The sequence below is a fragment of the Cervus canadensis genome, chromosome 17, assembly GCF_019320065.1.
Source record: "Cervus canadensis isolate Bull #8, Minnesota chromosome 17, ASM1932006v1, whole genome shotgun sequence".
Classification (NCBI taxonomy): Eukaryota; Metazoa; Chordata; class Mammalia; order Artiodactyla; family Cervidae; genus Cervus; species Cervus canadensis.
Genome location: NC_057402.1, coordinates 7,039,051 through 7,106,004, shown reverse-complemented (window position 1 = coordinate 7,106,004; position 66,954 = coordinate 7,039,051). Strand labels below are relative to the sequence as shown.

Genomic DNA, 66,954 nt, shown 5'->3' with positions numbered 1-66,954 from the left:
GGAAACCAGACAGTACAGCAGTACCTGATGACCCCCAAACTTCAAGCAAATGGTACCCCAACGTGGCCAGTGTGGTGTGGAAACCCGGGGTGGACGCCTTTGAAGCTGAAGCTGGGGCATGGCGGGGGGCAGCTGGCCAGGGAGAGGGGCTCAAGCTGCTCCTTCCCATGGGACCCCCTTGGGAGACGGGGTGGTGGCTTCAGGGACATTTCTTGGCCTGGGACAGGCTTCAAGGTCATGGGCACAGACACAAGAGCAACCTTACTCTGTGTCCTGTCCAGGTGGGTTGGGCCAAGAGGGGATGAACCAAGGGCGAAGACCCCAGAACATCCGGACCTTCCAGGAGGCGGGGCTGTGGAGGCACCTCCCCAGCAGAGTGGTGGGGTGCGGGGAGTCAGGCACCTCGGGGAGAAATTCCACAGGGCCATCCTGTCCTGGCTGGTAAGGCCACAGTAGACCTGGAGGGGCCTGGTGAATCGTGGCCCCGGAGCAGTGAAGCCCAGCAGGGCACCCTGGCCTGCACGGGAGGCTGTAACACCCGCCCATGTCCCACCCTGTCCTTCACCAGGCCAGCCCCCCAAGGGACAGGGAGACGGGAACAAAAGCGCCTTTAGCATCTGGGGTGCCCACGGGTCAGGCCAGCTCCCAGCTCCCAGCGAGGGGCCGGCCAGGCTGGGGTGTCGGAATGGCACAGGGTCGGGGCCTTCCCTGAAGGAGATGCCAGCCCAGGAATGTCTGCTCAAAGATGGCTCATCGTTCAACAGAGACTTACCCAGCCCTTCCCTCTGACTTTGCCTCTCTCTACTTGAAGTGGGTTTCTTGTCGACAAGGGGGCTGGCTGCTCTCGCTGTCTGAGGGTCTTCACGCCCCGGGGTTGCCTGGCCCAGCTCCAGCAGCGGGTCAAGTCGTGGCTGAGCCTTAACACCATCGTACGGCTCTCTGTACGCCTCGCTGCTGCTTTACGCCTTCTTTCCTCTCGCTCTGCCTCATTTTGGATTAATGACTGTTCTTTAACATCCCATTTTCTGTCTTTTATGGCTTATTTCATCAGCTTTCCCACTGCTGTCTCTTTTCAGTTCCAGGACCCAGGATCCCATAAGGAATTCAGAACAAGTGCTCTCTGCAGGGAGGACGTAGCTATGGCCTGGCTGCGCTTGGACCTCGGTCTGTAACTGACTCACCAGCCTGGCTTTGAGACCCAGCGATCCACAGTCCTCATGAGATCGCACACCTGCACGTCCCGGCTCCCTGCTGTGCTCACAGCTTGTTGCCATCACGTTCAAAACCCCCAACATACATTATTTTTGCTTTTAACAACTGTTTTTTTAACATTTTTAAATATCCTTAATCGGTAAAACACACGTCACGTTTACTGCTTCAGCCAGGCCGGTGGCATTCGGTGTGTTCACGTGGTCATACCACCGCCACCACCATCTCCAGAAACGTTCACCTTCACAGACCAAACCTATTCCCCTTCACTCACTGCCCACCTCCGCCCCGCCCCCGGCCCCTGCCCATCTCCGAGTGGACTGGCAGGACCGTCCTGTTGCGGCTGGCCTACTTCCCTCGGCTCGACATTCTCTGGGTCCGTCTGTGCTGTAGTCTGTCAGGCTTTCCTTCCTTTTTAAGGCCAGACCCTATTCCACTGTAGGGATGGGCCGTGTTGGCTTAGCCCTTGCCCCCAGATGGACGCGTGTTCCTCTGTCCTCTTGTGAACGGCATTGCTGTGAACACGGGTGCACAGGCTTGCTTCCCTGCAGGGTGTTTGCCATAGGTGGGAGTGCTGGGTCACTGCGGCGCTGTCCCGACGCCGCCCCGCCTGCTGTCCACGGTCGCGCACGGGGCTATGTCCCCACGGGCGCCCTGATGGGGGCGAGGCCGCTCCTCCCGACGGTGACCTGTGTCCCCAACGATGAGCCATGCCAAGCCTCTCTTCCCCTGCTCGCCGGGGTCACGGTCTGTGGGTGGACGCGGGGACGGAGGTGACCCCCGAGGAAGACGGCCGACCGCCGACCAGGGCCTTGTGCTGTGCTCCCGGGGCTGAGCCAGGCGGCCCCTGAGTGTTCTCAGCTCAGAAGACCCGGGACTCACTTGTGACCCCCTTTCTTAGACCTAAGGCCTCCTCGAAGCCCTCCGCCTCCCTGCTGCCGGGGTCCCAGGCTCCGCCCATGGGGGCAAACCGTGCCCTGGCCCAGCCCCCTAAGGATCGGGGTCACTTGACCCTCCAGCTGGCCAGCGGCCCGGCTGCCTGCCCCAGCGCACCTCCCGGCTCCGCCAGGTCCTCCGGGGAGCCAGGCTGACCGCCCATGGGCTCCTCTTGGCCCGCAGCGCTGCGGGGGTCTGTGTGTGGGAACCGGCCCGCCTGTCTGCTGCCTCCCTCAGGCCCCACCCCTGGCCAGAACCCACCCTCCTGGGCAGGGGCGGGCGGGTCCCCCGGGCCCAGGCCCGGAGACGGCAGTGTGTCCGGCGGCCTTTCAGGGACAGTCTGTGACCTGGCCCACCCGAGCGGAGCTCTGCCGTGTGGAGCCGGCGGGTCACAGGCCCCAGGAGCCGGCAAGTGAGTCCTCTCGTCCAAATATAAAGCATTTATTGTCTTCGGTCGTCAGGAGCACAAAATACAAAAGAGAAAAGGCACCCACCCCCGGGTCCTCAGTCGAGGCGGCTGGGCGGTCCCGGCGGGCTCAGGCCTCAAACACGGCGCACCCGGAGCACAGCACTCTCTCGTGAAGGTCGCCCCCGCAGCTGATGAGACCGGGCAGCGGAGGAGCTGCGTTAGGGCAGTCACGAGGCGGGGGCCCCTCGCCCGCACTCACTTCCCCGGGGAGGCCCCGCCCCCACGCCCGCACTCACTCCACGTGGGCGCACAGAGCGCAGGCCACGGCTCCGCAGCTGCAGCAGGTGCGCACGCAGCGCGCACACAGGGCCCGCTCGCACTGGCCGCACGCCGCCTTTCCGTCCACGGCCCGCACGCACGAAGAGCAGGCTCCCGATGCCGCCCCAGCCGGGTCTGTGCGGAAGAAACACCGGTCAGCCCAATGGTGACCGGGAGCCCTGGGACCGGGGGCTTCCCCTCGCCCCCCGGAGGACAGCAGGCCACCCTCCTCCAGCGCCTTACCCACCACTAGTCACCCTGTGCGGAAGCACAGAGCTTGGACCGGTTCACCAGGGGGAGATCCCAGCTGGCTTCCCTGAGGCCCACCTGCAACTCTCAGCACCCAGAGGTCGGGAGCCTGGGCCAGCTCTTCCCCTGACCACCTGCAGCAGAACTCGCCAGGCCTTCAACCCCTGGCGCGTCTCACAGCTGGGTTTCAAAGTGTGGTCCCCGTGTCCTGGCTTAACACAGGGGCTCCTGGGCCCTGGGGGGTGGGAGTTTTTAGCCAGTGATGCACGTGACAGTCTGAGGCTACAGCACACTGCAGAGGGATTTGGATGAGAGCTACAGGTGGAAAGCAGGCGGGACACCCACGGGGGTCACCCAGAGGGGTGTCTGCTCCTTTCGATCCAACGGTTAGAGCTGTTCACAGCTCCCACACCTCAGAGGTGGCAGAGCCTCCTGCAGTGGCAGCCTCCGGGCATTTGCCCCGCTCTTGGCATCAGACTCCAGCCCAGGAGGAAGAGCCCCCGCCCCATCCTGTCTGCAGCAGAGACCTGGGAAGCGCCTGCCGTAGGCCTTACTCACCAGCCTCGGAGGCCTGCGCGCGACTCCGGGTCAGCCGGCCGTCGGGCCCAATCAGCATCTGCCCGCGCGCGGCCCGAGGGGCTTCTGTGGGGCCGGGCCTCGGGGACTCCGGCGTGTGGACGATGGCGCAGCCTTCCTCCCACGCAGGGTCCATGCAGGCCTGGGCCCCACGGAAGAGGAGCTGCGTGGTCTTCTCTGGGGAGGACAAGCATTGCCCGCTTACCCCCTGTGGTGTGGAAGCCCCTGCGGGGCTGCCTGTCCCCGGAACCGTGTGTGCCGAGCCCTCCTCTGAGCAGTCTTCCAGCCACCCGGGACCAAGCTGCTCCTGGCGAGGCTGCCCTCCTGCCCGGGCTCAGTGGGCACCTCCTCCAGCCAGGTTCTGCACCCTGCAACCCCATCTGGGCTCCCCCGTCCGGTCACTCTGCTCATTTTTCATAACGTGTGGCCTCACCTCCTCCCCAGAACCCACAGGCAGGCCTCCTTCGACAGGGGAAGCTCTGCGCTGTGGATCACCAACTAAAGCACAGCAAGAGACTCAGAGCTGAGCCTGCAACCTTTCGGCTGCTGCAGAGCTCCTGGCAAGGTACCCCAGAACTTTCCAGACCTCTGTGGGGCCCGGACATCTCCCTACCCCTGAGCAGCAGCTTTCCATCAGGGTACTACGGGCTTTCACAAGGTCAAATGCTAGGCGCCAGCCCCAGGAATGCTCTGTGGTTGTCTGCCCTGTCCCAACAGAGCCAGGGTGGAGAGCTTAGGAGCTGCTGGCGCTGGGTGATATCGACAGAAACACATGGCTGATAACTCAACCGGAGTGATGATAGCCTGCCACACGCAGCTCCTCCTCCTCTAGTCTCCCCATTCATAACAGGGTGGGACTGGGGTGGGGCGGGAGGGCAGGTCATGCGGTGAGGCTAACACTTGTCTTCAAGGGCCTGTGGCCAGTTCAACATAAAGAGGCCAAAGGTAGAGACTTGGAAACATTACACATTAGTTCACACGGGCCTCACGATGTCCTGCCTGTCTCAGAGAATGTCCAGAGAGCCCAGCACTCCCTCCCCAACAGGCTCTGAATGGGACAAGCTCTGCAAGTGCTCCAGGACATCGTGGTCAAGAGCTAGATTGACTTGTGTGTGTGTGTTAGTTGCTCAGTCGTGTCTGACTCTTTGCGACCCCATGGACTGTAGCCCGCCAGGCTCCTCTGTTTATGGGATTCTCCAGGCAAGAATACTGGAGTGTGTTGCCATGCCCTCCTCCTGGGGATCTTCCCAACCCAGGGATGGAACCCAGGTCTCCCTCATTGCAGGAGGATTCTTTACTGTCTGAGCCACCAGGGAACCCCTTTCTTCTTTCTGTTTGCAGTGTTTCCGTTTTTGGAATGTCCTGAGAGAGGAACAATTGCAGTTTGGCCCAAGTACCCTAGGCTTCACTCATTTACATCACCTGCTAACCCCTCCAAAGTGATGATCAGTATTATCAATGCACTCAAAAATGTGCATGAGGAAGCCAGAAGGGAAGGCTTAGGTCAGGGCCCTCACATCTCTCCAACCGGACAGTCCAGCCGCGCTGAGCCGGACAGCACACTCCAGCTGCCCGGTTTTTGCACAGGCTGTTCCCTCTGCCACGAACTTCCTTCCTTTCCCTCTCTGCCTGCCTAACCCCGCAGGAGCTGGCTTTGACTCTGTTCCTCCAGGAGACCTGAGAGCCTGCTGGGGTCTTTCGGTGACCCGTGCCTGCCCCTCAGGAGAGTCTTCCTTCGACTGGCCCCCCAGCAAACCGGGAGGCAGGGTCTCCCGCAGAGGCACCGCCTGGCAAGGAGGGCGCGCTCCACACAAGCCTCTCGGGTTATAAGGGGTGCCTCTGCCGGCTTTCCCACCGGGACGAGTCCCGCGAGGCGGGACCCGGAGGCCTCTCGCTGGGCTGGTCAGATCAGAGCGGGCTCCTGTGAGTCCAGTATTGCCGCAGGACCGAGCCCCGACTCGGCCCCACGCAGAAGCCGTCCGTTTCGGGAGGTGGGGAAGGGGCAGGTCATGGACGCGGGAGCATTCACGCCGTCCTACTCGCCGCTCCTAAGACCGGTCAGGCGGCGGGCAACACGGGCCCCGGCTCAAGGGGGCGCGGTCGGCGGGGACCCCCCGCCCAGCCCCGCTTCGCCGCACTCACCGAAAATCTCTCGCGTGAGGCGCTCGGCGCACACGCCGCGACTCAGTTCTCTCTGGCCGACACGCACTTTGAGCTGCAGCGGGGCCGCATCCGCGAAGGGGCAGCCCCGCTTGGGCATGGCCGCGGCCCAGAGCGGCTCCGCTCGGCCGCCGCGCCTCTCTTGCCCGTGACGTCACAGCCGCGCGCCAACCCGGCGCGGAGCGGGGGCGGGACTAGCACGCGGCGCGACGCGGGATAGGCCCAGGGCGAGGGCGGGGGCGGGTCTCTTGCTCTGGGAGGTGGGACTCAGAGGCGCGGGAAAGTCCGGGGAGAGGTCAAGGGTCAGAGCGGGCGCGCCACGGGCAGGGATACGGGACGGCAGTTTGGTGCGAAAGCGCCGCGGGATAGGCTGGGGACGACGTGGGGGCGGGACTCGTGAGACACGCGGCCCGTGATAGGCCGGAGGCGACATGGGGGAGGGACTCGTCTGAGGGGGCGAGGACTCATATGAGGCGGCGCGAGAAAGGCGAGCGTATTGGCTGTTTCTTTGGTCCGTAAACAACTCTTTTCTTTTTTTTTTTTAATTTATTCATATTTTTAATGGAAGAATAATTGCTCTACAGAATTTTGTTGTTTTCTGTCAAACATCAACATGAATCAGCCATAGGTATAACTCTGGAAACTCATTATATTTCTTCCTTTATATCACCAATGGTCTGAGGAGGATTCACTTTTTCGTATTTCTTTATTTTTAACACCAGAAACATTTTGTATCGGGGTATAGCTGATTAACAATGTTGTGGTAGTTTCAGGTGAACAGCAAAGGGACTCAGCCATACATAGACATGTGTCCCTTCTCCCCCAATGCCCCCTCCCGTCCAGGCTGGTACAGTGTTGAGCAGAGTTCCATGTGCTAACTTTTCTTTATTTCTTAATTTGGAGGAACGTCTCGCCTACACAAGTGGAAAGTGCCTTACACTGGGCCATTCTGGGCCCTGCTACGTCATTTGGAGCAGGTCTGAGGTAATGTTGGGCTCTGACCGAGCAGTGAGACTCCGGCCCCACCCAGGCTTCTTCCCGCTGCCTGCCTGCCTGACCCTTGTCCTGCCAGCTGGCCCAGGGGCCATCCAGCATGTTCCTCTGTAGCCTGGATTTCTGGTGACAAAGCCGAGGGCCTCAGGCTTACAGGACACGCCCCACATGAGGCACGTCACAGCCCTGGACACTGACCCCTTCTAGAACGAATAGGGGCGAGGCCAGCCTGTGGTCCAGGTGCCCCTTCCCGCCTGGCCTGGTGGGTCTGGAAGACCAGGTCCGGAGGGGGCTTTGGCAGCGTTTTCCCTGTCGTGTGGCTGTCGTGTGGTACTATTCCTGTTAGCCATCTGCAGTAACTGTGACTGAAGGGACGCTTGATTGGTTTTATCCTAGAAATAGACGAAATTCCCAGGAATATTGTTTTTAATCTTACAGATCTTGGGAATTTTAAAAAGTTTCTTTGGGTTCAGATTTGAAACTGCCTTAGACTCTTTTCAGTCACAGTAAATATTCAATAGATGCAAAACATTGTGATTAAAAGAATCTTGACAGCTCTTCTATTTCAACTTAATTTTAAGAAATATTTGTTGAGGGCCTGGTCAGTGTTGGATTCCTTTTCTAGAGGTGCTAGTAACAAAACTCTCAGACTGGGGGTGTAGACAATACACATTTCTTCTCTTTAGTTCTGGGAGTTGGAAGTCCCAGATTGAGGAGGGCAGAGCTGACTTCTCCTGAGGCCTCTTCCTCATCTCCTTCTCTAACAAGGACATCAGTCAGACTGGATTAAGACGAAGCCATGAGACCTCTTGGAAACTTAATTACATCCTGGTTTCTCAAAAAGTTGAAAATAGGACTACCATGTGATCCAGCAATACCACTTTGGTGTATACAGAGGAATTGAAACCAGTATCGAAGTGCTGTGCCCCCATGTTCACTGCAGCATTTTTGCAATAGCCAAGACATGGAGACAACCTAAGTGTTCTTCTATGGATGAGTGAGTAAAGAAATGAGTGATATTTGGAATTACATGTAATGAGATATTATTCAGCCATAAAAAAGGCCATCCTGCCAATTACAACAACATGAATGAACCTGGAGGATGTTTTGCTAATTAAGTCAGAGAAAGACAAATATAGTAGTGTATAATTGCACTTACATGTGGAATTCAAAATCATCAGAGAAGCAGAGTATAATGGTGGTTGCTGGGCGCTGGCATTGGGGGAAATGGGGAGCTGATGGTCTGATGGTACAGACTTCTGGTTATAAGATGAAGTTCCATGGTTCTAATAATGTACAGCACAGTGACTAGAGTTAACAAGTATTATGTACTTGAAAGTTGCTAAAAGTAGATGCTAAATGTACTCACCATAACAAAAACAGCGAAATGGTAATTACATGACGTGAAGGATGTATTATCTCACCTTATCATGGTTTGCAATATGTATGTGTATGAAATCATGACATTGTACACCTTAATGTTATAAAAATTAAGAAACAGAAACCTCGTTTAAAATGGAGTCAGAGGGACTTGCCTAGTGGTCCAGTGGTTAAGATTCCAGGCTCTCAAAATAGGGGGCCTGGGTTTGATCCCTGGTTGGGGAACTAGATCCCACATGCAACCAGGAGTTCAAGCATGCTGCAACTAAGATCTCGTGTACTGCAACTAAGGCCCGGCACAGCCAGACAGATAAATCGATATTTAAATAAAATACAATGGAGTCAGAGAGAATTCCCTGGCGGTCCAGGGGTCAGGGCTCTGCATTTTCACTGCTGAGGGTTGAGGGTTCAATCCCTAGTCAGGGAACTAAGATTCCACAAGCGGCACGGTCAAAGATTTAAAAAATAAATTGGAGTCAGGAGGCCAGAAGAGGGAGCAAGCACACCCTGTGTGTGTGCTGTGTGCTCAGTCACTTCAGCCGTGTCCGACTCTTTTCTATGGACTGTAGCCCGTCAGGCTCCTCTGTCCATAGGATTCTCCAGGCAAGAATACTGGAGTGGGTTGCCATGCCCCCCTCCAGGGGATCTTCCCGACCCAGGAATTAAACCCTATCTCTGGTGTCTCCTGCATTGCAGGCAGGTTCTTTACCTACTGAGCCACCTGGGAAGCCAAGCACACCCTGCCACACCACATTAACTGCAGACCCAATAGGAAGAGAGCACCTTGCCTTACTTCACTAATAGGAGGAGGAAGGAAGAACTCCACTCCTGGCAACAAGCCAGCCAGTAAATGACCGCTTACATGCCAAAGTCTCAGTTTCCACCAATGGACTCTTTGCTTAGACGGGCCCCTCCTAATTATCCCTTCTCCTCTATTAAAGAAGTGCCTCTTCTTTGTTCTCCAGACTTGCCTGTGGTTTGCCATAGATTGCATGTTCCAAATTGCAACTCTTGGCTGTTTCCGAATAATTCCATTTTGCTGGTCTCTTTTATTGTTGTAGGTCAACAGTGTATAATTAAGGTGTGCATTATATGTGCCAATTACTTGTTCTGTGTCAATTATATCTTGATATATGTTGGATCATAGGAAAAGCAAGAGAATTCCAGAAAAAAATCTATTTCTGCTTCACTGACTACACTAAAGCCTTTGACTCTGTGGATCACAACAAACTGGAAAATTCTTAAAGAGATGGGAATACCAGACCATCTTACCTGCCTCCTGAGAAACCTGTATGCAGGTCAAGAAGCAACAGTTAGAACTGGACACGGAACGACAGACTGCTTCCAAATAGGAAAAGGAGTACGTCAAGGCTGTATATTGTCACCCTGCTTATTTAACTTATATACAGAGTTCAGTTCAGTCGCTCAGTCATGTCCAACTCTTTGCGACCCCATGGACTGCAGCACACCAGGCCTCCCTGTCCATCACCAACTCCTGGAGTTTCCTCAAACTCCTGTCCATTGAGTCACTGACGCCATCCAACCATCTCATCCTCTGCTGTCCCCTTCTCTTCCCTCAATCTTTCCCAGCATCAGGGTCTTTTCAAATGAGTCAGTTCTCGCATCAGGTGGCCAAAGTACTGGAGTTTCAGCTTCAGCACCAATCCTTTCAATGAATATTCAGGTCTGATTTCCTTTAGGATGGACTGGTTGGATCTCCTTGCCGTCCAAGGGACTCTCAAGAGTCTTCTCCAACACCACAGTTCAAAAGCATCAATTCTTCAGCACTCAGCTTTCTTTATGGTCCAACTCTCACATCTATACATGACTACTGGAAAAACCATAGCTTTGACTAGACAGACCTTTGTTGGCAAAGTAATGTCTTTGCTTTTTTTTTTCTTTGCTTTTTAAGATGCTGTCTAGGTTGGTCATAACTTTTCTTCCAAGGAGCAGGTGCCTTTTAATTTCATGGCTGCAGTCACAATCTGCAGTGATTTTGGAGCCCAAAAAAATAGCCTCTCACTGTTTCCACTCCCCATCTATTTGCCACGAAGTGATGGGACCAGATGCCATGATCTTAGTTTTCTGAATATTGAGTTTTAAGCCAATTTTTTCACTCTCCTGTTTCACTGTCATCAAGAGGCTCTTTAGTAGAGTACATTATGTACTCTATGCAGAGTACATCATGTGAAATGCTGGGCTGGATGAATCACAAGCTGGAATTAAGATTGCCAGGAGAAATATCAACAACCTCAGATATGCAGATGACACCATCCTTATGGCAGAGATTGAAGAGGAACTAAAGAGCCTCTTGATGAAGGTTGAAGAGAAGAGTGAAAAAGGTGGCTTACCACTCAGCATTCAAAAAACTAAGATCATGGCATCTGGTTCCATCACTTCATGGCAAACAGATGGGAAAAAATGGAAACAATAGTAGATTTTATTTACTTGGGCTCCAAAATCACAGCGGACGGTGACTGCAGCCATGAAATTAAAAGATGCTTGCTCCTTGGAAGAAAAGTTACGACCAACCTAGACAGTGTATTAAAAAGCAGAGACATCACTTTGCCGACAAAGTTCCATATAGTTAAAGCTATGGTTTTTCCAGTAGTCATGTATGGATGTGAGATTTGGACCATAAAGAGGCTGAGCACGAAAGAAGTGATGCCTTTCAACTTTGATGCTGGAGAAGACTCTTGAGAGTCCCTTGGAGATCAAATCAGTCAATCCTAAAGGAAATCAACCCTGAAAATTCATTGAAAGGACTGATGCTAAAGCTGAAGCTCCAATAGTTTGGCCGCCTGATGTGAAGAGCTGACTCATTGGAAAAGACCCTGATGCTGGGAAGATTGAGAGGAAGAGAAGGGGATGACAAAAGATGAGATGGTTGGATGGCATCACTGACTCAATAGACATGAGTTTGCTTAAAGCCCAGGAGATGGTGAAGGACAGGGAAGCCTGGTGTGCTGAAGTTCATGGGGTTGCAAAGAGTCAGACACAACTTAGCGACTGAACAAGAATAGCAATCACATGATTGATAATTCTTTTTAAGTCCTTACCTCCAAATACAGTCACAGTCTGAGGTGCTAGGAGTTGAGGTGTCCACATGTGAATTCCAGGAGGACACAAGCTAGCCCATAAGTGGCGCCACGCTCTGTGCTAGGCTCTCGGGGGTGGTGTTGGGCAGAGCCAACTGGGTCCCTGCCCTCTGGTGGGACAACTGTTACCAAAGGGGAAGTACAAGGGGCTATGGAAGCAGAGTAAGGAGACCTACCTTGCCCAGAAAACTGGCTGGCCAGAAGCCAAACACAGGCAAGGCACCTGTGGAATGGCACAACTTGATCTTAGAAAGTCGGACTTTCTGGAATTGAATACGCGTCAGATGAGGAAGGGACATGCGTTGTGTTTCCCCAGAAGTGCAGCAAAGCTCCCCTCCGACAAATGCAGAGGGGCAGGACTGGCCGGAAATGTTTTCGCTAAAATGTATTAATCACAGTTTCCCCGGGGTCCTAAAATTTTGAGTTACTTATCATCTCAGTTGTGTACCATGGTTGCATTACTTTGAGTGACTGTTAGATTGGGAAATAGTTTACTGATAGTACAGCTGTGTGTACGAACGTCCACTGGAGTGCCCGGATGGTCCGTGCGTCCACATCCACCCGTTCCCATGGTGACCCGGCACCCCGCCCCGCCCCCGCAGGAGTGCTCGGTGCTCGGTGCTCGGCATTCCACCCCGCAGGGCGGGCTCGCTCTGCGCACAGCCCTTCGTGTCTGACTTCACCCTCAGCTGGCTGACTCCAAGACCGTCCAGGGTCCCACACCCCTCCGTGGTCTCCTCCTGCTGTTGCTGAGTCTTCCGTGTGTAGATGGACCACAGTTTTTGTTGACCTGTGGACAGGCACCTGGGCCGTGACGGGTTTCGGCTCTGATGAAGGCAGCTGCTCTGAACATCCCCTTCTAAGGCTTTTTCTGGACATTCATGGGTGAGTCTCTAAGAGCGGAATGGCTCAGTGGTAGGGTAATGAACATTAACCTTCTGAACAAAACGACAGCTTTCCAAAGGACTTCAAAAACACATTTTATCGAGCAACATCCTCAAATCACTTGTCTTTTCCCCACATATTCAGTTGAGACCAGTGTAAGCTCCTCTATCCTGGGGGTCTGCTGTTGGCGCCAAGGAGAGAGGGCACCAGGTTATAATTGCTCAGACCCTCACAGCACCTGATACTGAGAGAAGGCGGCTAACCTCACCCCCCACCCTCCCATCTCTGGACCACACAAGGGCGAGGATGCCGGTGCCAGGCGAGAATGACGTCCCCTCTAGTTTGGTGTCTTTTCTGTAAAACTTCTGCAGGTGCTCAGACATACTGCCTGGGGCTGCCTCCCCAAGATGTGGTCCAGAGCTGGAAGGAAAAAAACAACTTGTATTGGAGTGAAGGATTTAGCGGCAGCTTTCTAATCTAAGTTGCAGGCTGACCTTGCCGAGTCAGGAGTGTAGCTTTTTACACAGAACAAAGTGATTTCTCTTTCTTCTGAAAAATGCCTGCTCTGGTTGATTGCCCAGAGTGTGCACCCCGTTGTAGCAGGACGGGATGAGAAGGTCATCTGGTCAGGAGAAGCACAGTCCTCGGGGGGCAGGGAGGAGAGCTGGGGCCCACTTCCTCCTTCCCTAAGAGCTCACCCTGCCTCGGGGCTCTCTCCTTTCCTCCCCCTTGCTCTGTCATGAAGGGAAATAATTCTCGGGAAACGCCAAGGTCAGTTTCTTCTGGTGTTTCTCACTTCTAGCCCTGCTGCCCGAGGAAGCTGGTCCACACATGTGCTCCTGCATTCTTTCAAATCAACCAAAAGCCATTCTCGGCTGCTTGGAAAAGCTCGCTAGTGTGTGTGAAGCCATACTCTCGGTATGTGGCCTGTTCACCTAATACCCTGTCACAAGAGTCCGGGACTCCAGGGTGTGAGCCGGTGACACCGGGCCCTGCAGAACTTCCTGGGGCTGGCGGGGTCCATGGGAAGCAAGCCGGGTTGGCACCTGCCCAATGTCAGTGAACCCAGATGGCATCCTCAGCTCTAGAAAAGGAGGATTTAGGCCTGGTGGACTCTGAGTCTCTCCAGATGTATAAACCCTTCCCTCTCTGAAATGATACCAAAAGGCCAATTACTTTTCTAAACTGACCACACACTCTGAAGCATTGTTGAATGAGCCGAGCACGGCTTCCAGTTGAGCACAGACCACAGCAGGGTCTCTGCAGGTTCTGCCAGCTGAGAAGGGTTTTCTTCTCCCAGGGGACACAGGGTGGGGGCAGAGGGCATCCCACTGAAGGCAGGGGCTGCCGTGTGGGGAAGGGCTCTGGGGCCTAGAGTCTGCGGAGACGTTCAGTTTTGGAAAACATGCTTCATGCCCGTGGTCTTCCTTCCCTGGGCTGCTCCCAATCTGTTGCCTGAGCAAACAAATGGCTTGGCTTCCTGACACTGAAAATGTGAGTCACCCAGGCCGCTGATGCTGGCGAGCGGTGCCTTTCAGCAGTTAGAAGTCGAAGCAACAATGACGAAGTCAGAAAAAAACCTGCACTGATCACTGCTGTTCAGAGGCTGTGGGATTTGTTTATTGCTCAGAGGCTCCAACTGCATAGACAACCACGTGACAGTTCATGAGTCAGAAAAGGGCTCTGGTTTGAGCTGATGTGAAATAGCAGGATTTAAAAAAATGTACACAACACTGGCTTTCAGATGTTTCAAGTTGTAGAAATCAGTGGGTTGGGCTGAAGGCTTAAAGAGAAATACAAAAGTACAGAAAATAGCTTTCAAATCTCTTTGTTTACGGCGTTGGTTCTGCCAGCCGAGGAAACGACACGACGTGGCCATGCGGCATGGCCCGCTGGGGTCAGCTCCGGCTTTGTCTAAAACAGCTGGATCATCGAATCTCTGGACTTGCCAACACCAACCCATTTCACTGAAAGGGGAAGGGGAGGTTTAGCCTGGGGTGAGGCGGGTGGAGGGGGTGGCCGGACGCAGGGCACCCACCTGCCACTCCAACGTGGTTCTCCACGAACCGGATGTAGCTCTGGGCCTGCGGGGGGAGGTCCTCCCACTTCCGGGCGCCCGTGGTGTCCGCCTTCCACCCCGGCAGCGTCTCATACTCCACCTCCACCTTCTGCAGGATCTCCTGGTTGGCTGTGGACACAGGCCGGGTGAGCCGCGTGCCGCCAATGTCCACGTGGAGACGGGCCTGGGACCCCCAGCCTGGGGTCTGCTTGCCCCAGGGTTCGGGGGCAGAGAAGGCAAGTGGCCCTGCCTGATCTTCTCAGGGCTGGGGGCTGGTTCTGGGACACTGCCTATTCCTCTTCCAGCCCAGGGGACACGGCACCCTGGCCCCAGATTCCAGGGGACACCTCAGCTGAGGAGTTCTGAGGTCCCCGCTTCCAAGGGGATTTGAGGTCCTGCAGTGTTAGGGTTCCTGAAGAATCTTATGTTCCCCTCCCCAGGACAAGGATCACACTTGGTCTGGACTCCCAGCCTCACAGCAGACGCCAACCACCCCTGTGGTCTGAAATTGCTGGAAGGAGCTGTCCACTGCAAGTACACGCCCTGAGTCTCAGTGCTCCCCTGTTGTGTCCTCTCGGAGCTCAGAGTCAGTCGGTCTTGGGGACGCTGGCCGAGAGGACGCACGGGGCTCCCACAGCCAGGAGGCTGCACACACATGCTGGGGGTCAGCGGGGGCAGGGGTGGGGTCATCCATGACCCCAGGCCAGACGCACAGGTAACTGTGAAGCCAGGAAAGCATCCCTGCCTTTATGCTTTTTAGAAGAAGGGACACTCGCTTGGTGACAGAAACTTCAGGGAGGCCTTAGAAAGTCCAACCAGACACATGTGTTTCTTAGGTCAACATCATCTTCCTGTTGGTCCAGCACTTGGAGCGTCCGGAGCCCATGTCTGCTATTTCAGCTGAGTCCCCAGCTCCCGGAGGCGAGCCTTGACCCTGGGGGTTCCCCAGGGTCTTGGGGTCAGGCTGGCCCCTGAGTCCCTCTGAGCCCTCCCCAGAGCGCGGACGCACAGGCCTCCGGTCGGGGTGACAGCCTGCTGCAGACAGAAGTGGGAAGAGTCTCCGACCGGGGCTCCCCCGCGTGACCGACACGCACACGCCGTCCCTTCCGCCCAAGACCGGCGGCCAAGGGCAGGAGGGCGGCGGCGCCCGCACCTGGGAAGTAGGGGATCCGCTTCCCGCCGAGCTTGTACGCCACGCCGACCTTGATCTCGTCCAGGGTGTCCAGGATGTCCAGCTTTGTCAAGGCCAGCCTGCCCAGAGCACAGAGAAGCCGAGGGGCGGTCAGCCACCAACGCTGCTCCCGCCCAGCCCCACCCCTCGCTCCTCCTCTGTTCGCGGGACTAGGACGCAGGATGGCCGAGCCCACGACAGTTAGGTCCGGAGCCCAGCACTGCCCCGTCCCCACGGCCCAGCAGAACAGGGGTCTGGATGGCAGGCTGGGCCCGGCTCAGCGGAGGGTCTGTCAGCATGGACTTGCTCCCTGGCTCCAGGAGAGCTGTCTGCACCGCTTCTGGGAGTGGGACGCCCTCTGGCCTCATGATGTCTCGTTCCCTGTCTGTGCTCAGGAGCCGGTGCAGGGCCGGCCCCAAGGTGCCCTGGACAGCCCTCCCCATCCCCCCCCAGAGGCCTCACTGTGTGGAGGGGTCTCCCCGGGGCGAGGTCGTCCTGTGTGGGGAGGACCGTGGCCCTGAGCTGCAAAGCCCGGCTGCCCTGCTCCTGCGGCGTCTGGGGAGTTGGGGCTGGGTCCCCGGGGGACAGGTGCCCGGGGCGGGCTGGTGGGGGGGGGCGCCTCATCACCACCCACGCGGTGAATCCGTTGACCATGTGGGCATATCTCAGGATCATCAGGTCCAGCCAGCCGCAGCGCCGCTTCCTGCCCGTGGTCACGCCCCACTCATGGCCGCGGCTCTGCAGCAGGTCCCCGATCTCCTGCGGGGCGACAGAGAGGGCCCAAGGGCTGCGGGGATGGAGCCTGAGCCGGCTGCCTGCCCCGCCCTCCCACGGCCCCTGAGGACCACCCCTCTTCACGCCCGCTCACCCGCCCCGGGCATGCCTGCCCCAGCTGAGCCTCATGACCGCAGGCCCCGTCCTAGCCCCGTGGGCAGGTGAGGGTGGATCCGCCAGACCCCGCAGCTGCCCTCGAGCAGGCTGTGTGCTTATTTTGTGCTTCTTTCTCCGGGGTTCACAACCCTGCCCAGCACGTCCCCTTCCTGCTCTGGCCCCCACACGCCTGCTCAGGACAGCAGCCTCATGTCCCTCCAGCCTCGCGGGCGCAAGGCTGGGGAGAGGAAGGTGGGGGCCGTCCTGAGCGCCCAGAGACACCCACGGCTGCAGGGCAGTTTGCTGGGTGAGGTGGGGGCGCTGCTCCTGCCCTGCTCTTGCCCGGCTGAGACCAAACCCAGGCTCGCTCGGCCCCAGGAGGAAGGCAGCCTGGGCGCCCAGGCCGGGCCAGAGAGAAGGCTCTCAGGGTCCTTCGTGAGCCAGGGGCTCGGCGGGACAGTCACGTGCTGGGGGGGTGGCCGGGGCTGCGGCCTCGGCATCTTCTCTGCGGCCTCCCCCGCCCCTCCACCAGCTGCCCGCGCGCGTCCCTCGGGGCTGGGGACTCACGTTGATCTGCTCGGTGGGGAAGGCGCCAATGCCCACGCGCGTGGTGTAGGCCTTGACCACGCCGTAGACCTCGCCTATGTTCTGGGGCGGGATGCCCAGGCCGGTGCACACGCCGCCCACCGTGCAGTTGGAGGACGTCACAAAGGGGTAGGTCCCTGCGAGACAGTCAGTCGGGCTGCCACCCCGCAGGAAGCCTGGTGCAGGGTCGCCCCAGTGTCCCAGGGGCCATCCAGGGGGCGTGGCCGACGCAGGGTGCTGTGTGTGTGAGCTGGGGGGGGGAGGGTCCGACTTGGATGGTGGGTGCTTTGCCTGCGCCAGGCAGCCTCGGGGCTGGTGTGTCCCTGGGCCTGGGACGGCGAGGACAGAGGCCCAGGTGGGGCAGTCAGAGCTTCCGGACCCAGCCAGTCTCTTCCTCATCCCCATCTCTCATCCCCCTCCCTCATCCCTGTCATCCCCCTCATCCCCATCCCTCATCCCCACGCATCTCCATGCTTCATCCCCATCCCTCATCCCCTCATCCCCCTCCCTCATCCCCTCATCCCCCTCCCTCATCCCCCCTCATCTCCATTCCTCATCCCCCATCCCCATCCCTCATCCCCCTCTGTCATCCCCTCATCCCCCTCCCTCATCCCCCCTCATCTCCATTCCTCATCCCCCATCTCATCCTCATCCCTCATCCCCTCCCATCTCCATCCCTCATCCCCCATCTCCATCCCTCATCCCCCTCATCCCCTCCCATCTCCATCCCTCATCCCCCATCTCCATCCCTCATCCCCCTCATCCCCATCCCTCATCCCCCATCTCCCTCTCATCCCCCTCAACCCCCTCTCATCCTCCACACCCTCTCTCATCCCCCTCCCCCTCCCTCATCCCCCATCCCCATCCCTCATCCCCCCTGATCGCCCTCATCTCCATCCCTCATCCCCCTCCCTCATCCCCCCGATCCCCCTCCCTCATCCCCCCTCATCCCCCCTCATCTCCATCCCTCATCCCCCCATCCCCATCCCTCATCCCCCATGCCCCCTGATCGCCCTCATCTCCATCCCTCATCCCCCTCATCCCCTCCCTCATCCCCCGATCCCCCTCCCTCATCCCCCCAATCCCCCTCCCTCACCCCCCTCATCCCCATCCCTCATCCCCAACCTAGCCTCTCTTCTCCCCTCCTGGCTGAAGTTACGGGCAGAGGGCAGTATGACTGTTTCCAGAGCACAGAGGGCCGCTTGGGTGGAAGGCGAGCCCACCACAGCTGTCTCCTCGGCAGACAGAAAAGGCAGGGCTCATGGGGCTCTGGATGGGGACGTACCGAAGTCAATGTCAAGGAGGGCTGCGTTGGCGCCCTCCACAAGGATCTTCTTGGGGGGGCCGTGGAGCGCCTCGTACATGAAATAAACGCCGTCTCGGACCATGGGGCGGATCCGCTCGGCGAAGCCCTGGGAGAAGGGGCCAGGATGCAAGAAGGGGGTCCACCCAGCTCTGGCCTCCTCCCCACAGCCTCTGTCTTCCAGCAAACTCCTGCCCAGCGAGGATGTCTGCACACATCCCTGTGGGTCCATCCCGTCTACATCTAGAGCCCCAGACGAGGCTGGAGGAGCTGGGGTCCGGCCCTGGAGGTTTCCAGAAGGGTTCCGTGTGGACGTCCTCCTGTCTCCCGCCCGCTCCATCCCTCTAGCAGTGAGCTGGGACGCCGGGTGCTCAGCTCTACCTTGAGCCTTTTGAGTTGACCTTCCACGTCAATTTCCAAACTGGGGAACATGGACTGGTGCTGCTGCGCCAGGTTCTTGAACCTGCGGAAGCGACAGTGATGGCCACCCCGCCTCCCCGGAGCCCCGTGCCTGCCTCCCTGGCCCGGCCTCCCCCAGCCCAGGGCCGGGAACGGGTCAGATACCGGGTGGAGAACTCGTCGAAGTCGGACAGGAGGTCGCAGATGCGGAGGCCGGTGCGGGCAGCCTTGGACGAGTAGGCTGGCCCGATCCCCTTCCGGGTGGTGCCAATGCTGGAAGACAGGCCAAGGGCCATGAGCCAGGGGGGCCCAGGCGGGCCTGCCGGAACTGGGGGAGGAGCCTGGGAACCTGGGGCCCCCCGGCCAGCCCTCAGCGTCCACCCCCATAAACCAAGATCGAGCCGGGTGATGCCCGAGGGCCCTTCCCAGCCACAGCCCTGGGGGCTGGGTGGCCGTGGGAACCCCTGGATGCCTCTGACAGCCAGCTCCCGAGACCAGGAGCTGCGGGGGCAGCACTGGGCCCCCTGAGGCCCAGTGACCGGCGGTGCCCTTCCTGGCTCGGCTGCCTTCTGCCTGGCACTGAGGCTGCTGCCCTGGGCACCTGCCATCTCCTCAGAACTGCACCCTAGCAGGGCCACGCTGTGCCCACTGCCCACCACAGCCCAGCCCAGGCCAGCGAGCGGGGATGCCCAGTGTCGCCCCCTGTGTGTGGCCGAGCCCTGTGTGTGCGTGCATGCTTGTGAGTGCCTGTTCACATGTGAGCATGTGTGCACTTGCATGTGAGCGCGTGCTGTGGGCGCATGTGTGTCCCTCTGTATGAGTGTGCACGGCAGTGGTGTAATCTGTGCACATGCGCGCACTGGTGTGTGTGTGTGTGCACACATGTGTGAGAAGCAGGATTCTGGTCTGCGTCACTCCCGTCCCGGCTCTGACACTGTCCCTGGCCCACTGCAGTGAACGTCTCTGGAGAACCAGTGATGGGCCATCGCGGGCAGGCTTTGGCGCCCGGTGGAGCTGCGGTCAAGGCTGGCCTGGGACTCCAGCAGGGGCAGGGGGGCGCGGCAGGTGACGGACTGCACGGGCGCTCCCGGGGGTGACCCCGGGGAGGACCGCACGGCCCCGGGGAGAGGTGGCTTGCCTGGGCTTCAGGGCTGGGGAGGCGTAGGGTGAACTGACGGATGCTGTCCTCGGGGCTCCTGGTGGACGCACGGCACCCCCCACCCGACATGCTCCCAGCTCTCTGGCTGCGGACTCGAGGCCCGGGGGCAGCACAGACGCCACTCACTTCTTGCCCTCCTGGGCCTGCCGCTGCACCTCCTGGAGCCCATCCACTGCCTGGTGAAAGTCGAACACTGCCAGGCGGGCAGGCGGGAGAGACAGATGGTTACGGGGCTTCTGGGGACACCACGGGCCCCTCCCCCGGGCCTCAGTTTCCCCATCTCCCTGTGCTGGCAGTCATCCGGACCCGGCACCCCCAGGAGCCGTCAGAGAAGGCCTGGGGGGGGGCGCCCGGGGTCACTTGTTCACAGGCGGGCGGGGAAGCCCTGGGACTCACCGAGGTGGGCCCGGTCAGAGATGACGAGCCTCTTCTCCCAGTCCTTCAGGCCTGTGGACACAGCACGCGGTCGGCGATGGGCCTGCCCCTGGGGACCTGGGGACATCCACCCGCGTCCCCACGGGCGGCTGTCTCTCACGGGCTCCGTCCCGGCGCCTCCCCAAGCCCACGTTCCAGGGCCAGGGCCCGCTGGCTCCTCTCGTGCCTGTGCTGAGCCTGGGACCCGAGGCGGAGGCTCTGCTTCCTCCAGGGCACCTCAGGGCTGTGTGTCGCCCACCTGCCTCTCGACAACCACCGGGGGCCCACCTGCCGCATGCCTGGCCGGCGGCCTTGGTCACTGCCTGCCCGCCTCCTGCCCCTGACCAGCCCCCAGGGACCACCCATTCCCTGCAGGGATGTCGGCCCAACCGCCCCCAGTCTCGGGACATCAGGGTCAAAGTCCTGGAGAGCCTGAGTCTGCAACTCCTGGTGTCACCGGTCCCCGGTGTCATGAAAGCTCGCCTGTGACATCGAGGCTGTGGCCTGAAGCCAAGTTCTGGGGCCCCTGGACTGCCTGCTTGCCCTCAGGCTTCCGGTGTGAGCAGGGCCAGCAGGCCCAGGTGGGGCGGCTCTGCCGGGACACGGACCTACCTTTCTTCTCGTTCTTCTCTGCTTCTTCAAACAAGCCCGGCAAGTGGACAACCACTCCATTGCCTGCGACACAAGGACATGAGATTGAGCTGGGTCACAGACAGAGGGACTTTACACTTAAAACTCTGTGAAATTCACGCCCTCATGCTGACAGCTGCATCGTTCATGATGGCTAAGACGGGGAAACAATCCGGCAGTCTGTCAGTGGACATCAATGATGGATAAAGAAAATGTGGCCCAACCGCATGGCGGGATTATTATACAGCCATGAAAAGGAAGGGAATGCTGCCCCAGGCCGCCACACGGAAGAACTTCAAATACACTACATCAAGTGTGGAAGTGTTCATTGCTCAGTCGTGTCTGACTCTTTGTGACCCCATGGACTACAGCCCGCCAGGCTCCTCTGTCTATGGAATTCTCCAGGCAAGAATACTGGAGTGGGTAACTAGTCCCTTCTCCAGGGGATCTTCCCCACCCAGGGATTGAACCTGGGTCTCCTGCCTGGCAGGGCGGATGCTTTACCGTCTGAGCCACCAGGGAAGCCCCCCTGTGAAATAAATAATAAATAAATGAAGTGAAGTAAGGCAGACACTAAAGGACATTCTTGTGCGACCCCGTTGTACGAGGTTCCTGCAGGAGTCAGACCCGCAAGGACAGAAGGCAGGGCGCTGGCGCCCAGGGGCGAGGGGAGGGAAGGGGAGTGAGAGTTCAGGGCAGACAGAGTTTCTGTTTAGGGAGAAGACAGAGCTCTGCAGACGGACACGGTGATGCTGCCTGACAACACGGATGTACTCGAGGCTACTGAACTGGACGGTTAAAAATGGTTAAGATGGAAACATTTTTTTTGCCATGAGAAGGAGCTTAATAATCCTCATTAAGATGCTAAATTCCCAGGATGCAATTCGGAAGAAATAGGTGGTTAAATTGCACGCTGGGCCAACGTTCCCTGATCGTCACATAGCTCGCTGTCAGCTGTGTGGTGGGTCCGGGTCAGCTCAGATGTGGTCAACTCAGACGTGCCTGTCCCCTCTCCAGACTCAGCTGTCAGGCGACCGCTGAGCTGCCCAGGGCTTCTGAGAAGACTCCACATTTCAAAAAAAAATCAGTGCACCGATCTGGGGTTGCCAACTGTTTTGCCATGAAAGGGCATTTACAAAAAAGCTGTGTGGCCACTGTTTCATAAAATAGAGGGAATCTGAATACGCAGAGAGGAAGTATGGCATAAAATTTAGAAGGAAATACGTGGATTTACATAAAATTTTGTTTTATGAAAGATGGAACGTTTATATTATGTGTACTCTATCACAATAAAAAATGACCCAAACAAAAGCCTTCATTTACAGAGACAGCAGATGGGCGGCTGCTGGGGGAGGCCTTCAGGAGGGCGAGGTATTCCAGAACTGAGCCGGACGGATGCACCCTCCTGCCCTCGCGGGGCGCATTTCATGGTACGTAAGTTACACCTCAATGGAGCCGTCGTGCTTGATTTACACGGCACAGAAACGGGAAAGCAGGCAGCGTGGAGAAACAGCCTCCAGCTGTTTGGTCTCGGGAGCCAGGCCTCCCCATCCCCGTAAAACTAAAGGGGGGTCTGCAGAGGGCGGGTGCCAAGCCCAGGCAAGGAGGCGGCTCGCCACGGCCACGAGCTCAGCAGGGGCCCAGGCTGAAGCCAAGGCTGCCCCTTCCTCTGAGACCAAAGCCCGCCGGGTGGGGCCCCCACAGCCTTCCCGGAGGGCACGTCCCCTGGGTGCCGGGATTGGCGGAGGGAGACGGGACATAGGTCCAGACAGGAGTTGCTCAGAGGCAGCCGGTCACATCGAGCACGAAAGGTCATCTAAATGCCACGAGACCCGAGATGGCCAGGGGTCAGGGCCTGGTGGGGGCCGCGTGAGCGCCCACACCTCCCACCCTTGCCAAGGGGCTCCCATCAGTAGCTGGCCGGGCTGACCCTGCTCATGCTCCCGGCTCCTGGGACACCAGGCAGACCCCCTCTCCCCTCCTCACAGCGAGTGGTGCCTCCTTGGCCAGGTTCCCACCCAGTGGTGCCCAGCAGCCTCCTGGGGCAGAGACTTGGCCCCTGGGTGCGGGGTCCCAGGTGCGCTGGGGTCCTCACCCTCCACCGGGGCCCAGTCCACACCCACGGAGAAGACCATGGGTCACCGCCCCTTCCTGCTCAGCCTGACCGCCCACCGCCTGGCAGGCCCACTGCCGCTGTAGCGTCCCTGGGCTCACACCCAGGGCTGGACCCGCGCCACCAGCGGGCACACGCTCGCGGTGCCAGCCCTGCTTCCTGGGGGGGCGGGGCAGTGAGCCACGTGTGTGGCCCTGCTCAGCCGTGGAAAGAGCCGGAAGGGAAGGTCCCCGAAGTTCCCGGAGGGTTGGGCAGGAGAGGGTGACGGGAAGGGGTGGGGGAGAGGGGCTGCCCAGGGGCTGGAGGAGGGCAGGGGACAGCTGCCCACAGAGAGCCCCACGCAGACCCACAGGGAGCCAGGCCCACACCGTTCACACACTCACCCACGGTCATCACACGCGCACACACTCTCACAGGCATGCACACACGCACACAGACTCACACACGTGACACCCACACTTGCATACACACGCATGCACACGCACACGCTCACTCACACACATGCCTACAGGCTTGCACACACACACACACCTGGGGAGTCTGAGCACTCTGGGGAGCCTCCTGCACCCTCCATCCATCCCTCCGTCCCAGGCATGGGGAGAAGGGGGTCCTGGGCTCCAACCCGGGCGCTGAGGCGGGGCCCCCAGATCAGAGGCCTCTGCGAGGGTCCCCGTGGGGCTGGAACCTTGACCCTCCGGGCCCAGCCCCGCGCCCCGCTGTGTCCAGTCTGCGTGTGGACCCCCGGGCTCGATGACGTCCAGGCCTGTCCTGCTCACACCCAAGGGCTCGCAGGGCCGCGGCGGGGGTGGACACTCACCGATGAAGGACACAGCCTTGGTGTTGATGATGCCGCTGGGCAGCAGGTGGAAGTCGTACTCCTTGCCGTCCACCACCACGGTGTGGCCAGCATTGTTGCCCCCCTGGGGACAGAAACCAGATCAGCATCCACCCCGGGAGGCCTGCCCGGCACCTGGCTTGCTGGGGTAGCTCAAAGGCAGGCGCTCAGGAGCCCCGCCCCAGCCCCAGGCTGCCCGGGTGGCAGGAGTGTGAGACGCCATCCCTGCTGGGACGTGGGGAGCCTGGCCCCGTGGCTGCCTCCGATGCATGTCTGGGGTTCCAGGGCCTGGCCAGGGCACTGGGTCCAAGAGGCAGGCTGGCCCCCACACCCAGGACCGCCTTGGGCTGACGCTCCGGGGAGGCCCGCTCAGTGCAGCCCCTGAAGCCTCCACGGGCTCAGAGCCCTGCCTGCCCGTGCACGACTCCCTCTGGGGTTCCTCCTCTGACGCAGGGATGATGTGGGGAGCACAGATTCAGGCCCCGCTGCCCCACAGCCTGAACTCCGGGGGCCAGACGGCGGGCAGGAGGCACAGCCTCTCCGGGACCAGGAGCCAGAGTGCAACAGCAGGTCCTCCCGTGGGCCTGCGCCTCCCGTCTGGGAAGAGGGAAAAGCCATCCTGAGGCCCACTGGGGTGGGAGGGGGAGCCAGGAGGAGGCCCCACTCAGGAGGGAAGCCAGCCTCCAGCCCCAGGTCTGCGCACTAGAGGCCAGTGCAGGCCCCAACGTGGGGCCCTGGAGTCAGTGAGCAGGGCCCGGGGAGGGGACGGGCCCCTGGCTGCTGCCCAGGTCAGGGGGCCTTGGAGCCCCGCCAGCCCCACCTCCTGCAAAGGCACGCGCGTATCTGTGGGGCCCCTCCATGGCTGGGCCGCTGCCCCCCACGCCCCGCTGTCCTCCTGGCTGGCAGAGGAGGCGATGGCCACTGGCTGTGAGGGTTTCAGCACCCATGCCCCTCAGGACCCAGCAGAGAGACGGGTCCCGCATGCACGTGGTCGCTCCCTGCCTGGCCAGGCCTGGCCGAACGAGGGCCGTGTCCTCCCCCAGGGGCACCTACACCTCCCATCTCCCCCACGGAAATGGCCCAGGTGGGGGTCAGGGGGAGACCCGGCCCTGGACCTCACTTCACACTCGGGCAAGTTTAAGGAGAGCGGACGGAGCCCGACCTCCCCTCAACGCCCCTTTCCCAGCCTCCGTCCCAGCTGCCCCCGACGGCCCTGCAGATACCGAGTGTTCCGTGTGTCACACGCATATGTGGAGGCCTGTCTGGAATGACCCCGGGGTTGGAGGGCGGGGGCAGGTTTGCCTCTCACTGACCCCTGGGGTCACTGGGGTCCTGGTGTGTGTCCTAGGGCCCCTCCTGCACGACTGGGCCCTGTCCCACAGCCCACTCACCCTGGAGGCCGGCCTGCCGCCCCCGGGTGCCTGAGCCCGGTGCTCCCTGTGGGAACCGACCACAGGCTCCGAGCCGCCGACGGCGGGCAGGGGGCGCGGGGCATGCTGGGGGGTGCTGGGGACCAAGGAGGGGCCCACAAGCAGAGGCGGCACAGAGCCGGGCCGCAGGGCCTCAGGATGGAGCCAGCTGGCAGTGAAGCGGGTGGGTGGGCCACCAAGTAAGGGACCCCAGGGGGGCTGCTGGAGCGGAGGGCGCAATGCTGACCAGATGCGGCAGGGGAGAGGGGTGCGGGGGGAGAGGCGGTGGGCTCAGCCTTGAACATCTGAGGCACTGTGACTGAGGGCCTGGGTTTTGAGGTCACGGGGCCCCCCCAGAGGCCCCATCCTTACTCTGCCCTTGCCTCGGGACACGTGCAGTGCCTCCCCGCACACGAGGTTCTCTGTGCAGTTCATGCCCACCGTCCCCTTGGCCACTGTAGGTGGGGCAGCCTGGCGGAGGGGTGGGGGGACCCGAGGTCCCAGGAAAGGAGCTTGGAGCGAGACCGGGCGGCGGGCCGACGGCCTCCCCGCAGACACTCTCCCTGTGAGCCAGAACCGCCCCCAGCTGCGTCCTGCCTGTGGTGGCGGGGGCCCAGACACCCCGCTCCCCTCCCCTGTTCTCAAGTGCCCAGCGCCAGCGTCAGCTGGGCCGAGCGCACCCTACCTTTGTTTGGGGTAAACACCAGTGCCTAGGAACAGGCGCAGGCCGCCGTGGGTCCGTGGGCAGCAAAGGAACCCCGCCGGCTACAGGGCCCAGGCGTCAGGCCACGGTCCACTCCCAGGGGTGTGAGCCAGCCCTGGACGTTGAGCCTGGGACCCACTGACCTGAGGGCGCCCCTCCCGGCAGCTCTGCAGAGGTCCAGGCAACCGTCCCAGAGACCCCCGTCTGCCCTCTCCCGGGGTGCGTGTGAGGTTAGGGCAGGGATATACCACCCCCGACTCTTAACGCCCCAGCCCTGCTGTGGTCTGCAGTCCACAGGCCGGGAGAGCTGCGGGGCATGGCTGGGAAAAGCCACCTAGAGGGACAGCTGGTTCAGAGTCCCAGCTCCAGCCTGGCGGCCCCCTCAGGGCCTTCACCCCCGGGCTGCGCTGTCTGCCTGTCCCCCCAGGTGGACAGGCTCTGGAGGATCCGGAGTGACTGGGAGCCGGCCTCACTCCTTTCATGTTGGGGGCTCCCTCGGGACTCTGCCCCCCTCCAGGCTCTCCCCTCCGTGATGGGGCCTTGGGGCAGGCACAGCCAGCTCAGAGTCCCCAGGGACGCTGACGCCGCCCCCACAGCCTGGCCGGGCACTCAAAGTCCCCAGTGGATGCCACCAGGTGCCGCCCGGGCAGGAGGAATCTAAGCAAGTGGGGCTTTCTCGCTCACGGACACAGGAACGGGACCAAGGCCAAGGACGGCCCACTCCGAGATCTGACCAGCCTCTGTCTCTGCAGGCGTCCTGCCAGCCCACCCTCTTTGGAGCCAGCGCAGAGTGGACGAAGAAGGCACAGCGAGTGGGTGCGGGGCGGCAGGTCTCCGAGGCTGTGACTCTGCTCCCGGCCCTGGGCGTGGCCGCGGGCGGAGCCTCTGGGCGTGGCCGCGGGCGGAGGTGGAGCCTCTGGGCGGCCACGGAGAAGTGGGTTTTCTCAGGATCGTGCCCAGCAGGCAGCAGCCAGGGGTCTGCCCTTGGGGTGGAGAGCCTTATGAACTGCCCCCACCCCCACCGTGGCCTGGGTGAAAGCGTGGAGGTCGCGCGCCCAGGCAGTCCTCGCGCGCCTCTTTCTGGGTGTCTGCTCTGCGGGACCCTACCATTGGTTCACCCCAAACAACTGCTCTGCATGTGAGGCACCGGAGTGAGGCCTAGAAGGAGGAGGGCAGGGCCCCCAGGTGGGTGCACAGGTCTTCCCTGCCCAGGGCCACGACTGCCCAGGTGACCCTGTGGAGACTGTCCCCCTGGAGCCTCTGGTGGGGGACAGGTGTCATCAGAGGGTGCACACCCGCAGGCACCACCGGTGGTCTCCCCCACAGCCCCCGACCCGGGAGGCTCCTGGACCGGCCTGGGGTTCCAGGCGGGGGGCATTCCCGGTCTCTCTCCCAGGGAGAGAGATCCCAGAGCACCAACAAGCCACAGGATATGGCCACTTACCCCGCATGAGTGAGACCACCATGCCCTTGGTCACAGCTCCCGGGAGCTGAGGGCGCCCACCCGGGCATCCTGCCCTGGACTCCTGCACCGAGCCGCCTCCCTGCCCTTGGAGGGGAGAATTGTATATAAATCCTGCCCGGGGCGCCCTGAGGCCTCAGGGCCGTGGGTGGGCCCAAAGCCTGCTGAAGGTAACTCTGGAAACGAAGGGACAGGGCGTGACCGGGGCCCTGACAGGCAGGCCAGGCGCGTGGGCTCTCGGGCTCCCATCTGGGCGGCGGGAGCGGGGACGTCAAACAGCAGGAAGGATGCCCGCGGGCACCGCAAGAGAAAGCCCGGCGCAGGGGCGGGGTCTTCCAGGGAGTGGGCGGAGCTCGCGGCCCGAGGCCGAGGCCGGCAAAGGGCGGAGGGAGCCCGAGGCGTCTCTTGGGGTCGCGTAGCTGCAGAGGGACCTGCGCCAGGAAGAGGGAAGGGGCGTTGGGCGGGGGGTGAGGGGAGAAGGGAGCCCGGGGGCCGCGGGCCCGGAGCAGCCCCCGGACCTGCGCCCAGGCTGCAGGGGGCCTCCCGACGCTGGGGGAAGGTCGGGCGCCACGCACACGGGGAGGGGGAGGCAAACAGAACAGCAGGGGTCTAAGGCCCAGTCTCTGGACCCTAAGGAAGGTCTTTGGGGTCTTGGGGTGCATGCTGACCACGGGCTCCAAACCACTGAGATGGGGTGAATTGAGGGTGACCACTGGGGGCGCCTCTGGGTAGGTGGAAAGTGAGTTCCCATAAACCAGGCAGCCAAAGGGGCGGAGGGCTTCCCAGGTGGAACGAAGCCGAGAGGGAAGACCGGACTGCGGACGGCGGGCGGGGTGGGGGGGCAGCAGCAGGACCGGAGTCGGGGCCCTGGGCGGCCACCGGGGTCGTGGCTGCCGCTCGGGATGACCCCAGGCCCAGGTGACAGGCCAGGCGACCCTTCTGGTCACTGGGGCTGGCTGGCTTCAGCCCTTCTAGACAGCCACCCAGTCAGGGCTGGACCCCAGCCCACCCTGCCCCCTACACGTGACTCTGCGGCCAGCTGCCCACTGCCCTGGCCCCTCGCTCTGAGCTGGACCCAGATCTGGGGCCAAGTGCTGTGTGAAGGCCAAGATGCTGGGCTCCAGGCAAAAGTAGTCCTCCCGGGGTGCGGGCTGGACCCTCCCCGCTCCAGCCGGAGCCCAGCACTGGTGCCAGGCAGGTGTGGCACGCGGGAGGACCCATATGTGCCGCTTATTCCGAGGGCTCAGCGGCTCTGGTCCCGTTTCCCCGCCTCACCAGTTTGTTCAGAGGGTGGAGGGGAGAAGTCACGGTGGGCTCCCAGGGCAGCTGGAGGACTGGATCTCAGGGAGAAGCTGGGTCAGGGAGAGGATGCCTGGTGGGCGCCTGCTTGGGTGGGGGGCTCCAGGCGGCTCTGCCCTTGCTTGGTCCCGTCACGGCTCTCACAAGCGTCGGGTGAGGGCAGGGCCCGGCCTGCCCACCCAGGTGGCAGGGCAGGGAAGGCCTCCCTCCAGAACCGCGTCAACAGCGGGGAGCCTGGTGGTTCCAAGGCGAGGGCCCTCATGGACACCTGCCAAGTCCCGAGGTCACTTCGAGGAGGGCGGGTGAGGCTGGCCAGAGTGGGCAGGTCACACAGAGGGCCCTGAGCATCACGGCTGGAGCAGGCAGGCCCCTCAAGGGGATGTGCAGCAGACGAACCCTGCGACCAGCCCAGGGGCCAGGGGAGGGGGTGTGGACTTGCTCACTGTGGCTGAGGGGCTGACTGTGGGAGGCTCCCGCCATCCCAGGAGGCACCTTCCAGGAGCCCACAGTCAGCCTGTGAGCAGCGTCTGCCCCCGCGGGCGTGCTGGCCCCCCTGGCGGCGCTGAGTGCTGGGCCTCGCCTGGCGGGAGCTCAGGCATGAGGTGCCCAGAGGGCGTCCCTTCCTCACTTCTGGCAGCTTCTCCGCACGGGGCTGTGAGCCTCAGCAGCAGTGCACCCCTCCAGGCCGACCCTTCTGCACCCCGAGCTGTAAGTCAGCCCACAGCAGCCAGCGCAGCACAGCCCGAGGGGTGCAGGAGACGACAGATGGGTGCAGAGAGCAGTCCGCAGTGGGCACAGGCCCTGCCCGGGGCCCTCGGGGGACAGAGCTTGTGTCTGGCGTCCTGGGTGGCACCACCAGCCTCGGGGTCACCCTGGCCAGAAGACCCAGGCTCCTCCCTCTTCTCCTTCGGGTCCCGGCCCGCAGTCCTGCCCGGGTCTCTGCCCCGGCTTGACTGACCCTCCTCCGTTCAGAGAGGCCATGCCGGCTCCCACTCTGGGTTCCGGCGGCAGCCTCCTCCCGCACACTGACCCCTTGTGGTCAGCCAGCTTCTGTCCCAGCCCCAGACAGAAGGAGGAAGCGCGGAGTCTGGGTGGCCTCCAAGCCACTGGGGACCTGGGGTCCCCGCCTCGCCCCCCACACTGCCCGCCCCGGTGTCACACCCATGGCACACCCCACCCCCTGAGGATCGGGTGTCCCCAACTCAGCGACTTGTATTTATAGCTCTGCCCCTGGCCCACGGCCCTGGGGGTGGGGCCGGCGAGGAAGGCGGGGTCCCTGGGGGAGGGTGGGGGAGGGAAGACGGTCTGCCCCGAGTGGGTGGGGGTGACGACTGGGGAGGGTGTCCCGGGAGGGAAGGCGTCCAAGGGGCGTGTTGGGGAGGGCAGGAGGGCAGGGAGGGCAGGGTCCGTCTGGATCGGGGTGGGGGGGCCTCCCTGGGCGGGTGGGGGAGGGGCCCGGCGCCCGGCCCGCACCTGGCAGCGGCTGATGATGTCGGCGTCCGTGGCCAGCAGGTCCACCACCTTGCCTTTGCCCTCGTCCCCCCACTGCGCGCCCAGCACCACGGTCACCCGGGAGCCGGTGGTCGCCGCCTCGTGCTGCAGCCGCCCCCGCTTGACGCCGCCCGCGCTGGGGGGCCGATCGTTAGAGGCTCGGGTCCCGGACATGCTGGCTCGGCTCGTCCTCTGCGCTGGGCCGCGCGAGAGCCCGCCGCACCCGCGCGCCGCGCCATTAAAAGGAGCCGGCCCGGGGCGGGGGGCGGGGCCGGGGCGGGCTCTCGGGCGCCGTGACGCACCGCCTAGACCTCGGGGCCGCCGGTCCCGCCCCCGCCGCCACCGGGGGCCCGCTGGGGCCGCGCGCCCGGCCGCGGGGCTCGCGGGCCGGAGGCGCGCTCCGGGGTCCCTCCCGCGCTGCCAAGCTGGAGCGACCCAGGCATGCTCCTGGGGGCGATCGCACTCGTCCTCCCCGTGGCGGGGCCTGGGCCCGGCGAACCCACATTCGGGGGTCCAGAAACCGCGGGGGTCCCCTCCAGGGCAGGAGTGCAATTGGCCCAAAGGGAGCTGCGTCTCTGCGTTCCACGCGGGGCGCTCTGGGCGCGCACCTGCCCCACCGTGAACCCGGGACCCCGTCCTGGCGCGGGCGCCCTCTGGTGGCCACAGAGAGGACAGCCCGTCCCCTCGTCCACCTGCTCAGGCGGGGACCCCCATTGCCTGTCACAGCAGACGGGCTCCATCCATCCAGGAGTGCGGCTGCCCTCCAGCTGCCCTCGGTTCTCAGGGCTCTGAGTCCAGGGAGAATCAACGGTGTTCTCAGGTCACCTGGCCGGCACAGCAGAGGGCGGCCACAGTGCTCACTGGCCACAGTGGGTCTCTTGGAGACCCCACCCCAAAACTTCCTTCCTGCTCCGCCTGTGCTGAGACTGGGGGCCCAGAGACGGTGCACGTGGTCTGCTGGGCTCCCGTGTTCCCGGCTGAGTGCACGGCCTGCCCAACCCTGCAGCCCGCACACCCTAGGTGGACTTGGGCTTGGACATGACTGGCCCTATAAGTCATAGAAATGCCCGGGTAGGCCCCTGGGGGTAGGGGTGGTCTATGAGGCCCGTGCCTCGGAGCTGGGAGCCATTACCTCTAGTTCCTTTCCTGGGGGACTCTTGTTACGGAGGAGCCCGGAGTCTGCCCGCTGGCCTCTGCCCAGTGCTCAGAGAGCCTCTGAGCTCCCTGGGCTCCCAGGCCCGAGGCAGGGGGAGACCAGACACTCCCTGCCTGGTCCTGTCACAGCCTCGTGGGGGGTCAGGGATTCTAGCGGGGGGGGGGGCAGTGGGCTGCGCCGCACCCCATCCTCCCCCTCTCTCCTCCCTCCCCAGCCTCATCCCCTGGGCTCCTGGGCAGAGCCAGGCTCCGACCCTGGGCAGGTCGCTTGGCCGCTGTGTCTGAGTCCGTTTTGTCTCACACGGGGACACCACGGGTTACAAGTCGGGTGCCAGGCCTCCCTCGGGGACAGTGACAGGACGGGCAGTGCTCCTCCCCCCCCCCCAGCCCCCGGGCACCGGCTCTGGGATCTGCCGGAGCAGCGGCAGGCGGGCTGCGTGCAGAGCTGCGGAAGCTGAGGGTGGGCGAGCCGCGGGGTGTGGCCGGGGGCGCGGCTGGGGGCGCAGGGTTTCGGGGAGTCAGGGAGTAGAGGAGGGCTGTGTCCCTGCTGAGGAGGCGGGACTGGGGCAGGCAGGACTGAGGGTGGGCGGGGCGGGAGGGGTGGGGGTCTCCTCTTTGTCTCCGGATATGTGGGTGGAGCCTCAGGATGCCCACCCCGAGTCTGGAGAGGGCTCTGCTGACGTCACCTCTAGCGGGGAAGCGGTGGGGTGCTTCCCTGTCTGTCGCGGGTGCTGAAGGGCCTGCGGGGGCTGCCGCCCAGAGCCCTGACCAGGGGAGACCCGGGGCTCCGGGCCAGCAGGTGTGAGATGGAGGCCTGGGGGGGGCCAGGGGAATGCCATGGGGGTTCAGACAGGCTCCAGAGCCAGGTGCTGGCTGAGGCACCCGCTCCCCCAGGCCCCGGTCTATAAATAGCCAGCATGCCTGGGGGAGGGCGGGGGGAGTTGGGCTTTTCTATAAACAGCCCTGTCCAGGCCCGGCAGCTGGGGCCGGGCCAGTCACACGGCCCAGCCGGAATTAGAACGTTCCCCAGCAGAAGCCCTGCAGGCAGCGGGCCTGTCCCCAAAGCAGGGGCAGCACAGGGCTCGGGGCTTGGGGGGCTCCCTGTGTGACCTCACTGCACACCGCACACGGTGTCCCAGGACGCAGACCTCTGAACCTGAAACAGGACAGGAATGAAGGCTGGTGCAGACGCTTTGGAACACAGTTTGGCAGTTTCTTAAAAAGTTGAATATAAAACTTGGCATATGACCCAGCCATTCTTGTCCTAGGAATCCACCCCAGAGCAATGAAGACGGACTTGCAGAACACAGACACTCTCAGCGGCGTGGCTCAGAGCCCTGCGCGGCCGCCCGAGTGTCCACGGACAGGAGGATGGACGGACAGAATGTGGTCTGTCCACAGAACGGACAGACGGAATGAGGTCTGTGTAGACCAGACGTCACTCAGCCACATGAAGGAATGGGGTCCTGACGCACTGTGCAGCTGAGTCTCCAGGTCACGCTAGGTGAAGCCAGCCCATCGTAGAAAGCCACGTACTGTCTGATTCCACTCAAGTGAAATGTCGACGGAAGGTCAACCCATAGCAACAGAAGGCAGTGCAGTGGCTGCCGGGGCCGTGGGGAGGGAGAATGCGGGAGCTTCAGGGGGAGGACGGAAATATTCCAAAAGTAGATCGTGACAACTGCAGAACCTTGTGAATCTGCTGACAGGGCAGCTGCATCACACACACTCACAGTGGGCAACGTCTACACGTATACGTTATGGCCCCACGGGGCCATGCTCGTCTCACCACGGTGCTGGCGTCTGCTTGCCGTCTGCCCTGCCCCTCTCCCAGGTGCTCTGTGGGGGCAAGGAGGGCCCCTCGGGCCAACCCCACCCCCCTCCATCCGCCTATCCACGCAGCCATCTTCCTGCTAATGCAGCCACCCACCCATCCATCCACCTGTCTCTCACTCTTTCCACCTGTCTATTCCTCTCTTCCTCTACCCACCTGTCCACCCATCCACCCATCTGTCCATCCACCCACCCATCTGTCCATCATCCATTCACCCACCCGTCTGTCATCCATCCACCCACCCATCTGTCCATCATCCATCCACCCACCCATCTGTCCATCATCCATCCACCCACCCATCTGTCCATCATCCATCCACCCACTCATCTGTCCATCCACTCACCCATCTGTCCATCCACCCACCCATCTGTCCATCATCCATCCACCCACCCATCTGTCCATCGTCCATCCACCCACCCATCTGTCCATCCACCCACCTCCATCATCCATCCACCCACCCATTTGTCCATTGTCCATCCACCTACCCATCTGTCCATCGTCCATCCATCCTCTGATCTGTCCATCGTCCATCCCCTCACTCATCTGTCCACCATCCATCCACCCACCCATCTGTCCATCATCCATCCACCCACCCATCTGTCCATCGTCCATCCATCCTCCGATCTGTCCATCGTCCATCCATCCACCCATCTGTCCATCATCCATCCACCTACCCATCTGTCCATCATCCATCCACCCACCCATCTGTCCATCATCAGTCCATCCATTCACCCACACCGCCATTGTGATCACACCACATTCACCCATGAGCTGTAAATACACCATAGTCCTTGCTGGGCTAGCCTTGTTCTTTATTGGCCAAAGCTTCTCCAGTCTCGGTAGTACACACAGGGGCTGGGGGCAGTGCAAGGGGCCCACGGGGTCAGTGAGGAGAGGCGGCAGCCCCTCTGGCCCCTTGGCCTGGATCCTGGCCTCCCCCCGGCCCAATGGGGCCTGGAGGAGGGGGCAGCAGTTGCAGGCCAGCTGTCTGCTGATGAGGGGACCCAAGGGCAGGCCCCTCCCCACCTCAGGGCTGGAGGTGTGGGGATGGGTGCCAACTCCACGGGGATCCCCCTCTCCTGAATAGAGGGACCCTGGGCCTCCCATGCATGGCCGGATGGCCTGCCTCTACCCGAAGGCCCGGGTTCTCTCACCCACCTACCTGTCCCCAACTCGGCCACACAAAACGGTAGAAACCCACAAATCATCCTATTTCAGTTAAAAACGAGTGCTTCAGCCCAACTGAGTTAGTTGGGGGCAGATCTGTGGAGCAGGGTCTCCAGTCCTCCCCAGCTCCGTCGCTTCGGGGGGAGGTCTGTCAGGGCCTGTCCCCAGGGGAATCTGGGAGCCAGTTCACAAGCTTGGGGTGTCCCGGACACAGCCACTTGACCCGCCCCCCCAGGCGGCCGGATGGGGGCCGTGGTGCATGCCGTGTGCGGTCAGGGTTGGGCGACGGCGTTTAGAAAGCAGAGGGCAGGGGTGTGCAGGCAGGCCAGGGGGGCGCCAGGGGGGCCGGGCCCCAGTGCCCGTGGGGGTCCTGGCCTCAGCAGTCCGAGGCTCCGAGAGGCCGTGGCGCGGGCCGGGTAAGGCACGGAGTTTGGGTTTCCCAGGGGCTGGCCCCAGCCTGGCCCGGGGGGCCCCCGCCCAGCAGCTCGTCCGGCAGCCCTGCTGTGGGTCCTCTCACTTGGCTCTGGACCTGGGCCTGAGGCCTGTGGGGAGAGGAGAGGACGTGGTCAGAGCGGCCTGGCACGGTGCCTGCCTCAGTCCCCAGGCTCCCGCCGTCCGCTCGTCAGCCTTGCCCAGTGGGCAGCACCGTGCGTCCTGAGGTCCACTCTGACCACGGGCCCTTTCTCTGGAGCAGCGAGGCTGCCCCAGGCGGCAGGTGCCAGCTGACCCCCAGCAGGCTGGCCCCCATCCGCCCGTCCGGCCCGGTGTCGCCAGGCACGCTTCTTGCCTCTGAGATGGGCAGGTGGGGTCCCCGCGGTGTCCTGTCCGAGTCCCACCCCGTCCACACTCTCCAGCCCCACTGTTGCCGGCTCTCCCTGGGGCTCCCTCGGTCACTTCCCCACCAGCCCCTTGGTGGGGGCCTCCTGCGGTCTTTCTGCTCCATCCTCAGGGCACCAGCACCACCCCTCGCCCCCAATTCCAGCTCCTGCCCGCTGCAGGGCCTCTTGCCTGGCTGTTCCCCCCAAAGGCCCTGCCCTTCTGGCCACCACGGAGCCAGGCAGCATGGGGCGTGGGCACCGGTGCTCGGAAGAGACAGACGATGAAGACAACCGGGGCAGAAGCAGACGGTCCGTCACTCCCACCCCATGAGGAACCGGCAGGCAGGGCCTGGCCGGCGGGGGTGGGCAGATGGAGGGAGTGGGGTTGTGCTTAAGAAAGGGCCCCGAGGAGGCGGCCTGATGCCACTCGTCCCAAGGGCACGGGAGCACTGCAGCGTGGGCACAGACCACCCGCTCCCGACACTGCCCAGCAGGGAAGACTGTGGGAGGAAGGATGGAACAGAAACCCGAGTGCAGACTGAGAGCTGTCCCCGGGCCTCACCCACGGGCCGCCCACTCATCCCAGAGTGAAAGCCCCGCTCAGGCAGCAGAGGGTCCGCCGAAACCACCAGCTGACCTCTCCACAGGTATCCGTGCCGCTGAGCACGGGGCAGACGGGCCCGCGAGCCCCTCCTGTAGTGCTCTGGGGAGGACTCCTGTCACTGGGTGTGGGTCCTGCCCCCAACACAATCTGGACCTGGTGGGGGACGAACAGGATGCCCCCAAAGTGACTTGTGTCTTCAGCGTCACACAAGACAGGGGGCTGGGTGAGCGGTCTTGGCAAGACCTCGGTCCAGAAAAGCAAAGTAATGGCCCCAGTGGGCAGACGGAGACGCGGGGCCGCCCTGAGGCTGCATCAGAGGCCTGCTCACCATCCAGGTACGTGGGGGGAACGGCCCTGACCTGAGGGCCAGGGATGAGCCCCTGACCTGCGGGCCGGGGACCAGCCTGGGATGGCGTGTCCTGACGACTCAAATTGGTCTGTGAAGTTGCGTGGGGAGGGGCTGGGGTGAGGGAAGGATGCAGATGTTAGCAGTTTTCCTATATTTTGCATGGTTTTGAAATTTCAAGGTGAAGAGTAGATGGTGTTCCCTGGGACCTCCTTGCAAATTTTCCTTCAAGTTGAAGTTTTTTTCCAAACAAAAAGCTGGGGCGACAAAGAGGAGGGGCCCTTCCTCCCTTCCTGATCCAGGGACAACAGGCCCCATGGGCTGTGGGGGCAGGGGGAGCTCGAGGGAGCTCAGATCCCACACCGGGCTCAGTGGTCTTCCCCAGACAGTGGTCACGTGTGGCTGCTGTCCCCAAACCCACAGACGCGCCGGACTGCACCCCTGCCCAGGTCTCCAGCACCTGCTGGACCTCGTCTCGAGTCCGGCGGGTGGGAGGTGCATGGAGAACCAGGGCCGCCCTTGTGCAGCTCTGGACCCCACAGGGCTCCCAGTCCCCGCATACGATCATGGTCCACAGCCCAGGCTGGGGCGTGGTGAGGACCCAGGCCTGTTGCTCTGGTCACACCTGTGACCCACATCAAAGACCCCGACTGGCCCGCCCACTTTCAGGGGTCCCGGGAGGCCTGGAGCCCGTCACCAGGGACGCACCTACAGACCCTCTCCCTAGGTCTCCCCCCTAGAAAGAGGAGGCCTGAGCACCCCCTGCAGGAGCGGGCAGTCTGCCTGTCCCTGGCAGCGGCCTCTGGGGCCTTCGCTGTCCCTCGCTGCCTCCCTGGGGATGCGCATGGCTCACACCAGGGCCAGAGGAGGGTGCCCTGAGGACAGACTCGGGGGAAGGGGATGCCTTCGGGGTAGGAGTGAGCCAGACGCTCAGGCAGGAGGACCTCTCTCCCACCCTCAGGGCCCTGGAGCCCCGTTCACCTGTCTGTGAGGCGGCGGAGGCTCTGAGGCTGCATCTGCCCCAGGAAGAGACAAGAGACGCAGCTAAGCGAGGCTCCGAGAGAGCGGGAGGGAAAGCCGGGCGCCGGGAGGGTCCCGGGGAGGGCGGGGGGAAGCGGGTTAGTGATCAGGAGGCCGGCGTGGGCCTGCCCCTGCTGGCCACGGTTAGTGCGGAGGGCCAGGCGGGTACCTACCTCACTGGATCACACAGAGCCTTTTTGTTTTATTAGCGTCAGGGTCGGGGGCAACCTCTGCTTCCAAATAAAAGAAACACGCTCAACAGCTCATCCCTGACGAGCGACCCTGGACTCAGAGTCGGGGCTGGGGCTGCATGAACGCTGAGCCGAAGCGCAGCCGCGCCCCAGGCCCCCCGCCGCGCCCAACTGGAGCTGGCATCACCAGGCAGAGTTAGTGGGTTAGAGGTGCAGCCGCTGGGCGGTGCCCTCCCGATGCAGAGGCGCTGCTGTCTCCTCTGCGGTAGGACCCAGAGGGGCGAGGAATCGCCCACTCCCGGGGGCAGTGGCTGGCCTCAGGGGGAGGTCCAGGCCCCGGCGTGGGACAGACAAGCTCAGACCACGCGTCGATGCCCCCAGCCCTGCTGACTCGCCCGCCCGGAACCCCTGCTCCGCAGGACGGGGAGGGACAGGGGGCCTCGAGTTACCTTCCTGGTTCCTGGAGGGGCGTTTCTTCCTCCGTTTGCCTGTGCCCTTCGACGTCCGGCCCTGAGCCCTGGGGAGGGTGCTAGACCCCGACGAGTCAGTCACGGCATCCTCCGAGAAGGACCTGTCCAGGGAGGTGTCCAGCGCGGAGTCTGGGGCTGTGAGCTCCCCGTCCTCATCCTCATCGGGGCCTGCAGCGGGGAGGCCGGCGTGGCGGCCGTGGGCAGCTGCATCCTCCAGGCCCTCACCTGTGCTGTCAGCCTTGGCCTGGCAGGCACCCAGCGGGGCCATGGGCTCCTCAGTGTCTTGGCTCAGACCCATGGCTTTGGGGGGCTGGTCACTGAAGTCGAGGGGCTTCAGGGCTTGAGCGTCCCCCAGTACCACTGACCAGGCCCCTGCAGGGGGCTGGGGGCCCTGGGGGTCCTCCGTGGGCAGGAAATCACTGGCATCTGTGTACCAAGAAGAGCGCCTCTCCAGGGGCCCAGGGCCACCCGTCTCTGATGAGTCTCCAGTGGGCTGGTGGCTGGTGGGAGCGGCATCGGCGAGATCCCAGCCCCGGGGCTCCCTGCCGGCTGCAGTGTCCAGGCCAGGCTCAGAGATGGGGGCGCTGGTACCTCCCACGGGGTCCCTGGTGGCGGCTGTGGATGAAGTACTGGTCAGTGGAGGGCACGGGCCTCACCCCCTGAGTGATCCCAATCCCCAGGGCCCTGCTCAGCACGTCCCAAGTCAATACCACCCGTCCCGCGGACCCCCTTCCCCGGGAAGCCTTCTCTGGTGGTCGAGTGGGTTCCCACCGGGCAGGCCTGGGCCGCGGTGTCCACGGTCTGTACCCAGCATGGGGGATCAGGGCACACAGGGCCCACGGCAACGACATATGTCTTCCCTGCCCCTAGAGCCCCCAAGGCAGCCTGCCCAGCAGTGGAGAATGCCACCCCAGGGCCTCATCCCGTCTCCCCCAGCCACTTCAGAGCCCCTCTGAGCCCCAAAGCATATGTCAACGAGCCCACCGGCCCAGCTCTGCCGCCCGCCTGGGGGCTGGATGAATGGCTGCCACAGCAACCAGGGAACCCTCTGCTGCGGCAGAGATGTGTGCAAGGATCACAGGGGGTGAAGTGTCCCTGATCTCAGGGCAACAGGGAAGAGGGGCGGGCTCTCCTGAACCAACAAGGAGGGCTTCCTGGAGGAAGGGAGGCAAGGATGGTGGGGAGGGAGGGGTGACAGGGAGGTGGTGCAGAGTCTCACCAGGTGCCTTGTTCCTCGGGGGGTCTGTGGCGGCTGCCCTGCTGGTCGCCTCTGCGTCCCCTCGGCCGCGGGCCGTCTTACGCAGCTGGAAGCCCTTCCTGATGTCAGCCAGCAGGGCGTCGATGACACACACCTCTTCCTGCTTCCCGCCTCCCCTCCTGGCTGAGGAGCCCAGAGACCCTCAGGGACACTGCCCAGGGTCCCTGGAGCCCCTGAGAGGGCAGGGCGGAGGAAAGGCCACGGCCCAGACTGGGTGGTCCCCAGCCGCCCGTTCCCGCCCTCGCCTCACCGGCCTTCCCGCCCTCGCCCCGCGGCCTGCGGGCCTCCTCCTCCGCCAGCTGCTGCTTCCTCCTCTCAGCCTTGGCCGCCTGCTCCTTCCGGTCCTTGTTCTCCTGCGGATGGGCACAGCCCGTGACCCCAAGCCTCCGGCACCCCAATTCCGCCTGCCCTGTTCGGGGACAGCGGGGCCGCAAACCCACCACACCTCCCACCCACCTTCAGGGCGCGGAGGAAGAGATCTCGGAAGGTCTTCATGGTGCTGAGCGTGTCCTCCAGGGACAGCTGCTGGGCATCCTCGCACAGGTAACTAGCCAGCTCCAGCTGTTTCTGCTCGATGGCCTGGAACACCTCCTCCAGTGCCTGCGAGTCTGCGATGCTGGCCTGTGTGGGGTGGGGGGGGGGAGAGGCGGGTAAGGGTCTGTGGGGGTCAGGGGGCCTGCCGTGGGAGGGATCAGGGCCGCGCGAGGTGTCAGGGGGCGGGGTCGGGGGGGGCTGTGATGGGAGGGGTCGGGGGGGGTCAGGGGCTTGCGGTGGGAGGGGTCAGGGGCCTGCAGTGGGAGGAGTCAGGGCCGCGCGCGGTGTCAGGGGGCGGGGTCGGGGGGCTGTGATGGGAGGGGTCGGGGCGGGGTCAGGGGGGGGTCTGTGGTGGGAGGGGTCAGGGCCCTGCGAGGTGTCAGGGGGCGGGGTCGGGGGGGGCCTGTGATGGGAGGGGTCGGGGCGGGGTCAGGGGCTTGCGGTGGGAGGGGTCAGGGGCCTGCAGTGGGAGGAGTCAGGGGCCTGCAGTGGGTGGGGTCAGGGCCGTGCAAGAGGTCAGGGGGCGGGGCCAGGGCCCCACCCACTGTCGCAGGAGATGCCTGCGCTGGAGTCTCTGGAGCGCTAGGTGCGGCCACAGCAGGACGGCCACCAGCACAGGCTCTGCAGGCAGCGTGGTCGCGGGGGCTCTGAGGGCCGGGGGGCTGAGCCCTTGAGCCCAGCACCCGGCGAGACCCCTCAGCTGCAGAAACACCTGGGCGCCAGCAGCAGGGGCTGTTCTCCTGCCGGGGCGCTGGCTCTGGCTCTCTCCTTCCCGCGCTCACCTGCCCGCTCACGCTCACCCGCCTGCTCGCCCTCCCACCTTACAGTAGACCCCAGGCCCGGCAGACGCCCCAGCCCTGGAAAGGGCGGTGCCCGCGCAGCGCTTGCCTGGAGGCGGTGGGCGTACTGCTCCTGCACCTCTGGGATGGAGGAGGACACCTTCTGCTCCATCTCCAGGAGCTTCTTCAGGTTAGTGCTGGACTCCGCGTGGATGCCCTCAAGGTTGATCCTGAAGGCGCCAGAGGGCCCGCTGGATCAGTTGAACGCTGCCATCCAGCCTTGCTAGGACAGCGGGGCCCCCGGACGGCTCACCCTCAGGGACAGTGGCCCCGGACAGCGCACTGGCTGCCAGAGGCACGTCAGAACTCCAGGATGGGCAGGGCAGTGTGGGGTCAAACGCTCACCTGAGAAGGTGCTGGGCTGGTGGTGTCAGTACAGTGACCCTGACGGCTCAGCCTGCCCTCCTTGCCTGACTCTCTGCAAGGCTCAGCCTCCCCCGGGCCAGAGAACCTTCCATGGTGGCATGGAGCGGGGCCGGCCAGTGCTGAGGGTGGACCCTGCCCTCCCAGAGCCACCCCTGGGCTGTGTGACCCCACTTAGACTTGACCCTACTTCCCAGGGCCTCAGCTTCCCTGCCTGTACAATGGGGGCAGCATGTCCAGGTCATCAAAGTCAGCCTCGTGAGGGGGCCGTGCTAGACCAGCACCTGGGGTGACTGTGGCCAGGTCACCCCTGTCCCCCCTCGGTCGCGCAGGGACAGGCCACAGTGGACACAAGGTCCTGTCCCAAAGTGGGATGAGAGTCAGGCAGCAGATCCGGGGTCCAGGGTGGTGCCCCAGCACAAAAGCAGCCTGGTCGAGCCCTGCCACGCTGGCCGGGGTGTGGGTGGGGGTGGGAGGCACCTACCCTGCCGCTCGGGCGGGCAGCTCCAGGTCCTGGGGTAGCTGCAGGAGGTCAGGATGGCTCTCCTCCACTTCCTGCAGCACGATACGATGTGCTCAGTGAGGCCCACTGAGGCCACACAGCCAAGGCCGCCCTGTGAGCCCCACCCTAACCCTAACCGCGACTCCCCCCCCCCCCCCCCCCCCCCCCCCCCCCCCCCCCCCCCCCCCCCCCCCCCCGAGCCTCCAGGGCTTCCCTTGGGCCTGACTGCGATTCTCACGGTTTTGCTGTCTCCGCACTGGGGCGGGACGGGGGCTGGTCAGAGTGGGTGTGGGCTGCAGGGCGGGGCAGTGCTGCCAAGGGGAGCCCTGGAGGGCTGGGCGGGGCCCCGGGGGCCTCTGGACCTGTGTGCTGCACCCAGGAGGCCCCCCACTCCACTACCTCCAGCACGTGGTGCAGCAGTGTGACCCGGCTCTGCTGGGACTTGGTCTCTGTGAGCTTCAGCAGCGTGCTCATCTTGAAGCCGTCGGCGTCCCCGGTGTGGCTGCCCTGTGAGGGGAGGGCGGGGAGGGAGTCTCTCAGCCTGGTGGAGGGGCGGGGGTTGGGGGACTGGGAGCAGGGGCAGGCTGGGTGCCGTCCACTCACATAGTTGAGGAAGTTCCCGATTTTCAGAATCAGCTGGCAGAAGACGGGCAGCCGGTGACTGGTGAGCAGGCCTGCAGGACAAGGTCCCTTTATGCCTCCCCCTGGCCTGTTCCCCAGGCTCTGCCCAGGGTGGGACAGGGGCGCAGGGCACGACGGAGGGGCAGGGCGGTGGAGCCCTGACCCTGGAAGTGTGGGGCTTGCCTACGGCAGTGCTCCCTGAACCCCACTGCCCATTCTGTGGGCGAGGACGCTGAGGGGACCTTCTGGAACCTGTGGCCGCCTTGGCTCTCGGCTCTGTCGTCGAGGTGACAGGGCCATCCCTGAGTGCATGCTCAGCAGAACCGGGTTGTGCCTCAGTGGTCAGGCCCGTCCATGTTCCTGCCACGTGGCTGTGGTGACTCCCTGGCTCCTCACTCAGGCAAAGCGGTATGTGTGCACGTGTGTGTGAAAGCATGTGAATGCATGTGTGCACCTGTGTATGTGTGAGCACACACATCTGCATGTATGTGCATGTGCATGCACGTGTACATGCGTGCGCACGTGTGCATGTGAGTGTACAGAGAGCATGTGCATGTACATGTGTCTGCATGTGTGCAAAAGCACGTGCACGTGTCAGTGTGTGCACATGTGTACATGTATGTGTACACCTGTGTATGTGTGAGAGCACATATGTCTGCATGTGTGTGCATGCATATCGACGTGCACACGTGTGTGTATATGTGGGTGTGCACCTGAGTGTGCATGCACATGTGTCTGCATGTGTGCAAGAGCTGTGCATGTGCACATATGTGAGAGCATGTGCGTGTTTCTGAGCACATGCATGTGTGTGCGCATGCATGTGTGTGTGTGTGAGAGCATGTGTGTGGGCATGTGTATAGGTGTGTGTGAGTGTCTGCGTGCCCACATGGCATGTGCACATGTGACTGCATGCATGGCGCGGCCCTCAGGACCGGGCAGTGGTCCATGGGGAGGGGAAGCTCGGCACCCACAGGCGCCGCCTGGGGCCAGCCCGCCCAGCCCCGCGTCCGCACTCACTCTCGCAGGCGGCGAGCAGCAGCTGGGCCTTGGGCCGCACCATGTCCAGCACGACGGCCGTGCCCTCGCAGAGCAGCAGGCACTCGATCCGAAGCTGGTAGCTGGGGCGGCAGAGCAGGCGCTCAGGCTCAAGGGGCCCCCATCCACCTGCCTGGGGCCCGCAGGGTCCTCTCAGCTCGGAGCTGCCGGGGTCTCACGGCCTGGCCTGGTTCAACATGCGCATTCCCGGGCCAGGCCCCAGATGGGATCCGGCAGGACTGGGCCGGCCCAGCAAGGGTGCTTTGGACAAGCCCCCAGGTGCCAAGGACAAGGGCAGTCGCCCTCTGTGGGACACTCCCCTCCTAGAGCAGAGGGGTCGCCCAGGAGGGCCCAGGCTGGCCTGCGGGAGGCCATGGAGCCCTGCCCACCGCCCACCCCCATGACGTCCCTGGCCTGGAGGAAGGCCTGGACCCCACAGGGCTCCTCGGAGGGCCCCGAGGCTGAGGGCTGCACCAGTGGTGTCTGCCCCCACCCTTCACGGAACCCCTTCTCTCTGCTCCAGGTCCGGGCCCAGCTCCCGCTCTCAACCCCCGCCCACCCCCAGGGCTGCCGGCTCACCAGGGGATGCCCAGCAGGAGGAGGTAGAACTGGTCGGCGCTGGCGAGCCTGGCCCGGTCCTCCGCGAAGGAGCGCAGGTTCTCGATCTGCGGGAGGCGCCCACGTGTGCTCGCTGCAGCCCGCTCACAGGCGCGGCTCTGCGTGGAGGGGCCCAGACTCACGTGTCGCCCCTGCTTACTCACCTCGTGCTTCTCCGGAAGGAGCTTGAGCAGCTGCTTGAGGACCTCCACGTCGAACTTGGTGCTGTCCCCCGCCCGGATCATGGCGGTGACCTCCTCATTGGAGCTGGAGGGGCGAGAGGGTGGAGGTGGCCGAGGACGGCACGAGCCACGGCCCTCGGCCTCCTGGGACCCTGCCCGCCTGGGACAGCCCTGGGCCCGCAGCGCCACGCTGGTCACAGCAGGCTTTCTCCCTCCACCTAGGGAGTTTCAGGGCACAGAGAAGGCGGGCCACCTGCCCAGGGAGTGGCTGAATGACGCACTCCCCAGCTGCCCGAGCGACCCCTGCCGCCTCCTTCCAGGGGGCTGCTCAGGACACGGGGTGAAGGCTCAGCGGAGCCCGGTGAGCTCCGGGGCGGGGCACCTGCCGCAAGGAAGCACTCAGGGCCGGGGGTAGGGCCAGGTGCTTGGCCCGGCGCGGCCACCCCCCGCCTGCGGCTTTAGGGGATCCCTGCCACTCTCTGGGTCTCATATTCCCCAGGGAGGCTGGACTGGTGGTCTCCAGGACCCCCAGCTGGGACCGTTGGCTGCTATTATCCGACTGTCTCCAGTCCCAGGGATGGGGTGTGCACTTCCCAGAGCAGCCTGCAGAGGGCACTGCTGAGCCCAAGACGGGCCAAGGCCGAGGCTGGGCGTCTGACCCAGGCATCGAGATCCTGGAAGCTCACCATTTAAACTGCTTCAGGAAGATGTTGAGGTTCAGGCTTTTCTTGGAGTCCAGAAAAGTGATCTGCAAAACACCCCCATCCCGTCAGTACCTGGAGGGCGGCCACGGAGCCCTGTCCGAGCCCCGGCCCCATCCCTACCTCCTTGGGCTCCTTCCTGGCCGGGGCCACCGCCTGCTCCTTGGGTTTGGCCGTGGGGAAGGAGAAGAGCCGCTCGATGCTGGAGAAGTCGGGCTCCACCACCTCGGCGTCGGGGCTGCTCAGCGTTGCCCACATGGAGCTGCCTTCTGCTGGTGAGGGGCCGCCAGTCAGGCTCACGCCTGCCCCCCAAGTCCAGGGGCAGGTGGTGCGGGCCGGAGGGTTAGGCTCACGCCTGCCCCCCAAGTCCAGGGGCAGGTGGTGCGGGCCGGAGGGCTGGCAGGGGTGCTGGGCCTGGGGCCCGGCCCAGGGCAAGCATACAGCAGGCACTTGATAAATGCCCAGCCAAAGAAGCCCTCCAGCTGATGCCATGCTGTGTATGTGCGTGCGGGTGCCCAGGGCCCAGTGTCCAGGCTGGCCGGTGACCTGGCCTCCAGCCACCCTTGGCCTTGATGTCCTCTGGGTATCAGCACGCTGAGCCCCTGGGCCCACGCAGTGCAGGGGCCCAGCAGCAGAGATATGCCAGCCTCCAGGGGGCGTGTGGGAGCACAGGGGCCCGAGGGGCGAACCTGACCTGTCCCCGCCCCCTGCCCCGGAGGGGAGCCATGGCAGCCGGCCTCACCGCGGGCCACACTGGACGGCAGCTTCTGCCAGTTGAGTTTCTTCATGCGCAGGGTGGGAGGGTTCACGCGCCGGTGGCGGGGGACCCAGGCCGAACCCAGGCCGCTATCCACCTGGGCCACGATTATCTCCTCCACGCCGCCCGCGGCAGGGGGCCCGGAGATGCCGGGCAAGGGTGGGGGCGGTGGGGGCGGCGGGGGCAGGCCCCCCAGGCCCGGGAGGGGCGGTGGGGGCGGCACGGTCCCAGCAGAGTTAGGCAGTGGGGGCGGCGGGGGCGGGCCCCCCAGGCCCGGGAGGGGCGGGAGGGGCGGCGGGGGCGGCACGGTCCCAGCAGAGTTAGGCAGTGGGGGCGGCGGGGGCGGGCCCCCCAGGCCCGGGAGGGGCGGGAGGGGCAGCACGGTCCCAGCAGAGTTAGGCAGTGGGGGCGGCGGGGGCGGCGGAGGTGAGGGGAATGCAGCCCCCATGCCCGGCGGGGGCGGGGGCAGCGGTGGGGGAGGGGGCGGAGGAGGGGGCGCGGTCGTGGAGTCAGGGAGCGGGGGCGCCGGCGGGGGCGGGGGGCGCTCCAGCCTCTCCGGGGCTGTTGGCTGCGGTGCCGGCCCATGCTCGCCCTGGACGCTGGTGACGAGTGGGCTGGCGAGGGCCGCGGCTGGCTGCTGGCCCCCCAGGCCTGCTGTCGGGGCGCTAGAGTTTTGCGGGGAGCTGCCCCTTTGGCTCTGGCCAAGGTCTGCCTGGGTGCTCTTGTGGGCTTTGTCCAGGGAGCAGGGGCGGGGCCGCCCCTTGATGGACAGGAGGCGTTCAACCATCTCCTCCAGGGTGCACTCCTGGCCTGGGTGGGGATGTCCGGAGTCAGGATGGGGGGCACGGGCCAAGGCTGGCCTCCTCCACCCGCAGGCCGAGAACCCCGTGTATGCCCACCCGGCTGGGTCCGGGAGGGGGACGCAGCTTGGGGCACGGTGCTCCTCCCCCAGCCCCACCCCGCTCACCGTCAGAGGCCAGGAGCACCGCCCGGTTCACCAGGCTTTCCAGGGCCTCCCAGAGCAGCTGGCTGGAGCGAAGGCTGGGCTCCAGGTGCAGGAGGCCCTGCAGCACCGACAGCAGGTGGACGGACGCCGGGGAGCAGCTCACCTGGGCGGGGCAGGCGAGGAGTGCGGGTCAGTGGCGTCATCTCCCGGGCCGACATCCGCCGGCCTCCCCTCGAGTGTCCACCCCGTCCCCACCCTGTGCCCAGGTGGTGGTTGCTCAGTCGTGTCCAACTCTTTGCAACCCCATGGACTGTAGCCCACCAGGCTCCTCCATCCATGCGCATTTCCCAGGCGAGAATACTGGAGTGGGTTGCCCTGCCCTTCTCCAGGAGATCTTCCCCACCCAGGAATCGAACCCAAGTCTTCTGCATTGCAGGCGGAGTCTTTACTAACTGAGCTACGGGGAGCCCGGTAATGAGCCTGAGTTAGGGCTCCCCGATGGGCACACTGGTGACATCAGGGGCCGGGTCACCATGTAGGGGCTGCCCGTGCCCTGCGGGGTGTTAGCAGAGCCCCTGGTCCCCACCCACTGGAAGCGCCCCTGCCCAGGGTGACAGCCCCAACTCTCCAGCTGTTTCTGGATGGCCCCTGCAAACCCTGGCTCCGGGCTGACAGTCAACGGGTTCAGTGAAAACAGGGCCTGGGCTGGATTGGAACTCAGCTCCGTCTCAGCCTCTCACTCGTCCCAGCGTCCCCTCGGACCACCCCACAGTGGCCGGGCTGCTAGGCCACGGACCGTTCCGCCACACTGTCCTGCTGGGGCCCCGCCCCAGGCTCCGCCTCTCCAGTCCCCCACCCCCTGGGCTCGGAGTGTGGCTCCGGAGCTCCCCGAGGCCCAGCAGGGCGGGGTGTGACCGGGTCAGGACACGGGGCCCTTCTTGAGCCCTGGGCCCCCCCTGAGTCCCGGGAGGCGCTGCCCGCCGCACACACCTTGTGGAAGAGCGCGGAGAAGACCTCCTGGTGGCTGTTGATGTCGATGCCGCCGAAGACCCGCAGCAGCTCCTCCTCGTCCTCGGCCTTGGCCTCCCTGAAGGCCTCGAGCTGGATCAGCAGGTCCCCGTCCTCCAGGTCTCTGGGGTGGGTGGGGGGCGGGGGCCGGGGACTTCAGCTGGCTGCCCCCCACCCCGCCGCCCACTCCCTGGACAGACACACAGACCACCCCGAGCAGGGCCGGTGGCTGCCACAGTGGGGGCGGGGGGCACTGCAGTCGGTCGGGTGGGCTTCTCCGGTCAGCTCCATGCCCCTTGGGGCAGGAAGCGTGAGTTCCCACACTCACAGGGAGAGAGGGCGCGGCTGTGCCGTGTGGGGCGCGGGGCGGAGGGCAGGGGGGCACCAAGGCCCCTGAGGGCCCGCCGAGCCTTGGCGCTGGCCTGAGCTGGGTGCTGGGCCCACGAAGGCCAGCCCCGACCAGTCCTTGCATCCAGCAGGCCTCTCTCCGCTGAGGCCAGTTCAGCACCAGTCATGTCGGCTGGGAGCCTCCTCGTGGGGTGGCCCCCCGCCCTCTGCCCTGGGGGGAACATGGTCCTGGTAAGGACCAGGATGGGGTTCTCAGCTACACGGGCTTTTTTAAACGTCGACTGATGAATAGTGTGTGTGCCGTGCGATATCTGGGACACACGCTGACAAAACGGTCTGGGTACACTCCAGTTTAACCGGGCGTCCTGTGTTAAGCCTGGGGGCCCTGGCTCTAGGGCAGCTGCCGGCCGCTGGGGAATTCCGCCCAATGGCCTGTCCAGCTAGGGACGGCAGGCTGGGTCCCCACTGGGCCTGGCCCCAGAAGGCGTGGCCTGTCGGGGCTACTCCGGAAAGCCGCCTCCCCGCCCACCTGGAGGTGCTGCTCGGGAGCCGGGGGGAGGTGCGTGGGGACTCACCGCAGCCGCGTCAGGACGTCCAGCAGCTGCAGTCCTGGGAAGGGACAGGGGGTCACCGGCACATGGGATGCCTTCCCCTCCGCCCTGTCCCCGGGCTCACTCCCACCACCCACAGCACCGAGCTTGTGAGGCAGGAGGGGAACCTGCTCCCTCGGGTTGCCGGAGCCACGGGTCTCTGGGAAGCCCACCCTGGACACACGTGGTGCCCGGGGAACAGTCACGCCGCAGCCAGCAGGGCCAGACCGACGTCGGCCGGCCCGCCTGCCTCCCTCCACGCGGCAGCCTAGCACCGAGATCCCTCCAGCGCTACCGTCCAGGGGTCCTGAGGCCCTGCGTCCACTGAAGGGAGCAGGAGGGCAGGAGGCTTCCCCGGCCCAAGCAGAGCCCGCCCCCGGGGCCCTGGAGAGGGGCGAGGGGCATCGCCCCAGAAGTGGGCAGCGTGGGGCCGAGGTCAAGGTTACCGATGAACTCGCTGCGTAGCTGGGCGCGGGTGCGGACGTCCTCAGGGCCGAGGATGATGGCATTGACCACGCTGAGCAGGGTGGCCACGTAGGGCACGTTGTCGCTGTCTGAGAGCTCGCTCATAATGACGCTGAAGCGGTACTGCTGGCCGCACACCGCCTGTGGGGGTGGGGGGCAGGGGTCAGCGTGCCCCCGGGCTCCGGCCTGGCCCCCGCCACGTGTAGCTCACCTTGTAATGGTCCAGGGCGTCCAGGGTCAGGGCGTGGCCCTCGGGCGAGTAGATGCACAGGGCAGCCAGCAGCTCAAACACCTGCTTCTTGACCATCATGTTGGACGTGTCCAGAGCTGCCAGGGGTAGGGGGCCTCTCAGAGGGGCTCGGCCCCCGCCCCCCGCCTGCACCTACTGCCCGGCCCGGGCTCCCACCCTGCAGCTGCCAACTTGCTGGGCTGGCAGAAACCAGGGCCCAGCGCCCACATCAGGCACTGGTCTCTGAACATGCTGGCCACCCCCAGGACCCCCGGAAGGGGTGTGGAGGCAGGCACGGCCCCAGTCACTGGGGTTCTACTCCCGATGGCCCTCAGTTCTAAGCTGGGGGCTCTCTGCGGGCTCTGGGCCCAAGGCCCACACGGGCACCCCTCCCAGCGCTGAGCCCATGTTTTCTCCAAACTTAGAGCAACCGTGTTTACGACTGACAGCTCACGAGGCCTCCTTGTCCCCGTGGGCCCCTGCCTCCCACCGCATTCCCGGAGCTGGGGACACTCTGGGGGTGTCTCTTGGCTGACCCTGCTGAGACTAAGGCACAAAGGACTCCACAGACTGCAACAGCTGGGCCTGGGCCGGGTGATCTCTGGTTCACTCGCCCACATGGGCCCTGCCCGCCCTGGAGCCCCACGCATCAGTGGGGGCAGCACGGCCTGGCAGGCAGAGCGTGCAGTGACCACTGTCCACCAAGGGCCACCTGGGGTCTCCCCCAGGTTGGGGACTAAGTCTGGCCACAGCCTGGCGAGACTCCCTGAAAGAGGTGACAGTGAGTCCAAGCTCGGAGGGTGAGCAGGACTCGGCTGGCACACGTGGGCACCACAGCCTGAGTGGGGGAGGAGGCTGGAGGGCGTGGGGGTGGGGAGGCGCCCCCCAGGAGCCCAGTGCAGAGGCGGGGGTGGGGGTGGAAACTGATGCCCGCAGCGGGGCCCAGACCTGAGGAGCTGAGCCCCGGCTGAGGCCGAGGAACTCGAAACCAGGCAGAGTGGAAGGGGGGCCCCCTCAGCTGGACACGAATTTCTGATCCAGGTGACTCTGACTGCCACGGTGTGGACGGGGGCCTCAAGGGCAGAGAAGACTCGGGCTGGGGCAGAGCCTGGACCAGCACCGGGCTAGGTGGAAACGCAGGGGAAGTCAGAGCAGGGCGGGCGACTAGGCGCAGCTGGCGGAGGATCACGGCTGCACAGTGCCCCGGCTTCAGACGTGGGCAGACGGGAAACTGGCTCCTTCTCCAGGAAGCCCTCCCTGCGTCTGCCAGCCGGCCCGCCCCCGCCCCCACCCCCACCCGTGCGCGCGCCCGCCCGGGCCTCACCCAGGGAGAGCTGGCGCACGTAGGCCTGGTTGCTGAGGATGTACTGGATGCCCTCCCGGGAGTTCATGACGGCGCGCACGCAGCTGACGCACGTGAGCTGCAGCAGCGCGTCGGCGATGCGGGCCACGCCGCGGCCCGACAGGCGCGCCAGGGCCTCCAGCAGCAGGTCCAGGCCGCTCTGCTCCAGGAACTGCACCATCCAGCCGCCGTCGCTGCTCTCCAGCCGCTTGCGCAGCCCCGAGTAGTTGACCACGGAGGGCACCTGCAGCAGCCGGATGCAGAGCTCGGGCTCGGCGCTCTCCAGGTTGGCCTCCGTGGGGTCCGAGTCCTGCGGCCCCAGCTTCTCCTTCAGTGCCGCCCACTTGCGCTGGGCGCCCTCCTTCACCGACATCTTGCTCAGCTGTAGGTGGGAGGAGACGGGTGTGAGCCCGGGGTCTACAGGGCACCCGCGGCCCAGCGAGGCGCGGCCAGTCGGTGTCCCCTGCTCCGTGTCTCCACCTGCCGACTGGGGACTCGCCTGCTGATGCCCCGTGGACCCGCTGTGCTGGCGATCCCTCAACCCGCCAGGCTCCCCTGTGCCAGGCGCCTCTTACACCCATGCCCGTCTTGGTCGTCATGGCGACCAAGGAGGCCACACCCCTGCCCTGACGGTAGGCACCGAGACCCCAGGAGGCCTCACTGGCAGGAAGGCCACTGCCCCGTGGTGCTCAGGCGGAGAAATGGTGTCTCCGGGGCTCCTTCCCCTGGGCCCAGGGCGCTCCCCTGCCCAGCAGACAGGCCCAGATGGGGATAATAGCGTGGGCGGGGACAGTTCCACACCCGGGGCATTTCCAGCCTGCCCACGGCACCAGGAATGCGGCTGGCTCCAGGGTCATGTCCAAGGCCCACTCAGTTCTAGGCAAGACCAGGGCCCTTCGGGGAGCGGCCCTGCCAGGCCCCAGCTCCTGTGGGCCTCACTTTGTCAGTCAGGGGGCAGGGACCAGCGTCCCCCAGGCCCGGGGCTCTCGGACACTGACCCAGATTCAGGCACAGAAGTCTGATCGCTGCCCAGAGAACATCCCCCAGAGGGTCGGGGGTGACCCAGGCCAGAACATTCCCAAAGGCTCCCTTCCAGAACAGAACAGTGGGACAGGCGGCAAGTCTCTCTGTGTCATCACTATAGCCGGTCGAGTCCCTCTCCTCGGGCCCGGGGCTGTGATGTGGGCCCCAACCCGAGCCCCAGGACTGGCCCAGAGGGTCAGAGGTGGCCCAGGCTCTTCTGTGACCATGTATGGTCTTGTATTTAGTGTGTGAGCAGGGCAGCGTGGAGCTGCTGGGCTGGAGGCCCAAGGGGCAGGGGACAGCGACACCACCGCACCTCATGCCAGGGGGCCTCACGCTGGCACTGCCCACCCTGACCCCTGACCTCCCACCACCCGGAGGAGGGCACGGTACTCCCCCCACTTCACAGGAGGGAAAGGGAGGCGGCACCCAGGGAAGCCGGGTCACGAACGTGCCCAGGGTCCCAGACATGGAAATGGCAGAGTGAGGCTGGATGCCAGAAGGTGGCCTGGGACCCTTGAGAGGCTAGCGCCCACTGTGGCATCACCCTAAGGGCTGCTGGTCCTGGCCAGTTACGGGGGAGACCCCAGGGACCAGCTGGGGTGATGCAGGAGACAGGCTGAGGGGGCCAACGGCCCAGGTGCCAATGCCCGGGGGGCTCGGGGTCCCCAGCACTCGCTGTTCACTCCTGGAGGACCCCCCCCACCTGGGTGAGGGTCTTGGGTGTCTTCCCTTGTGAATTAGACAGACAAGCCCCTGGGCCAAGCAGCTGATGTTTGTCAAATGGGAGCAGAACTGAAATTTTGTCCTCAGTCTGACATGAACGATGCCTGTTTCCCTTCCTCCAGTGATATGGAGGGATGAACTAGCAGTGGGCAATCTGCGGCAGCAAAAATAGACATGAGGCTTTTCTTAAATAGAAATGAGACTTTCCTGATAAACAAGGAAAATAAGGAGACAATGAACAGGCTGGGGAAAAAGCGTAAACAGGCCTAAAAGAGTTTAAAAATCTTAGTTATTCTTTAACTGTTGCTACTAACAAACACTCGTAGGTAGACTTGTCCTCAGCAGAGCTAATTACTCTGTGACTTCACGCGAATTGGACTCTGTATGCGGCATTATTCTCCCCCTACACTCTCTTGCTGTTGTTGCTTTAGTCGCTTAGTTATGTCTGACTCTTTGCAGTCCCATGGACTGTAGCCCGCCATGCTCCTCTCTCCATGGAATTCTCCAGGCAAGAAAACTGGAGTGGGTTGCAATTTCCTTCTCCAAGGGATGTTCCTGACCCAGGAATCGAACCCTGGTCTCCTGCCTTGGCAGGTGGATTCTTTATCACTGAGCCCCACATCCTCTTGTAGCATTCTACATTTCAAAAAGAAGATCTGGAGTTGATAACTTCAGGGACACCAGACTTGGTGATGTCAGCTGAGTTGCCTGATGTCAGCTGTGACCATTTTGAAACTTTGCAAAAGAAAGAAAAAAAAAAAAAAAAAAGGCAAGAACGTCATGAGGTTACAAGACCTCTCCCTCTTCCCGAGAGAGTGGGGCAGTGTTTTTGAGGCAATAGCCTACTGTTTCCCTTTTGCCTGCAAATAGTAAAGCTGCCCTTTTCTCTTTCCACCAAACTCTGCCTCCATATTTCTGTTCGGCATCAGTGGACAGGGAGCCAAGATTTTGGCCACACCTGAGTTTCCGGAGTCTCCCCCACCCCCTAGGGGCCTCCTGGCATTTCAGCAGCCCCTCCTCTGTCTGCAGGGGGTCCCCCATCCCTCATCCTCCCCCCTTCCCTGCAGGACCCCTGGGTCCTCCCAGGAGGCAGACTGGCTGGGGGCGGGGAGGGCGCTGACCACTGTGTCCAGCTCCGGCCCTCTCAGCCGACCCTGGCTGATCTGCTTGTTCTGGCTGAGCCTTGGGTCTGGCTGCTGCAGCAGCTGGGGGTTGGGGAGGATGCGGGGTGTCCTCCAGCCCTCCCCCAGGGGCCCCTGTGGCCTGGGGCCTGTACTGGACCTGGCCCGCCCCACGACTGCAAGGTTTAACCCACCCTCCAGGCCCCCAGGCACTCACCCAGACACGCAGGACCTTCCGGCTGCCTCTGCCCACCCAGGCTGGTGCCTGCCTCGGGCTGCCCCCTGCATTCCCCTGGCTTCTCATCGCTGCTGCCCACTGAAGGCCCCAGCTGCCCCTCCCAGGCAGCTTTGTGGTGTGGGGGCGGGGCACTCCCACCAGCACTGTGAAGAGCCAGGAGGACAGACAGACAGACCTCTGCACACACTGCCACCCGCCGTGGGTGCCGCTGCTTAAGGAGCACCCAGAGCTGACCCTCCCTTCCTGCCCCCGCCTCCCCTGGCCTGAGGCCCCGGCTGCCTGGCACAGGCTGGGCGGACACAGAGGAACTCTCCCAGGCCAGCACTCTGGCATCCAAGTGCGTCTCCAGCCAAGAGCCCCAGGGGTCCCCTGACGCGGAGAAACAAGCTCCCAGAGGCCACCCGGTCATCAGAGCTGCCCCTCCGGTGCGGCCCAGTTTTCCCCACATGCCCCTAATTTCCGGAGCCATGGGCTCACTGCCCCGAAAGACCCCCCAAAGGGGAGCCCCCGGGTCTGAGGGGAGGGCAAGCACAGCTGGTGACCATCCCAGTCTGCTCACCTGTCCGCCCGATCCTAGGCCCTGTGTCCTGCAGCTGAGCTGCCCTGGCTGTCCGCTCCCCACCCCCCCAGCACACGGAGGCACTGGGCGGGTCAGAGAGGGCGCACAGGGCTCCACTGGCCGCAGCCCACACGGCCCAGTGAGCACGGCGCATCTAGCTGGGAGAGCAAGCTCAGCTAGGGACCCAGAGGCTCACGTGCGTGACTTTTCTCCCTCTGTGATGCCCACCAGGCTGCCAGCCTCATCCAGGGTCCACCTGGTCAGGCCCCAGGCCAACAACATCTTCCTAGAAACGTTCCAACCGCTTTTCAGGATAAAGAGTGAATATACAAATGGACCTCAGCCAGATCATATACGGAACTCTGACCCACAGCTGCAGCCAGCAGACCAGAACACCCAGCCGTCCCCACAGGAAGCAGCCCAGGACGCAGCGCACTCCCTGTGGGCCAGACCTGACAGATGTCAGACCTCTATCTCGAGCGACAGCCCCGGAAGCCCTACGACGGCCCTGGGACATCCCCCCACGGCCCAGGCTTCATCAGTAACCCACAGCTTCCTGAGCTTTGTCCTCGCTTCCCACTGAGGACCAGAGAAAGCTGGACAGGACAGGGCCTCGCCCAGCCATCGCGTGGGGGCCCAAGTCTCCTCAGCCGAGCAGCTCCCCCAGCCCTGCAGCCCCCATCAGCACCCGGGAAGCCCCATCCTGTAAAGAAGCTTTCTATACACAGAAAACAGTTTAACACAGTAATACGTGTTATATAGTCAAGTGTGTGTAGGTAGCATTCTATGTATTTAGTAACCACACGGCAGTGATTTCCTGGCTGCCCCGATTCCAAATAAACAGCTTTGCCTGTTCCCTTCTGGGTGGTGACTGAGCATCTCTGCAGGGAACACTGGAGGGACTCAAGGAGGAAACCAACGTTTACCGCTCTCAGGAGCACAGGCTGTGGGCGACGGCCCTTGGGGATAACGCAGGGACCCTGCGTGGGAGGCAGCGAGCCGGAAGGCGGGCTGCAGCGGGTTTTCATACTGAAACTGGTCCTGGCGGGCACAGGGCGAGCGCGCAAAGTTCTCACGGCTATTGTCATTCAGTCCGTGGGATGCCCGGCTCTCAGCCCTGGCCCTGCTCAGCCCCGGCCTGCCCTGTCCACGGGCTGGGCGCCCACCCTGCAGCCAGGCCGGGCGCAGAGACCAGAGCTCCGACGGGCGGGGCCCCGGCTATGCTCGGGGCGGGGCCAAGGCCCAGAGGGGGCGGGGCCGCGGTTCAGTTCCGGGCGGGGCCGAGGGGCGGAGCTGAGGCTGAGTCTGGGCGGGCCCGAGGCCCCGGGGGCGGGGCCTCGGCTCTGTTCTGGGCGGGGCCCCACGGGGCGGAGCCGCGGCTCTGCTCGGGGCGGGGCCCTAAGCTCAGGAATGTGTTCCCGGCGCTCAGGGCTCCCTCAGGCGAGGGGCGTGGCCAGCCCGCCAAGGGTGGGGCCTGCGCAGGAATTTGGAAGCAGCGCCGCAGGCTGAAAAAGTCTGGGGTTCCCAGGGTCCAAGTTCAAGAGGCTCAGGCCAGACCCTGTACCGTGGGCAACTGAAAGGTCGGGTGCTTCAGCACCTCTTCTGTCCTCCAAGCAGTCCGCCCACCCCGCACCGAAAGGGCAGCGGACAAAGGGAAGGGCCCTTTGCAGGGAAAGCCCCTGAGGCTCTGACACTACCGGGACGTTGCCCATAGGTCCTTAGCGTTCATCTTTTTTCTTCCGTTAACGTGGGGTGTCCTCTGGGAAGGGGTCATGCCTTCCCCTTCCGACTGGGGCTCTGGAAGATAGGGTCTCCCTCTGAGCTTTCCCAGGGTCCGCTCCCTGATCTGGGTGTCCTGCGCACCGGCATCACCCAGCCCACACAGATGCCACCTCCTCGGACACCCATCCGCTCGCCTGCACATGGCCAGCCTGGCGTGGTGATGCTGGCCTCTCCACCCGGGTGCCCTTGTACCTGGGCAGTGTGCTGACCGGCAGGAAGCCGTTACCCCTGCCTACAATAATCAGTCAAACTGTGTGCGTGTGTGTGTGTGTGTGTGTGTGTGTGTGTGTAGCAGGGGGCAGGGCCAAACTTGGCCTCCCAGACCCCCAAGACCAGCCCCTGCAGATGGAGAAACCGACCCCGGCAGACACTGAGCTGTGTCCTGGACACACATTGAGCTGCGGCTGGGAGGCCCTGGAGGCGTCCCGGGCCCACTGGGCTTCGAGCGGCCTGGTGGGTGGGCCGCCCAGCCGCGGGCCTGAGCCTCTCACCTTGTGGAGCTGGGTGAGGTTTTCTGTTCTGCAGTCCCTGTTGGTGAGGGGGTGCAGGGTGGGGGGCTGGAGCTGGGGCGGGGACTAGGGCTAAGGAAGGCACCTGTGATGGGGAACGGTTGCTCGCGGCTGGGGAGACAGCTTGGGGCAGCCCTGCTGGCTGGCATCAGCGCTGAGCTGGGGTGCTGCTGGGCCCAGAGCCAGCAAGGCTGGGGGCGGGGCGCACAGAGTGAGCTGTCTCCCCCCCGGGTGGGCGGTAAACCGTCAGGAGCAGGGTTCCGGAACTGGGAGGCAGGGGCTGCCACACAGTATTTTTAGCTTCTACAAAACCAAAATTTTTCCACTGCCTGGCAACTCTTGGATTACATTCCTGGCAGCTCCCTGGAGCCCAGGGGCAGCCCAGGCCCTGCCCGGTGGGAGGGGGAGCTGAGGCTGCCCTGCCATGACCCCCTGTCTCCCTCCTTTCCAGAATCTCGGCTTCACTGTGTCATCTTCACCAGGCCCCGAGCCCTCTGGGGATCTCGACTGACCTGTGTGGGTCACCTGCTTTGGGCTCGTCCCAGGCAGGGGATCCTGCAGACAGGGGGCCTCGGGGAAGTGACTGAGTGTCCGCCCACCACCCACCCGTGCCTGGGGGTAGTGCATAAGGCCTCGGGCACGCAGGGTCCTACGGCTCCCTGGCCCATCTCCTGTCCACACAGTCCTCCTGCCCACTGCCACCTGTGTCTCCAGGATGGGGTGCGAGGCTTCTGCCTCCCGAGCCTCACTGCGTGTGAGGAGGCCGGCCGGCCACCGCAGCACCCAGCAGCAGGATAGAAGGGCAGGGGAGGCAGGTGGGCACCAAGACATCCAGGGCAGCGCCGAACGACGAAACAGAGACGACCGCCAGGAGGCCGGCTGCACTGTGTGGGATTCCAACCACCCGAAATGGGGTGTGTCACACAGGACACACGCCAGACACTAAGAGAGGCTGCGTCCAGGGGCAATACGGTCATTTCACAATGAGAAAGGGAGCCTGCAAGCACAGGGACAGAAGGGGGCCAGCGGCATCTCACAGGGAGAACTGGGCTCCAAGCAGGTCTGTCCCAGCTCGGTCACCAGGGGTGAAAGGGCAGAGCCAGGAGCTGGGTCTCCTGTGCTGTGAGTGGAGAAGGATCGGGGCCAGGGCGGGCTGTGCCGAGAGCCGGGGGACACGAGCGGTCAGGGGAGCCAGGCCAGGGCTCGGTCCCTGGTGCCCCAGGATCTGGGTCAGGTTGGGGTGGTGACAGACACAGACCTCCATGAACCCCACCCTCCTCGTTAGGAGCAGGAGTCGGTGGGGGCCCCAGAGGGCGCCCCTGGTAGGGGCCTGACTCGACAGGAAACGCTCACCACTGGGGGCGGGGTGGTGCCGCCCCTGCGCTGGGCGCGCTGGGAGGAGGGTCCACCCTGCGCTGGGCGCTGCGGGGGTAGGGTTTTGGGGAATGGGCTTGAGGGGTCTGGGAGTCCCCCGCCCCCAGGATGAGCCGGCTCGGGTTCAGGTGCAGGGGGAGGACAGGAAGGGTGGAGGCAGCCACACCAGGAAGCCCAGCTTTCGCTTCCACCTGCCCCGCGGGCTCACGGCGACCGCGTCTGTCCTCGCCTTCCGCTGGCACCTGCTCTCTGGGCTCAGCGCTCCAGGTGCACAAGCTGGGCTAACGGGGAGTGCCCAGAGGCCTGGCCGCCTCTGCCTGTCTGGGGTTCTGGTCGAGCTTCCGGGGGCCTGAGGCTGGAAGGGTGGGGAGCGGCTCAGGGGCCGACGGGGACAGTGGTCCCTACCGTCACCCCTTATCGCTGAGGCAGCTGCGGCGCTCGAGGGAAGTGATGTGTGCAGGCCCGCGGTTAGAGGGTGAGAGGGTGAGGAACTCGGCGGTGCCCCGAGGGGCAAGGTGTCTGGCCACAGCGTCCACCTGCAGGCTCTGCTGGGCCGCACGCAGACCCGAGGCTCATCGCCAGCATCCCCCCTGCCTGGGTTCCGTCCCTAAACAGCAGACACAGCTCAGAGCAGGAAGCCTCGGGTCCCTCCCCTGACCCCTGCACCATGCAGGAAAGGCCACTCAGGGAGGATCCGCAGAGTTGGGTAAAGGAGGGGTCAGGCCAGCTTCGGTCACTGACCACCCTGTTCCTGTCTTGGAGTCTCGGGGTTGGATGTGAAGGCCACCCACTGCCTGCCCCAGGGGACCCCCCACCCACAGCCCCGCCTCTCCTGTGTCCCTGGTCCAGGCTGCCTGCCCAGAGGAGGGAGAACAAAGCAGCAGACTTGGGGGGGTGGGGAGGGCCCAGCCTGCAGAGCCTGGCACCACCAGGAGCTGTGGCCAGGCCCCGGGGGCAGGGGACAGCTCAGGTTCCAGCTGAGACCAGGCTCTGCTGCTTGACCAGCCATGTCCCTTGGGCACGGGCCTCAGGACCTCTGGGCCCTGACTCCTGTCTTCACCCAGGGATAAGCATGTTGATGCCACCCCTCCCCCAATCTGCCAACAGATCCACGGATGCCATCTGCAAAGCAGGCCCGCCACTGCCAGAAAGCGCTGGGCCCCACTGCCCGCCAGTCCACTGCACCCGACACCTCCTGGGCCGGGACACTGGGTGACACTGCGCTGGAGCGGTCACCACTTCCTCGGCTCCTACTCAGCGTTCCTGGGCCTCCCGAGCCACACAGCTGGCGCCAGCAGCCCGACCGAACCAGGCAAGCAGGAGCCTGAGTGTCGGGCATGAGACGCTGCGTGCTGTTCCTTGCCAGGCACCGAGGGCCAGGCCCATCCTGGGCTTGGTTTTCGCATCTGTAAAATGGCCAGGATGTTGTCCAGGGAGCTGGGTTGGCTGAGCCAAATCCGCCTGCACAGGGCTGGGCCTGCCTGGCCAGCAAGGCCCCTTCTGGTCAGCTCCCCCCCTCCTCTCAGAGGTGACCGCCCAGGTCCTGGCCATCCGTCCATCACTGCTGCCTCCATCTGCACGGCCTGGTCCTGCCCCTGGGGGATAGCCCGGAAGCACGGGGGCGGGGTGGGGGGCACGGGTGTCCCCAAAGTGGGCAGCAGCTGATCTGGGCACCCCGGGCTGGTGTTCTCAGGCCATTCATGCTCGTGCACATGGGGCGGCAGAGCCAGGCAGGAAAGAGGGACGGCCAGCGCCCCCTCCCACCCCGGGGCCCGGTAAAGAGCAGATGTCTGCTTCCTGGCTGCAGTGCGCGGGCGGCCGTGCAGAGCTGTGCGTGAGCAGAAACGGGGACGCTGGCACAGGCGCATGGGTGAAGGGAGGCAGGCTGCACACCGAGGCCGCATCCCAGGGCCCCAGAGGACCCGGCGCCAGGCCAGGCGGGGAGACCGAGACCTCCTCACCCAGCTGGGCAGGGCCCACGCTGGTGTCCATGCCCAGACCCACTGGCATCGGCAAGGATCAAGGCCAAGCTCAGGGACGGAGCAGTGCCTGCCCCAGCCGCGGGGTCTGCTGGGACAGCGTGTGTACGCGGGTGTGGTGGGGGGACCAGCACTGCCTGGGGGCGCCAGGGGCTGGGCTGGCCTCTGCCCACAGCAGCCCAGTGCGAACTCCGAGGAGCCCCAGGAAGGCAACACACAGGACGGTTGATGCGGGCAGAGCGGAACGGCCCTCTCTGCCTCCCCGACCCACACACAGCGCACACCTTTGATGCTAGGTCTCAGTGGCACCATGTGCAGAATGGGTGCAAAACACGCTCTCCTGCACCTCTCCAAGCGTGTTTTCAGGCTGGCCTCCCATCTAAGGAGGGCTCTGCTCGATGGCCCTGGTTGAGCGGGCCTCCCAGTAGCGCATTCCGCAAAGCCCCTGCCGGGGGTCTGCCTTTCCTGTTGGGTGGGCCCAGGCACAGCGTCGTGGGAGCAGGTGGTCCCCTGGTCCACCCTCCTTCCCCGTCAGGCCCCAGGGTGCTCTGATAGGGACTCAGCTCACCAAGTGGGGGGCTGGAGGGTGCAGGGTTAGCCCATGAGCTGGGGGATGACTGGCGGGGCCTTCAGGAGCTGCAGCTGGAAAAAGCAGAGGCAAGGGAGGGCCGGGGAGGATGGGGGCTGCAGGAAAGGGGTCTCGCCCTCGCCCTTGGCCCCTTGGTCCTCAGACAGCTCAGGGGGGACCCTCCATCCGTGCCTGCCCCTACCCCACTCCTAAGAGGGTCCGCTGCTTCGAAGAACCTGTGGCCCCTGGCGTCCAGTGCCGCCATCTGTCTGCAAGGACTGCTGGGCTCTGGAGTCACACAGTGGGGAGGGGTGCCCTGAGGGTGGGCCAGCACCTGCCCCCCACTGCAGGACCAGGGGCAGGGGCGCTGCTCGGCCAGGACAAAGCTCCCCCAGCTCCCAGAGAGTCGGTGCTGGGACCCTGAGGCGGCTGCACCCACGTGCCTGCTGTTCCCGTGGGGACTGTAGGAGTGACGAGGGGCAGGGGGGCAGCCCCGGCCTCCAGGTGCTGGCTCCCCGGGGCTGGCCACTTCTCTCCCGCTTGGGGCAGTGCCTTCCCCATGCCCAGCGTGGTGAACACAGGGCTCCAGCCCCTGCAGAGGCTGGTGCACACAGTAGGGGCTTTATAGGCACCTCTTTCCAGGACGGCGTGCCCTGATCCTGTCAACCAAACACCCCATCTCGGTCTCCTCTTCCGTGAAACAGGACCAACCCTCACCCGGGGGCGTGACAGAGAGCGGATGGAGACATTCAGACCAGTTCATCAACTCCTCTCCTCCGTTCATTCGGCCCACAGGCCCTTGGGCTGCGGTGGGAACTTCACCTGTGGGTTCCTCCTCTCACCGCCTTCATAGGCCAGGGGCTCGAGTCCACCTCTGGGCACACCGCTGCCCGGGTCCAGGCCAGGCCAGCTAGTCATGCCTGCACGCAGGGCCATGCCCCTCTCACCGCCCAGTCTCCATCCCTCCCTCCCACCACCTTCACGAACCAGATCACTTCCCCAAACCGGGAAACAACTGCACTTTGACGGAAGGCAAACGGAATCTATTCAGGGCACAGCTTCCTGGCCCGGATTAAGGGGGAGGTGTGTGCAATTAGCTCCGACAGCCCGTCAGCACCTCCACGCAGCGGGGGCCTCACCTGGCGGTTAACTCTCTGCCACCAAACAGCAGAGCCTTCAGGGGACCAGCCACCTGCGTGGGTCACGGGAGGGCAGCCCCACTGGTCACCTGGGTTCATGCCAGCACCCCTCCACCCGCACCTGCCCCGATGATCTGTCAGCTCTGAGCTGGGCGCTGGCAGCTCCTAGGAGGATGGCAGTGGCCGGGAGGGGCTGACGGTACCAACCGGGCTTTCAGCAAAAAGTTGGTGCTGGGCTGGAGAGCAGTGGGAACAGTGTGAGGTCTCAGACTCCAGACTGGGACCCAAGGCCCTCGCAGTGGGTGCAGGAGGGCAGCAGCACGCACGCTAACCACCCCCCGCCCCGTGCCCCTGCCCTGGGCAGCAATGCCAGGGAATCTAGGGCTTTGCTTCAGGTCCCTGACTCCTCCACTGCTGGGCGATGGAGGAGGTCCAGGCCTGAGCCACCGTCCCCACCCTGCGGGTGAAGATAGGGAAACTGAGGCCTGTGAAGGCCAGAGTCCTGGCCAGTTCCCACTGCCAGAGGGAGAAAGGGGAAGGGCTGGTGGGGAGGGGACTTCCCAACCCGGGATCCTGCATGGGTGTGCCGACCTCTGGCCTTGTTCCTGATTCCTGGCTGGGGCAAGGGTTTGGCCATCACAGGGCCTCTGACTCCTCCTGTGTCTGAGTGGGAGGGGCAGCCTGGGGCCCTGGGTCACAGAGCCTCAGGGGTCAGGCGGGCACAGCCAGGGGTGGGGGGCAGCACAGATTCCCTCCTGAGGTTGTGGTCACTCCCCAGGTCCTTCCCCAGGAAAGGGGTCCCGGGGTGGGACTGGAGGAGCAGGGGCCAGACTGCCAGCCCCACTCCGGAGGACAGAGGGCAGGGACGGGGGCTCACTCCCGCAAGGCCTTCCTGAGGGGTGCCCAGGCCCCCTGTGCCCACCTGCTCCCGGGCAGCTACAGACCCAGCAGCTCGGAGGGGGCCGCAGGCCACCGCGTGCCTTGTGTCACCAGGGCGGCGGACGCGAAAATGAAGTTTATTTTCCCAACTGTGGCTGATTCATGGTCAGGATGTGGCAGCCGCAAGGCGGGTAAAACCTGCCGGCACTGGGAAGGGCGGCGGCCCTGCCGGCCCTCGGCCCACCACTCGCGGGCAGCGAGCGCTCGGGCGGCGTCTCCGCGCCGGGGCCGGCAGTCTGGGGCGGGGCGCGAGCCGACGGGGCCGGGGCACCGCGGGATCCCCGCCCGGGAGCGGGGACCCAGCCGCCCTGCGCCGCTGGGCTGCGGGTCGCCACCCCGGGTGCACACGCCGCTACCCCAACTCCGCTCCCCAGCCGCCAACACCCCACGGCCCCGACTCAGTTTCCCCGCGGCTCCCGGCCGGCCCAGAGCGCGCGGACTTACCGAAAAGGGACGGCGGCCGAGGGAGGGGATGGGGCCGGCCTTCGGTCGGGGTCGGATGATGGGGCCGCGGGCTGCCGGCCCACCTTGCGGCTCCGCACGGCTCGGGTTCGGGCTGGGGCTCAGGCTCGGAGGGGCGCGCGAAAGGAAGAGGAGGCCCGGCCCAGCCCCGCCCAGCCCCGCCCGCTGGCGGCCACGTGGGGAGCGGGCGCGGGCCCGGGGCGGAGTTACTGGGGGAGAGGGGGTCCCTGGAGAGGCCCCGCCCACCTCTGCCCCCTCCCCGCCGGGCGGGGCCGCCCAGGGACTCTCCCCAAGCCCGAAAATACCCGCGGCATCTCCGCCAGGGCTCGGTCTGTTCCCAGCCCTCCCACTTTCGCTCCTGCCTGGCGGGGGTGGCGCTGGGGGGGTGGGATACATGAAGCGGGGAGTGGGGGTCCCAGGAAAGCTCTGGAAGTGGCCCTCCCGCCTCAGCTCTCTCTGTCCGCCCCCCTCCCTGGGCTCCGCTGCTCCGCCCCCTTCCACAAACCTCCCGTAGGCCCACCTCGCCCTGGCAGCGCGCCAGGTAACCGGCTCACCCATTGAGGCTTCCTGTCAAAGCCTGGCGGCAGGTGGACCAGCCTCCCAGGCCGTGCTCTTTACACCCCGCGTGGGAGACCCCTCGGGCCAGTTGATCCCGCGAACTGACGCCTGGGGTCCCCTCATGGCAGCTGGGTCTCCCTGGTCTTCTGGAATCCAGAGCGTCCCCATCGGGGGGCCAGCCCCCGGCCCTCCTCCTGGTCCCCAGCAAAGATGCAGTCTGAGTGGTCTCTGGGCCTGGACACTGCTGGCTGCAGGCAGCAAGCCTGAGTGCCGCCCCCTCTTTCTGTCCTGCCTTATCACTCCTGCGGACTGAGGGGGTGCCCACTTCATCAAGAGCCCCCCCCCCCACCCCTGCATGGCCCAGCAGGAGGCCAGTCACTGGGGGAAGGGCAGGCGTGGGTTAAGGAGGGGCAGGCGTGCCTTCAGCCCCAGGCCTGCTGGGGGAGATACCACCCTGTCCAGAGGGTTCTGCACTGGTGGTGCCTGACCTCAGGGTCAGGCAGGACCTGACCTGAACCGCTGAGCTGTAATTTCCCCGTCTGTTAAAGAGATGGACAATTCGGCCTAAAGGTTACTGGGCGAGATGAGCACAGTGGGTGAAACGTCTCCACTGACGGCTTTGGCTTACCAAATCTACCCAGAGACCTGCCGCCTTTGGACCATGGGGGCATGAGGCTGGGGGCTGAGGGCTCACAGCGGGTGAGCGGCTGGGAGCAGACCCTTCAGAACGGGGTCCAGGTGGCTTCACAGCCTTGCTCCGTCTTCTCCCTGGGGCCAAGCATGCACCCCTTGGTGCCCAGCGTGCCCCTGCGGGGCCGGGGCTGAGACGCGGGTGCCGCCCCTGCTGGTCCAGCGGCCTCAGCCCCTGAAGTCTCCTTGGCTCAGCCCCTGTGTGGGAGCAGCTCCTGGCAACAGGCCAGCGTGGAATGAGTGCTAGGCATGCCAGGTGAGCCACCAAGCAGGGTGCATTGGCTCCTGGACACCGTCCAGCCAGGGACCTGTGCGCCTGGTGGCCGCCTGCGCCGGGACTGCCGTTCTTAGAATGCGCGAGTCCCAGCTCTGTCGACTTGCCGCTGCCTGGAAGGCTGGCCGGCACCCCCGCCCGGCACCTTGGCCCTCTCCTCGACCTCCGCACGCTTTCCTACCTCCCTTGAGCTGGGTTTCAGGCCTCTGCATGCTCCCTGGGATCCAGCAGTTGGCCCCTCCTGGGGGAGAGGGTGGGGGGGCGGGTGGCACCAGTCGCTGACTCATCGGTCTCCCAGCCTGGCGCCTGGCTGCAGCCGGTTGTGGTCACTGGGTGTGTTTGTGGATCCAGAGGACGGAAGAGGGCAGGGGAGGACAGTGGGGAGTGACCTTCCAGCCTTCAGGCTGGACTGGGGAGAGTGACCCATCTGCGAGAGCAGCACTGAGAGGGGTGTCCCGTGCCCCAGATCCCCAACTCTTCCCCACCTGGGGTGGGGAGCAGGCAGAGTCCTGAACCTCCCTCTCAGAGGCAGAATAGGGAAGCCCGGCATTGGCTGGGAATCTGAGGTTCGGCCCCCAAGTCATCCACTTATTACGCCCATCCACGTATCCATCCTTGCATCCATCCATCCGGGCACTCATCCACCCAGGACTAGGTCTTGCTGGTGAGCAAGAACGATGGGACCCAGCTCTGCTACAGAGTGGCCGTGGCACCCCGGGCAGCCGTTCTGCGTCTGGTCCTGCTGATCAGGGCCTGACCACTCTGCTCACCTCCAGAAAGGTCAGCTCTGGTGGGGCAGCGGCTGGTGCTCTGGCCCTGGGTCCGCTCCTGCCCCTACCTCTGCGTCAGCCCCTTTCCTCTGTGGCCTGGCAGCTCCGGCTGCTGTAACCTCAACACTCTCTCATGCAGGAGGATGCACCAGGGCCCATCCCTGGTCTGGGGAGGGGTGGGGGGACCCCGGTGGGATGGTGGGCTGGGAGGTCATTCAGAGGCTCTGGTAGGTCATTCAGTGACGTCTAGCCTCTTCCTTTGAGGGTCGCTCACACACTCAGGAGATTTTCATCACTTGCTAATTCTGCATTTGGGAACTTGCCTACTCGCTGAAACCTATTTGTAACCCTAAAATCAATACTTGTCTGGCAATCACTTGCTGATATGTGTAGACCAGCAGAAGTTCTGAGTCCCCAGCTGAGGTCAGAAGGAGCCACTCTGGGCTTGCTTGTTCGATCTCACACTGCAAACACGGCCAGTTTACTACTCAGTCTTCCACGTTTTTGTGCTTTTGGGGGGAGATAGTCCTGTTTCAAGTGGCCCTAGCCCAACCCTAAATTCGTCCAGTGTCCCTAAGTGCATCCTGTGTCTCTAAGTGCAGGAAGGCTGGGTGTGCTTCACAGAGAAAACATGTGTGTTTGAGGAGTTTCCTGTCCATGTGAGTTTCCGGGCAGCTGCCTCGGGTTCAGTGTTCCTGAATCAGCAATACAATATGTCCCAAATGCAGTGTCTTTGACAGTAAGGAACACAGAACAAGGTTATGTATTGACTGGCTGTTATTTCAGCCACGTGGTCTGAGGACCCTGGCTCTGGGCTCCCCCAGGGCGATGGCTCAGTTCTCCCTAGTTCAGTGTTTGTGGTTTCTCTACAGACCAGATGGAAATGGCAACCCACTCCAGTATCCTTGCCTGGACGGACGGAGGAGCCTGGTGGGCTGCAGTCCATGGGGTCGCCAAGGGTCGGGCACGACTGAGCAACTAACACTCAGACCAGACGCGCAATCCTTGCCGCTGGCTTTGGCCACTGGGCTGCATTTTTCAGAGACGCAGGGCCAAGCCCGGGCCTCAAGGGTCTCTTACCCCGGCCCGCCTGCCTCACTGCAGACACCCCTCGCGCCTCCAGCCTCCAGCCTCCAGGCCCCGCCCCGCCGCAGCCCCCTGCTCGGCCCAGAATAGCTGGCTCCATTTGGCTCCCAGCCATCCTTGAATTAGGCTCTGAGCCTCTCCTCCGGTGGAAAAGAATCCGCTGGCATCTGAGCTTTCCCGTGCAGGAAGAGTTTATAGACCTCATGCGGGGGGTGGGGGGTGAGTGAGCAGAGGAAGGGGCTCCTGTGGCCCCTCTGCTCCCCAAGGCCCGTATGCGGCTCTGCCCCCGCCCCTCCGGGCCCACCCCCTTGGGGGTCTCCGCCCCTGCTGGCACACCCCCTTGGGAGTCTCCGCCCCTCCTGGCCTACCCGCTTGCTCAGCCTCTTCCCGACCCCACCAGAACTCTCCTTTTTTTCCTCCCGAGCAGTGGGAAGGTTTAAGGGTTGAAAATAACCCAAGTATGATCCTCTGCACCCACCTCTCCTGGCTGCTCAGTGCCTGGTCTAGGACTCTGCGGTCTGTCCCACTCCTGCTTACTGCCCTCCCCCGCCTCCCAGAGAACTCCCCTGCAAGGACCTCTCTGCGGGGATTCTCCGACTCTAGCCCTCCCCACCCTGGAAGGATCACCGTGCTCCCCTCTCCCAGGAACCGCGGACCTCAGCCCTGAGAGCCCAGTGCTATGGGGCAGCCATCGGGCTCCCTGGCTGGACTGTGAGCTCCAGTCGGGGAGCGGCCGCGGCTCAGGGTGCCGGCAGCCTCGGAGTGTCCAGGATGGGGGGTGGGAGGCAGGAGTGAGCTCCAGCCGCCTCCCCACCCGCACCTCTGCGCGCTCCGCCTCTCTGGGGTTCTGAACCTGCCAGGCTCTCTGTGCCTGCGCGCCCTCCGCCCCCTTGAGCTCTGCACCCGCCCTCCTCTCTGTGCCGCCCAAGTGGCACGCCGTTTCCTTTCACCCGTCAGCTCCTGATTACCTTGGCCGTATTTTTGAGATTAACTAGAAATCAAGCTCTAACTTGATGAGCGGCGCGGGCCGCCGCTAGCAGTGCCCAGGGACAGCCGATTGTTGCTTGAGCGCCCTGGGGTGGGAGGATCCGTGGGCGTGCACGTGGGGGCGGGAAGCTCA

The 66,954-nt window shown here is 63.8% G+C and overlaps 3 protein-coding genes across 9 annotated transcripts; all 3 read right to left on the bottom strand.

The window, feature by feature from the left end:
• Window positions 1–2,570: 2,570 nt before the first annotated feature.
• SIVA1 (SIVA1 apoptosis inducing factor) lies at window positions 2,571–6,024 on the bottom strand. Of its 2 annotated transcripts, none has more exons than XM_043434527.1 (4): window positions 5,840–6,024; window positions 3,680–3,874; window positions 2,851–3,007; window positions 2,571–2,767 (listed from the first exon to the last, which is right to left on the bottom strand). In XM_043434527.1, the coding sequence occupies exons 1-4, from the start codon at window positions 5,955–5,957 to the stop codon at window positions 2,689–2,691; spliced, it is 549 nt and encodes a 182-aa protein (XP_043290462.1). In that variant the 5' UTR covers window positions 5,958–6,024; the 3' UTR covers window positions 2,571–2,688. The 2 variants fall into 2 exon arrangements, with proteins under 2 accessions (XP_043290462.1, XP_043290463.1); XM_043434528.1 differs by having other exon boundaries at window positions 2,571–2,742; window positions 5,840–6,020.
• A 7,782-nt stretch (window positions 6,025–13,806) lies between these two features.
• Window positions 13,807–30,379, bottom strand: ADSS1 (adenylosuccinate synthase 1). The gene is made up of 13 exons (XM_043490237.1): window positions 30,098–30,379; window positions 23,734–23,836; window positions 20,786–20,848; window positions 20,156–20,206; window positions 19,886–19,952; window positions 18,766–18,873; window positions 18,583–18,664; window positions 18,184–18,310; window positions 16,881–17,035; window positions 16,078–16,202; window positions 15,426–15,523; window positions 14,252–14,401; window positions 13,807–14,180 (listed from the first exon to the last, which is right to left on the bottom strand). Exons 1-13 carry the CDS (start codon window positions 30,287–30,289, stop codon window positions 14,128–14,130), a joined length of 1,374 nt encoding a protein of 457 aa, XP_043346172.1. The 5' UTR covers window positions 30,290–30,379; the 3' UTR covers window positions 13,807–14,127.
• Window positions 30,380–33,899: 3,520 nt separating this feature from the next.
• On the bottom strand, window positions 33,900–62,698 carry INF2 (inverted formin 2). 6 transcript variants are annotated; one of them, XM_043489676.1, is made up of 24 exons: window positions 62,439–62,557; window positions 53,125–53,288; window positions 50,020–50,419; window positions 48,678–48,793; window positions 48,448–48,607; window positions 47,987–48,020; window positions 47,046–47,187; window positions 46,077–46,218; window positions 45,095–45,919; window positions 44,476–44,621; window positions 44,338–44,399; window positions 43,634–43,736; window positions 43,452–43,537; window positions 42,855–42,955; window positions 41,820–41,890; window positions 41,616–41,723; window positions 41,199–41,269; window positions 40,401–40,521; window positions 39,435–39,599; window positions 39,229–39,331; window positions 38,940–39,101; window positions 37,700–38,335; window positions 37,233–37,292; window positions 33,900–34,813 (listed from the first exon to the last, which is right to left on the bottom strand). In XM_043489676.1, exons 2-23 carry the CDS (start codon window positions 53,209–53,211, stop codon window positions 37,234–37,236), a joined length of 3,900 nt encoding a protein of 1,299 aa, XP_043345611.1. In that variant the 5' UTR covers window positions 53,212–53,288; window positions 62,439–62,557; the 3' UTR covers window positions 33,900–34,813; window position 37,233. The 6 variants fall into 6 exon arrangements, with proteins under 6 accessions (XP_043345611.1, XP_043345610.1, XP_043345607.1 ...); XM_043489675.1 differs by lacking the exon at window positions 53,125–53,288 and having other exon boundaries at window positions 62,439–62,643; XM_043489672.1 differs by lacking the exons at window positions 53,125–53,288; window positions 62,439–62,557 and adding an exon at window positions 57,599–57,724.
• Between the last annotated feature and the right edge of the window lie 4,256 nt (window positions 62,699–66,954).

Coding starts and splice junctions, on each gene's coding strand:
- SIVA1 (XM_043434527.1), bottom strand. CDS start 5,957: ATGCCCAAGCGGGGCTGCCCCTTCGCGGATGCGGCCCCGCTGCAGCTC. Junction 3,875..5,839: donor CCTCACGCGAGAGATTTTCG/GTGAGTGCGGCG, acceptor TGTCCTCCCCAG/AGAAGACCACGCAGCTCCTC. Junction 2,768..2,850: donor GCTCTGTGCGCCCACGTGGA/GTGAGTGCGGGC, acceptor GCCCTAACGCAG/CTCCTCCGCTGCCCGGTCTC.
- ADSS1 (XM_043490237.1), bottom strand. CDS start 30,289: ATGTCCGGGACCCGAGCCTCTAACGATCGGCCCCCCAGCGCGGGCGGC. Junction 18,311..18,582: donor GTCAACTCAAAAGGCTCAAG/GTAGAGCTGAGC, acceptor CCCTTCTCCCAG/GGCTTCGCCGAGCGGATCCG. Junction 14,181..14,251: donor GAACCACGTTGGAGTGGCAG/GTGGGTGCCCTG, acceptor TTCCCCTTTCAG/TGAAATGGGTTGGTGTTGGC.
- INF2 (XM_043489676.1), bottom strand. CDS start 53,211: ATGAGAAGCCAGGGGAATGCAGGGGGCAGCCCGAGGCAGGCACCAGCC. Junction 43,538..43,633: donor TCCTTCCGGAGAAGCACGAG/GTGAGTAAGCAG, acceptor CGCCTCCCGCAG/ATCGAGAACCTGCGCTCCTT. Junction 39,102..39,228: donor GGGCGAGGGCGGGAAGGCCG/GTGAGGCGAGGG, acceptor TGGGCTCCTCAG/CCAGGAGGGGAGGCGGGAAG.